Genomic DNA, 70,028 nt, shown 5'->3' with positions numbered 1-70,028 from the left:
CCCCTCCACCTCTCGTCTTCTTCCTCTCCCCTCGATCAACCACTCTCTAAAAAGACTGGTTGTCCTCGTCAATTCCTCCCGCAACAACACCTCAGTACTCCTTTATTTCAGGCACACAGCGCTGACGCTGTTGACCTCGACGAAAGGATCGGCGGCGCACTTCATCACCGATTTCAGATCTTTGACAAGCGAGGCTTCAAGAAGACTATGTCCTTCATTTTGGAGGACGAAATTGAAATTGAAATTGGGATTGAGATTGGGATTGGGATTGGGATTGGGATTTGGATTTGGATTGGGTTCTCTGGAAACTTCGACGGTACTCAAAGCGGGACTTGAGATCGAGGAAGGAGGAGGGCGGAGAGATCATCTATATCATTACTTGCTGGTGTTTTTGTTGTAGTTAATAACTTGATATTAATGGGTTTTGAGTTTGAGTTCGAGTTTTGGTGGAGGTGTGGGTGTGGGTGGTGACGAAAAATGAAATTCAGGGTTTCTGCAACGTCTTCTTGGTTCTTCTTCTTCATTGCCCATTTCACAACAGGTCTGCATTGATGTTGTTGAGGCAATTTCAAAGGAGGAATGAAATTTTGTGTTAATTCGATCTGATACAGCTGTGATTGTTTTGGTTGTTTTGCAATCCAAGTCTTCGTGCTAATTTCTCTGTTGGACTTGGAGGTGTTGAAGAGGCCATCGACCTCGCAGCGGAAGCTGATAAAGCAACGGGTCTTCTCCTAGATCCAATGCTCGACCCGCTTCTTCGGGGCGCGGACCTCGTGGTCCTCGCCGCAGCTGCTGGTGTTGTCACCAATTAAGGCAGACTTGGGAGTTGAATAGGGTTGAATGATTTTGCAGAAACAAGTTGGACTTGGTTTTGTGTTTTAGAAGTGAATCGAACAAGGGAGAAGCTTTGCTAAAAAAAATTATTTCTCATTCTTTTTTGTTCTTGGAGTTCCCGGATCTTTCATTTCTCTTTCAAAATGGGTTTGTCGAGTTTAAGAAGATGAACAAGAATGGGTTCAAGAACATGAACAATTGAGATTTCTTTTTTTTTTTTTTTTTTTTTTTGCCTTTTTGCTGGGTTTGAGAAGATGAACATGAAGAAATGTTAGGTTCATACTTATCGGATTGGGATTTTTTCTTTTCTTTTTGAGAATATATTGGATTGATCTTGGTTAATAGAAAAAGCAAAAATCATCTTTTATTTTCAATATAATAAATTATTATGTTTTTATTTTAAATTTTAAATTTATTCATTTAGGATTTGATGGAGTGGAAAAGTCTTTTTTGCCCTCATTTTCGGCCTCACATGCGTCTGACGTGACTCGAACTGACGGAGCCGTGACGGAAAGTTGATGTAGGTACTATGTTGACAAGAAAATATAAGTCTAGGTATCACATTGATACGTTTGAAAGTTCAGGTATCATTTTGACAGTCCTCAGAGTCTCCAGACACTGTTCGTGCATTTTTCCCTTTAGGATTTGATGGACTGGAAAAGTCTTTTTTGCCCTCATTTTCATCCTCACATGCGTCACACCTGACTCGAACTGACGGAGTCGTAACGGAAAGTTGATATAGGTACTACGTTGACAAGAAAATATAAGTCCAGGTATCACATTGATACGTTTGAAAGTTCAGGTATTATTTTAACAGTCCTCAGAGTCTCCAGACACTGTTCGTGCATTTTTCCCTTTTATTAATAAACAGTGGTCTTAGCTTCCCTTCAAATAGGCTCATCCAATTAAATGCAATGTCTAGGCAATGTTTGAACGAGAGAAGTGTTTTCAAGTGAGTCTCGCTCCACCAAAATCTCTTCCTACCTTACTTGGTCGCGGTTGATTGGAGTTACAGAAATTAAGTGACGACCATTGTTTTGAATTCATTTGCATTAGCTTCTTTTCACGACTTTCGATGTAATCATTGGCTTATATTGAGCTTTAGAGATATTCGAGCCAACGGATATTGATATTATGCGGAAACGCATTGTGAACATGAGAATGAATTACTTTGCATTACCTCTAATGATTGCGGACGTAAGCGCATCTTAGAGTAACTTATGTGTCTCTAGTGGACTCTACGTTACCACTATACGAGCTATTGAATCTAACAATGTCATATGATATGACTTATGAGATTCTTACACATATTGGCTTTGACACGATAGGTTAGGTCATCCTTGTAGTGATATGATTATCCGTATTCTTAAAACTTCATACGTACATTCTTTCTTTCGAGCTACACAAAGGAAGAATCAAAAGTTGATTCCCAAAAATTATCCGAACTCCCATAATTAAAGAAGTAAGTGATTTTAATTTAGTTAGATAAGGTTAAAAAATAAAAACACAATCTACCTCCAGATTCACGAACGATATCAGAAAATGGATTAACTGTTAGTCTGTTACCTACATCATGCCCAGACGCCCAGTGTCTTATTAGGGTTTTAGGATCAGTTAGGATCTAATGGGATAAAGCCAGGTGGTTTTGACTGCATATTTGACTTCTGTCAATTTCACTTCACTAAAGTCTAATCCTAGCTCTAAATATATAAAAATGGCACCTAGCCAATGGAACTTTGACAGGCATGTCCTTGCGACTTTGTCCTATAATTTCAGTAGTATACATTATTTTGTTGGCACTGAAACAGTGAAACCTACTTTGAGATTTCCCATCAATGGTGGAGAAAAGTTGTGAATAATTCGTCCTATTTCTTAATCAAACAAAAGTTATATAATATATTGAACAAGATCGAACCAAATTGGCACCAGCTATTACATTCTCAGTTATCGTTCAATCCAAAAGTCCTTATCCATCAAAGCAGACATGTTTTGTCAGATCATTAGATCTTGCTTAGATATGTCCAGGAGCACTATAAATAATTTTATATATCAAGTCATTTGGAAGATCCGAAGATCATTATCAGTAACTGATCAATTTCGAAGGCTAAACATCACCTTCTAAAAACATTCAATGAACAATGTTGATAGAAGTTCCCTTTTTGACAAGTAACAGTGTTAGATATCATGTACTCATGTAGAACCTAGATTTTTTTTTTTTTTGATATTTTAATTTAGTTTATTTTACACCAAGATTTTCATATAATTTGTATCAATTTTAGAATTTTTTGTCTTTATGTCAGTCAATGATTTCTGTAGCTCACCAAGCTCTAGCTGTAAGTTCCAAACTCTTGAGGAATTCAAAAACTCTAAAGTAAACATATCTTATTGTTCTTCTGTTATTTTGATAAGAGAAATAGATATGCAGATGACCATAAGAGAGTTTTTGACCGAGACCACACTAATGTCTCATTGAGTGTTAAGATTTGTTACTTGTACAAGGATAGTAGCATTAATTACGGATAAAATCCATAGCTTGCACTCTAGACTCTAGATCAAGAGAAGTTTTGACTACTCAACCGACTAATTTTCATGTCGACAACAGGCCTAGTATGTGAGGAGTCTCTTTCAAATTTCAACTTAGCTTGCTCTATCTAAAGATAGGTCCATCAAGTTATGTATATCCATGTTCACAGGGGTGCAAAATCTTTTCCGATAGTTACTTTAAGACTTGTTGTTGGCACTTTCTCTTTACACTTTCTGTTTAGCGTTAGAAGTTTAATAATTTCCAAAACAGAACAAAAGAGGGATTGTTGAGAGATGTATCACAAATGGCAAATTAAGCAAACACTATCTTCGCGTTTAACACGGTGTTTACCTTCATTAGGGGTCAAAGGAATCGGGCGCAGTATTGAATGCAGTGATGTCAATGGCAATGGCAAAAGCGAAAAGAGAACATGTTCAGGAGCTTCCTGTTAAAGAGCAAAATTGTAGCACGTGTGACTTTGTATGTACATCTTTGTTTGATGTGATCTAGCATGTGAAAAAAAATCTAATCTCTTTGTACATAAAATGTGTGGATAGAAGCCACTAATGACAGAGATGGGTTTGTTAGCTAGGGCAAAGTGTTGTGATATGTGAGAACAAGCAGGACCCTAGTTTATATTTTAAAGAAGCGATTACAAGTGATTACGCATTCAGCATATAGTTAAGATCTGTTTTTCACAACATATGAGTGACTTTCAACCGTAAATATCCATAACCTCGTATTTAGAATTAAGATCGGCTCAGATTACAGAGATATCTCAAGAGATACCAATGATTGAGGCACATAACTTTTAAATCCCAATGAAGTAGGAGATCTACATGAGAATGCACACCATTTTATTTGTTAAATAAAAATCTAGGTATTATTCCCAAAGATCTTGGCCTTCACATGAGTCATGAATCACTGAAGATTATATATGAAAACCCCATGCAGCTAGTGACTAATTCTAAATATATTAAAGCCCGTGGCACTGTTTATAAGGGCATGAAAAGACGATTTACCCTTTATTTTTCGTGATTTACAGTTTGCCATTTCATTGTTTATTAATTTGAAGGACGGTTTTGCCCCCTGCTTTTGATTGAAATTACAACCCTGTCATATCCTTTCATTTTTTTTTTTAAGAGAAAATAATTCTGTTTTGTATTTGTAAATTCCTACAAATCATTGAAAAAATTTATTTTTTTGTTGTATCCCATTTGTTGCTAATATATTATTAACAACAAAATAAATTTTATTCTAAGCGGTGTCGATTTTTTTAGATTGTGAGTATTCATCTATTACATATAAAACTTGAAAAAAAATAAACCGGCAGGGTCAGTTTGCTAGCATGTGATCTAATACCTACAAAATTGATCTTTTCAGATGTGCAGTATAACCATGCCTACAACATTCTGGAGCAGCCCGAACTCCTAAGCTAATCCTCTCTTTTGTGTGACTAAACAATAACACCATCCTCCATCATCCACGTGTCCTTCTCTAACAGTAGCCTTGCATACTTTTTTTTTTTTATCAGCTGTCTCATACATTGTTTGTAGTAGAATATTACTATAAACTCATCCATAATATACGTAATTTATAGAGAAAACGAAGAACAGGCCAAAAGAAAAAAGAGAAGGTAGGAGGCAAGTTCATGAATCCAACCCCATGTCCTCTCCTATATAAACCCCTCACTACTCAACTAGCTCAGTCACACTCACACAAAATCTCAATCCCAAACAAATCCCACCCAACCAATCAAAATGCCTTCATCTTCTTCTTCTGTGACTGTGGTTTCAAAATGCACAGTTTATCCCAACCAAAAATCCACAATCAAATCCCTCAAGCTTTCGGTCTCAGACCTTCCCATGCTCTCCTGCCATTACATTCAGAAGGGAGTTCTGTTTAATTCCCCACCTTACTCCATCAACGACCTTGTCAATTCTCTCAAGCAATCTCTCTCCGTTGCCCTGACTCACTTCCCGGCTCTCGCCGGCCGTTTCGAGACGGACTCCGACGGGTACGTCCACATCCTCTGCAACGACGCCGGCGCTGATTTCATCCAGGCCAAGGCCAAACACCTAACCGTCGACGGCGTTCTGCCTCCTAATTGCGACGTCCCTCATTGCTTCAAAGAGTTCTTCACCTTTGACAGGACCATTAGCTACTCCGGCCACCACAAGCCTTTGGCGGCCGTTCAGGTCACCGAGCTCGCCGACGGCGTCTTCATCGGCTGCACTGTCAACCACTCCGTCACCGATGGGACCTCCTTCTGGCATTTCTTCAACACCTTCGCCGAAATAAACAGAGGCGCCATGAAAATCTCCAAGTCGCCGGACTTGTCCCGCGACACCGTCTTCAACTCTTCGGCGGTGCTTCGTGTCCCGGAAGGCGGCCCTAAGATCACCTTCTCCGGCAACGAGCCGTTAAGAGAGAGAATTTTCCACTTCACTAGAGAATCAATTCTGAAACTGAAATTCAGAGCCAATAACAACGCCGCCCGTAACGGCTTCTCCGAATCCGCCGAGATTTTCGGGAAGGCACGCAACGACACCTGGAATCTCGCTCCCCGAGACAACAACGGCTCCGCCAAAGCACCAACGGAAATCTCGTCCTTCCAGTCGCTGAGCGCGCAGCTCTGGCGCTCGGTGACACGTGTCAGGAGCTTAGACAGGTCCAAACCGACGACGTTTCGGATGGCGGTGAACTGCCGCCACAGGCTGGAGCCGAAGATGGACTCGCACTACTTCGGGAACGCGATTCAGAGCATCCCGACCATCGCCACCGTCGGCGATCTCCTATCTCATGACCTGCGCTGGGGGGCTGATCTGCTGCACAAGAACGTGGTGGCGCACGACAGCGACACGGTGCACCGCGGCGTAGAGGATTGGGAGAGCGCGCCGAGGTTGTTCCCGCTGGGGAACTTCGACGGCGCTTCAATGACGATGGGGAGCTCGCCGAGATTTCCGATGTACAACAATGACTTCGGTTGGGGGATGCCCTTGGCCGTAAGGAGCGGTAGGGCTAATAAGTTCGACGGTAAGATATCGGCGTTTCCGGGACGAGAGGGGAACGGAAGCGTTGATCTGGAGGTGGTTTTGGCGCCGGAGACGATGGCGGGGCTGGAGTGCGATGAGGAGTTCATGCAGTACGTAACTGTGGTGTGAGCGGTTTTTGTTCAAATTACCGTTAATGTTTGGGGGGTGTTGAAAGTTTGAAATGGGGTCAAAACTCGTTGATGGATTTGAACGGTTGTGATGAGACGTGAAACAGCGACGTTTTGCCAATTGGTGTTGTGATGTGTACCATATAATTAGATTTATGTATAATTAATCCCCGGTGTTAATTAAGTACCACGTGACGAAATTTGCAAATAATCCAATGACTTATGATGGAGTTCCTAATTTCTGTCTTTGATTATTATGTGTTTGTACCAAAAATGTGGTTCAACTACTAGTGGAGTAGAAAGTAGGAACGAAATGGACTGATCATTAGGCCTAGCTGTCTCTGGGGATTCGCTAGGAATCTTCCTTATTTGTATGAGTACCTAATCATATTAGTGTTTTTTGTTATAATTAAGCGAAGATGATATGTACCATCTTTGGGAATATGTAATGTACTTTAAATTATTCAATAATAGTTAGATTCTAGAACAAGTAAATCGAATGATTGAAAATCAAAACCATCAGATGCTCTGTAGAAGTTCTTGAGTTAACTCACTACACCAATAACAATAATTAGAGACGGATAGAAATCGCCAGTATAACCTTTAGGGCGAGTTTGTTACGTAAGATTGGATGAGATTGAATATCCTCATCTAGTGTAACAGAATCTATTCGGTGTCTGGGGCAATAACAGGAACTCTATTAAATAAGACTCTAAAATTCTAAAAACTCCCCAACACCTTCTATCACAATGACACAAAAAATCATGGGATTGTGGAAGCCTTGTTCTACTCTTCGCTTTAGTTCATCATTCTCTCATCATCCTCACCTCCTTATTCAACTATGTCTGGATCGTTAGGCTTTCAATTTATTCTCACCGATTCCTTAATTTCTCTATAGAAAGGGGTTTCTGATTCTTTAATCGCCCCCTTTCTCTCTCTATCTCTCTCTTCGATTTCATATCAGGTCAGCCACTGGCAGATCGCGACTCCACTAGATACATATCAATTTCTATCAGATCAAATACATATCAATTTCTCTCTCTAAGTTTATGCCGGCCATTCTGATTAGCAAGCCAAACAATCGCTTCTGGAAAGCTTAATTAATGAGAGTAAAAATGGTTGATCCTGATCAGTAACTGGAAAGTCGGGATCTGATGCTTTGATTGGATGTATTTTTCTACTTAAATGTTGCCAATTGATCTGGATTTTAAATTTTCTCCAGGTAATGATTTTCTACTGAAATGCTGTCTATTGATTTGGATTTCCTACTGAAATGTTGCCTAGCTATTAGTATTATAATTCTCCTCCTTAGTCATACCAACACCAAACATGAGTCATGTAATACTATAGCATAAAACAGGTTAGAGGAGTTCACGATCGTTATAGAAATTAAGGTGGACAATGATAGTCATGTGAAACAAACAAACCCTTACAGATTAAAAACTACCCAATGTTGCCTCTAAGAGTACGAGTCGCCCCTAACAGGGACTTCATGTTTACTGATTACTTCATGATGAATATAGCGAGGGCATTAATGTGGTAAACTACTAGGTGATTTATTACTTCATCATGGAATAACTAGGGGAATAATATCTCATACGCTAATACATTCTGTTGGTACGTGATTGATTACTTCCCACCATGCTTAGGAATTGTATATTTGTTTCTTAGTAGGCACTGGGGACTGTAAATGTCGTCCACAGCATTTGTGTTTTAAGGCTTTGAGATCAAGTGAAAAAGCAAAAGGGTTGAAACATTAGAATAATGCACCCGAAGCGTCGAAATTAAGTATATGTTTGAAGATCATTTCGATGTGAGAATATTGAGGGCAATAAGTTTGGTAAAGTTAATATTGGCAAAGTGGGTGATTGAGTACTTCATCATGGAATAATAAGGTCAGTAATCTCTCATCGGCCAATACATTGTGTCGGTGATCGATTAATTACTTTCCATTTAGGTCTCGTTTGGTTCATGGAAATGAAAGTAATTTCTTTGTCTTTCCCATGGGAAGGGAAGTGAAATTTCCCAAGACCTTTCCATTCCGATATTTGATAACATTAGGAAAGTTTTCAGGAAACTTGTTAAAAAGTTTGTAATTAATGCAATAAAATAATGTTTTGTGAGTAATAAATACAAGGAAAGAATGAGACATTCCTTTGGTGTTTGAAAGGAACCATTTTCCCTCTTATTTTCCTTTCCTTCAGGAAAATATTTCCTTTCATTTTGTATCCCAAACTCAAGAAATGAATAACTTTCCTTTCCTGATGTTTAATTTCCGCGAACCAAACGTGACCTAGAGTTTACCTAGCGTTCGATCTCTTTTGTGAAAATGCATGGTACAAAATTAGGAACGTAAATTTATTTCTAGTAAAAAGCGTGAACAACATTGACATGACATGAATAAGGCATGACACGTACAGACTCGTGAATGCATCAATGATACCTTGGTTTCATTGAACAGGCAATTGTGTTTCTCAAGATTGTGAAAGTATTGGCCTTGGTTTCATTTGATCGATCTGCAATACTGGGCAGGACAAGACCCAGTGATGCAGAAACATCATGATCATATCTAACAATGGCCCCCGCATATCCCCAGCGAATCAATATGATCTCAACCTCAACCATTCAATCCCAAATGCCGAACTTTTTCATGTGACTGGCTGAGGGTACCTGCATGTGTAGCGTGTCAGCAATGCATTGCACATCGCACTGTACGTACTCGAAAGCTTTGAGAAGAGGAGATGCACAACTCAGTTGTACATGTTTCAGAAATACTCCTCACCATTCAAGTCCCTGTTAGATCATCTTGTACCTTTGACAAGTTCATTTTTTACCGTCTTCTTTCTTACACGAATGCTGCTTCAAGTTTAGGGATTAACTACGTACGATCCTCATAATAAAAGGGTTGATTTTAAGTAGTTTTTGCAATGTTAATTAGTGATGAAAGTTGTTGCTGATCGAGTGATCTTCATACTCCTCTTCTTGACATTTGAAAATGCTTCGGTGATTTCCGAAAGAGAACTACCATCCCTTGCCTTGACGGAATCCTAATCCTTCTTCTATCACTACTTGAGGTAAACTTAAGGGCAGTGACCGAAGGTAGTTCAGGTAAGTTAGAGCTAATTACGGTTGGCGGAATGCCAGAAACTAGCTGCAAATATCTTGGAACGTGCAAATGTGCAATGCCCTAGTGAGAAGGACCTCAATCGTCCAAATTCAATCCCATATATGAACTATGAAGTACTTATTGGTATGAGGGAATGCAATGGATCTGAGATAGCGTGGTCCATGGCACTTGGTACTACTTATCTACTTTCTCAAATATGTGAACACAGACATCACACGAATTGGTGGTGCAGTTATTCCTACGTACCGGAGCTGCTGAATAGCTATAGATCGAATTTTAAAAAATAATAAAGAGAGTTAGTCTTTAAGAGAGCTACATTATGAACTTCATGCTATAAACCTAAACTGGAAGCTAATAGTAAAATATTCCGGTGCTGGTAGTTGAACGGTTGAACCTGGAAAACTTAGTAGCCTAGACACCAGATTCTAAGGATTATCTACTGCAACTTAGTAGCCTAGACACCAGATTCTAGGGATTATCTACTGCAATATTAGTTCAAAGTCCTGGGCCAGGGAAGAAACTTACGCGGGCGTTATTATTTAGTGGCAATTTTTTGGGCAAATAATAAAAGAAAAAGGCTTGCTTTAAAAAGTATTCCGTACGCTCAGGGATTTGAACCCAGAAACTCAAACCTTTTAGATAATACTAAAGAACTGCACTGGCGGATTGTGATGGGATTATACGAAATACATAGTTGATAACTTGATATATACTTTGTATCCTTTGATTATCAACAAATCCGCTGTAGCACACTATAAAATGGTAGATGTACTCAATCAATCGGGTGAGACTCCCGGCAGCGGAAGAATCCTTTTTTCCTTTTTTTTTTGTATTTCTTTTCTATAATGGCAATGGAGCCCAAAATCCTCTCGTCCATTCTTTCTCCTTTCACTTATCCCTATCAGATGGAGCATGATGTCAGTACTGGAACCCTGATCCTCGGCCACTCTTCGTCGAACAAAGTTTCTGCATCACGATTTGAGGTTCAGTTTAGTCCAAAAACTCAAAAAGTAAAAAGGGATTTTGTCCATTTAATCAAATTCTAGAGATTTTTTTCTCACTTACCATATTAAATTTTTTTAATTCTCTTTTACCCAAAACACTTTAAGAAGTATTCTAAAAAAAAAAAATACTCTAAGAAGGTCTTCCTTAATACCCCATAAAAATTTTTATTTTTTATTTTTGAGACTATTTTACCCTCACCCATTTGTTATATAGAGAGAGAAACCATAAGAGACTTCGCCAGAGCCCGGTCACCTGTCACCGGATTCCAGCCGTCGGTCGGCGGATTCCGGTCAACTTTAGCAGGAATCCGGTCACCGGCCGCCGCCTACCAGACTTTTCTAAAAACCTCGCCGGAGATCTTCAAAGAGGTCGATGGAGATCTCATAGGTCGCCGGAAATATTTATTGCCCTCAAAATAGACGTCTACTGGCCCTCAATAGACCTCTATTGCCCCAATAGATGTCTATTGGAGGGCAATAGAGGTTTATAAAACCTCGCCGGAAGTCTCCAAAGAGGTTGTTGGAGATCTCATATGGGGCTGGAGAGGTTTATTGCCCGCTGAATAAACTTGTATTGCCCCCCAATAGACATTTCGGTCGCCGGAATGGGAACAAATCTCCATAAAATTAGACAAATAAAACTTTAATTAAGGAAAAAAATGAGAAATTTACATCAATTCAAAACATTTATTGCCTCCCAATAAACATTTAACAGACCTCTAATGCTCCCTAATATAACTTTTTTTTTTCTTTCTTTCTGGGCCTTCTGCCCCTATTTTACCAAAAAAACAAAAACACCACAAAGGATCTTTCCAACAAGAAAAACATCACAACCACCTTTATTATTATTTATTTTTGTTGATCTCAAAACATGTTTAGAAGCAATGTTTCAAGTAAATGAGCATAGTTTCCCAACCATTGTTTCAACAGGCAAGAAAAGAGAAAGACAGAGACATTGAACAATCTGAAAACATTTAAAGCCAAGCAAATGCTAGCAGGCTCGTTTTCTATACATTAAATCTCAAACTATAACCGATTCCATGCTTATACATCATTACTTGTCTCTGCTTTCATTCCAATTCCAAACCAAACACAGATTTACCATTTTTGGTCGTGAAAGTCGCCGTGAAAACTCTCTTTTGGCCGTAATGCTTTCATACATCATTACTGAAAGAGGCCGCCATGACACTGTTTGGCTTCCCGGAATTGGTGGCGAAATGCAAGAAATCTCCCTTGGAGATGTTCCGGACTCTCGATTTATACCAGGCCATATCCGATTTGTGGCCGGAAATTGAGTTCATATTCTCATTCGAATCAACCTCGGCAGTCTGATCTTTGGGCATTAACTCTCTCATCAAACTCAGCGAGGCCGTCCGGACGATGCTCAAGGATTTCGAAGACGCCGTTGCCGGAAGCCTACTTCGGCTGCTACGAAGTTGACGAGTCGCCGATTTCAGTACGGATCGCTTGGCTGGTTCTTGTGCTACTCTGCAAACTAGACGGCAAGGCCGAGCTGTACAAGGATGGGGTTGGCGCTTTCTGGAGGAGAGAGAGAGAGAGTAGATCGGGGTCAGCGCCTTTTAAAGAGGAGAGAGAGAAACGGTGCAGGTCGGCGCTGGAGCAGAGAGAGGGAGAGAGAAGATCGAAGGGATAAGAGGGTGGCATGAAAGTAGTTGTTTAATTAGACTGAGGGTAAAAGTGTCATCTTACTCTAAACTGGGTTAGTGAGAATAAAAATCTGTTACTGGAGTACGTGAGATAATTTTGGCTCATTTTAGTACTTTGGGTCAAGAACCCAAGTAAAAAAGCTTTCAGGTTCAGTTCTTAGTTTCTTAGTCTTCACAACGAAGTTTGTGCATCATGGTTGGTTACTGGGTCTATTATGTCATATCCTTAATGGCATAATCTAAACATGTTGAGCATGTTGTTGAGTTGGTGGATGAGACAATTGCTCTTCGGGAATAAATGCGTCAAACTTTGTCCAAGTGTATACACAAGTGGAGGGAGACTCTAAAATTTTGATTGATAGTATCAATAATGTTGATTGAACACCCCCTGGCGTATCACGTTTCTAGTTCATGATATAATTATCACGTTTAGAGTTCATGATATAATTTCAGCAGTAATATATGACATTTCATAAAGAGAAACTTCAAAACAATTTGATAAAGTTAGGATCTTCCTGAAGCTATGTGCTAGTCAAATCAAACTTGCTGCTTCTGTCATCAGGTTAAAGAGTGATTCTAACGTTTAAAGGTCCATTGATACTGTAAACACTTGCGGAGGTGACAATCACAGTGTACAGTTTTTGTATGTTTTTACATATAAAACTGTGCAAGGGTTAGTTGCTCCACAAGAAACAGCACAACTGGCTAAAAATACAGGGTCCAATTTCACTATATATACAAAAACAAATGAATCTATTCCAATTATCACAAGTACAATCCACAACTTCTTTGAAGCAAGTCTACAAGCAACCAGTACTGAACAGTAGGGTTTGAATCATCTGTACTTAATTTCCGGTGGGGTTTGTGGGAAGATACGTTTCATCAGCCATTGCAGAGGTCTCAAGAATTGTGCTCTTCTCCTCCTCCAAAACCAAATGGCAGCATTGTATTGTTCATTTCGTATCACTCGAGTGGCTGCTTTCCAGTCAAACTTCTCTGTCTCTTTGCGCGCGGCTTGGCCAATTGTTTCCCTTAATTCCTTGTTCTCCAACAGAGGCCGCAATTTGCTTAAGCAGTCGTCAAGATCGTTGTAATTATAGAGAAATCCTGTTTTCCCCTCCTGGTCTTCCGGAATTATATCTGGGATTCCACCTGAGCGAGCTCCTACCACAGGAATGCCTGAAGCCATAGCCTCCAATACCACAAGCCCAAGTGTCTCTGATTCCGAAGGCATCACGAAAACATCCCCGCTGGCATACGCCTGAGAGAGCTCCTCACCTCCTAACATTCCTGTAAATACTGCAGGCATGCCAGAGAATAATTCTTCCAGCTCCGCCCTGCCAAAGTACAGGCCATACAATTAACATACGAGTGCAGGTGGTTTCCATGTTTATAACTCCATAAGGTTCCAACTCCAATAGCCAGAATACAGAAGTTCAATATTTGCCAGTATAACCAGAAAAATACCTGTACGGTCCATCTCCAATAAAAGCAATTCGTGCTTCTGGAAGCCTATCCATGACACTGTTAAGAAAAAATGGTTTATCTCAGATAGTTACTCAAAAAAGTAATAAATCATCATATTTATTACAGATGAGAATACTACAATATCTGACAACATTCAAGTTGCAACAATGCAAAGACAAATATGTTAATGATCTAATTGGTTGACTCTAGTCAGTCTAGTATTATATACAACACATAAAAACAGATATGCAAGTCTATTGCTGATTTGGAGGAGAGGAAATATGCAGAAAGGTACAAAAATGAAAAAGTTTCCAAGGGTTTGATATAATCTTGGGTTGGGTTGAAAGCATTTGAAATTCTATATTCTTCAATAAAAGAAATCACTCCCATTGAGTACGTATTTGTAAGAGTGATATACGGTACCTTTTTAGAAAATCCAAGCTCTTCTCGACTCCAAGTCTTCCAACATGGACTATTAAAGGTTTCTCAGGTTCACCATTGCTGTTCAGGACAACAAACAGGTCTTAAGACAACTTCCATCACCATGGAAACAGAGACACGAATTGAAGAGTAGAGGTGATACCTTAGTCTTGAACGCATTTCATCAGAACGGAAGCGAGGATGGAAGCTTTCTGAATCAACACCCTTATTCCAAAGACGAATTGTGTTAGCTGAAAATAAGAAATTACAAAAAAAAAAAAAAAAAAAAAAACAGAATTAGTTTATGAATAATGCCAGATGGAGATGTATTTTTCTTATTCAGTCAATGAATTCAGCAGATGGAATCTAGGATTTAAGACATCAAATGAGATTACTAACTGAGGGGGAAATAGAGAACCAATATTAAAGGTCCAAATGCACTATGGTTAAGTATCAGATTTCATATTCACCTGCTGCAACCCCAGCAACTTGGAGATCCTTAGCGATTGCCGCTGAAGGCACTAGTGTGAGATCAGCAGCTGTGTGCAGGAATTCTGAGAAGAACAAACTACAAGTTAATAATAAGCTCTGGCATCATATAGATGTAAAAGCCTAGAAAGGAAGTGTTACATACTTATAACCATCCACATGGGTTTCACCAACCAACTGAAGGTGTATCTTGGAATATATCTGTGTACCAAGAACAATGTTCAGCCCTCAGCAGTGATATTTTATTTTCTGATAAGCAGTTATATCAGAATCCAACACCATATCTGACACATTATATGCTGAAAACTAGGAAGAGATCACTCACACTGGCACATGAGTATGGTATGACATCACAATGGGGACAGACAATAATTTAGCGATGATGAGAGCACCGAATACCTACAAAACAGTTTATGTAATTGTCGTCTACCTTTTGATTTCTTATGTCTCAGTAATAAAGAAAGCATAAACAACCCACAAGAAGAAGAAGAAAATAGAAACGAAAAAAGGAGCATAATTAATCTACGCTCTACCACAACAAGAACAAGAAAATAAATGCACACCATGATTCCAGGTGAGGATGCATGTATGATGTCAGGCTTGAAATGGGCAACCTCTGAAATTATTCTAGGACTGAGCGCAAGGGAAAGGGGCACCTTCTGATACCAAGGGCAGGGGAAGCTGAGAGAAAAATGGGAAGAAACAAAAATAAATAAATAAATAAATAAATAGAGAGAGATGGAAAAGTGAATAGCAAATAAAATATAAGTCTTGCATACTTTTAGCCAGACTTTTAGTTTATGCATTAAACTATTGGAACAAAGATAGCTACCTTCGCGATCCAATACATTTTGCTCCATAAAATTCCTCGGGCACTCCTTCATGTGTTGTCACAACCATCACCTTATCATGTATCGGTAATGAAGTGTCAATTTTTACATAAAGACCTTTATAATAATAACAATAATGGGACTGGAAATGAGCAAAAAGAAGCACTAATGCAAGACTGAGCTCAAGTTTGTCATGCTTCAAAACTGCAATGGGGACAGGTTATACTTTCATAGTCTATAAGATTCAATGAAGGATATTCATAGTGATACAAGACTATAGTGATATAAACAATTTACCTCATCCCCCATTTCACGCAAGTACCTAATGAAATTCTGGAATCGATTCTTATACCCTGACACATATCTGCAAGATACACAACCGATTAAATACTTTGTATTTCATGTCAACTGCATATTTATCAGAGTAGGAATGATGAATCATCAGCCTAAAGAACAAATATGTTTATATTTGTGTTATGGCTTTTCTGCAATAAATGAAGAACAACCAAGGCTGTGATCTACATAATTACAGTACATTTGCATTCTTCAAAATACTATTCGACTTAAATCAACATTCCAGAAATTCTTGTTCCTCCCCTACAAAATTCCTATGAACCGGCAACTCAGTACTTCGAAAGAAAAGGGATCATTGATGTAATCCATTGATAGTGAACTGCTAGAGAATTGGCAACCAAGATGAGTTATAACACACTTTCATTCAGCACTAGTATAAAGAAACCACAAGGACAATATCTGAACGCCATTTATAGTAAAAGCAGCTACATTTGCCTTAACTTCACTAAATAATAAGCTTTAATAGATCACTAAATGACGATCATTATGTTGCCAGACATGAATTAACAAGGATTAACAAATAAATTCCACTCTTAAATGCTAAGCGCCAAAACTAGATCATTACTCATTAAAATGTAATCCAAACGCCAATGCCAGCCACAATTAGAAAAACCGTCAGACCCAATTAACAGCTAGCACACTAGATTACCCTTAGAAGGCAAGAACCACTAAATCATTAGACACGCCCTAAATCAACGCCAGCTGAACCTACTAACTAAAACAGCATCATGGCATCAAAACTTGATTCAATATCAATGAACCTAAAAAGAACCAAATTGTGGCCACAACCAATAACTCTTGATGTATAACTATCAAAGGAACCGAAAAAATGAATAATATCACACCCTCATAGTCAATTCATCAAGCACATGTAAGTATAGCTAAAGCAGGTTAGATCCCAAGTTCCAAATCCAATGCCAATGGCAGAACCTAAAGTCACAAACTTCAATCACTAAAGCTTAAAATACTAAAACCCCATAGCTAAAAACAACAAAAGAAACCATTTTGCACAGATGGGCATCTCAGAAAATTGAAGACGCAGTCAAAGTACTCATCAAGATCAGTTCTTTACAATAAAAAAAAAGGTCAATGAAGCAAAAACTGAGGGACTCACGCAAAAGGGGAAGGCTCAACAAACAGAGCAATGCGGCGAGGCCTCGAGTTGGTCTCCGATTCAACATAAGGAGGAGGACCCTCTTCCTCTTCTTCAATCTCAACTTCTGTAATCGTCATATTGCTTGCTCTAACCTCAAGTTTTCTACTTTCTGAGTAGCCCGAGCGAGCTTTACGAGCAGAAAGGCTAATGGGTCTTGTCCGAGAATATTGGTTGCTCGGGAATTTGAGGAATATTGGAGGTGAAGAATGAGGAAAAGATGACGATGAAGTGGGAGTGGGAGTGGCTGTGGAGAGAGAGGGATTTATAGAGAGAGAAGGAGAGGAGGGCATGGTGATGATGATTGAGTGTATAAGTTGGGGGTGGCTTTTGATCGCAGATTTTATTAAGTAAAATTGAAAAGTAGGTGCATGTGGATTTTGGAATGAAATGGAATTATTTGGGAGGAATCTAAAAGAGATGGAGGGACATTTAACAACGGATATTCTAGCAGAGGAGGTATCCAATGGGAAGCTCTAGTAGTATATGCCTCCCTATTCTCTCCTTCAATGGCCTCAGTTTCTCTTCTTCCTTTCTTACACGATTGCGAAGCTAACTTGCAGAATTCGACAAGAGAAACAACAACAAAAAAATCTGTCTGCCTATTGCGTAATTGAATTTATTAGGAAAAGAATTAGAATTTTAATAGATGAAGGAATATCCAATGAAGAAAAGAAAGGAATATTCTAAAATGATAGATTTTTGTACAAGACACACCGCTATAATTTCTCGCAAGAAAATTTTGGTCTTTATATTCAGTTAGTTTTATAATGGGGTCAATGTGCCAAGAGTTTATAAATCATGATGGTGTTCATTTGCACGTGTGATTTTTAAACACGTTAACTTATAAGTTTTTGTTTGCTGAAAAATAATGTATTATCAAGTCAAAACGGTATATTTATTAATAATTTGTTTAAAAATGAAATAATTACTTTATATTTCAAAAACAATGTATTAGGACATAGAGCCCGATTATTTTTCCTAGAATCATTAGGAATCAGTGTAAAGAACTCTGTTTTTTTCCTTGTAATGAAGTAAAAAGTTAAAAACAGAGCTTAGGTTTCACCTCCACCGACCAAAGTCAGTCCTATCAGGCAACTGTCAAATCCTTGATTTTACACTTCAGTGATACCAAACAAAAAGATCCCCACCAATAATTTCTCCATGTAAAACATGAAAAATTGCAGATGGAACACTTCATCCTCACATGTCTTTTACTTGGAGTAAATGGTCACATGCATATGATTTTTTATTTATTTATTTTTTGTTTTATGGTCAAGGCATGCATCTAATTGGTTCCCCACATGCATTATCCAATGTGCGTTGTTCTGCTCGTACTGGCATTTTCATGTGTGGTGATTTGAATCTTCAGTTTTTTCTTCTGCTAGATGGAGCTCGTTTGCTTCAATCATTCCTTCTTCAGGATGCACATTTGGTTCAATAATTCTTTTCAAGGATATGAAACCTGCCTTTTAAATAGCTTAGTAATCCCCAGCATACCGCAATCTGAATCAGTTGAGGACTTTTTTTCTTTCTCTGTGCAGCAGCCATACAGAGGAAGTTCTTTAGTTTATTTTAAAATTTCTATAATATTTTGGAGTATGCAAACTCAGGGGTCGGAAATAGTTAAATTAGTCTTTTTTTTTTTCAAGGGAATTAGTCATTATTTGTGGTGTCCTCTACACAAACTATTCGAATGAATTCTGATTATGAAATTTCAATACTTAGAGCGCACGATAGAATACTTTAATTTAGTTTGCTTACACTGGTTTTATTAACCAATCCGGTGAGCAAGTTATAGTTGTCTTTTTTATGACTCTTACTCAGAATAAATCTTGTAAATACAGTCCTCTTTCAATTAAGAAAATGCAGCTTCTATTCATACCTCAAAAATTGACATTTGGACCTCTTTCTTTTTTCAAGTGATAGTTGACTTTGTCAACTCATGCCAAATTACTAATAAAGACACAAAAGAGGAAAAAAAATAATTAAAAAAAGTCTTCTCCCTTTTAGAGGTATGAAATCAACGAATGGTCATCCTCATGCTATTTTTTCCCTTTTGTTTTTGTTATGGTCTTCATCCTTACCAAGCAGCGGAGAAAAAAAAAAAAAACAGCGGAGAAATCAACTGACCAGTTCCTTACTTTGCAGTTCCTCGAGTCAATTTCGGATATGCAATATTCTCTAACCAAAACACCAACAAACCACTTTCTCTTAAAATCATACTCATTCATTGGAGCGTACTGTTCCCATCGAGCTATATATGAAACGAGGGAATCTTAGGAAGTCGAAGCAATGAACTGCTCTTGACCTCTAAAGATGCATATGCCGACAAAATACAACAATAAGAAACCGGGGGGGGGAGAGAGAGGAGATATACAAAAACAATATGGAGAGAGACAACTATCAATTGAAGTCTCTCTTTTTCTTTTTTTTTTCAGCCTAATTGTATCAAGAGTAAGATAATATTGTGAAATGTTCAAAAATTGATGGAGGTCTAACTACCCATTTTGGAGGTATATGAATAGAACACTCTAAAAATAAAGGCTTTTATTGATATGATTGGATTATGGGTATTATGGAAAAATTGAGGAAGTGTAGATAATATATTGGTTATTTGTAAAAGTAAGTTGGATGTCTATTAAGTGAGGAGGTCTAAATACCAATTTTAGAAGTATGAATAGAAACTCTCTTAAGAAAAAGAGCAGTATGCACTAGCCTCTTAGTTGTCATGCCTTAACAGACACAAACTTGAGAAGGAAAGCGATTGCCTTCGATAACCCCCTTGATCCACCTTGATCTAAATTGTCGTTGACGTGGGAATTCATCTATAGTTTGTCTCATGTAGAAATCAATTGATGATTTCATGCAACCCCTGTATTGATATAAAATTACTGGTCAACCCAATTTTCCTTGGAGCACCAATGGTAGTCAATGGTTTTGATCCAAAAAAGCATCAAAATATCCTTGGAACCATAACATATTCTATGAAGGGAAAATTTCACAAACAGTACACCAAGTAAAGGCCACTAATAATTCTTATACATAAAGTTTCAAACCAAACATTTCGGTACACGAAATCTGAAACTCGACCCACTATCAGTACACGACGTCAATTTTTGACACCAAAATGTCCATTATGCCCTCAGTTCTTTTTTTTTTTAATAAAATTTTTTTTCTGTTAAATTAATTATTAACCGGAACGACTCATTTTTTTCTTTCTCTCTCTTCGCGTCTCTGGTTCTATGCTCTGTTCTTCCTCTGGTTTGTAGTCCCTCAATCTGGGTCGTCGAAGCAAGATTGGTCCGGGACTTGTGCAGCAAATCTGATCGTCGGAGGTCTGGTGGGCAGATCGGTGCTGGGATCTGCGCAGGCGGGTCGGGTGGGTTGCTGCAGCAGCGATGGGTGGAGGCGGGTAGGCTACTGACACGGGGATGTTGCTGTCGGCGGACCGAGATGGAAGCCGGTGATGGGAAGGCGCGGCTGGGATCTGCGTCCGGTCTGGCTGGGCAGCGTGCTAGGTGAGGGAGCGGAGGCTGGCAGGGGGCAGCGCCGTTGCAGACGTTGGGCAAGGCTGAGGCTGAGGCTACGGTGGTAAGTTGTTGCAGCTCGTCTGGGAAGCCGATGACGGCTGGGTATGGTGCTGGTGTTCGCTAGAGGAAGATGGGTGCAGAGATCAAATTGGCTGGGTGCTGAGAGCAATTGGCTGGGTGAGGCCGGTCTGGATATGGCCGGCTGTGCGCTCGGAGGGAGGGAGTGGGATTGAGTTTGATGGGTGTGGATTTGGAAGGTGGAGGAGATGCGGTGGTCGCCGGAAGAAGGAAGAAGAAAGAGTCATCGGCGAAGGAGAAGAACAGAGCATAGAACCAGAGACGCGAAGAGAGAGAAAGAAAAAGAGAAAAAAAAATTTAACAGAAAAAAAAATTTATTAAAAAAAAAAAAAGAACTGAAAAAAAAAATTTATTAAAAAAAACAGAAAAAAAAAATTTATTAAAAAAAAAAAGAACTGAGGGCATAATGGACATTTTGGTGTCAAAAATTGGCGTCGTGTACTGATAGTGGGTCGAGTTTCAGATTTCGTGTACCGAAATGTTTGGTTTGGAACTTTATGTATAAGAATTATTAGTGGCCTTTACTTGGTGTACTGTTTGTGAAATTTTCCCTTCTATGAATATCCAATTATCATGTGGTCACACCCAAATAATGTAAAAGCTTTTTATATCTTAATTAAGTGGTCTTAGTCATAATTAGATTAATTAATAATGCAAACTGTTTAATTACGTAATGTGATACATATGCTGGTCTATATCACTTAAGATTTATGAGGTTCACATGCTTACAAATCTGGTCGAAAGCAACACTAACCAGCTTGGGATTCCTTTTGTTTTGCTAGGGTCTCCTCTTGGGTGAAGAAAACAAACATTGGGATAAGCTCAAAGAGGCGTGCTTGCAATTTTAGACAATAAGAGAATCAAACTTTAGAGAACGAGCATCTGTAACAGTCTTAATCAGCCTCAAATGGAAAATGAGAGAGAGAGAGGGGGCGGTAGAGATGTTGGTTGGTCAGATGTTACAATCAAAAGAATTGTCAATAAACTGTATATCTCAAAAGCAATGCCTGTCTCTGTTTAATGTAGATTTTTGTTAGATTATTGTTGTTTAACTGAGAAAACTCCACGATCTAAACCTTCAACCTAGATGCTGAACCTTAAGCGACTAAGCGAGAATGAATGTCGGAAAATAAAATGGAGTTAAGGTCGTATAGAGTTCAGAAGGAATAAGAAGCTGTCGGAGTTAAAATTGGGCAGAAAATACAATAGGTTTTCATATAGGAAGGATGAGTTTGAAAAACACAAGGGGGTCCAAAAACTCAAAATTTTTGCAATCAGTCGATTGAGGCACATTCTAAAAATCATGCTCCACTAATTGTGAGATTATGACATGAAAAAATCTTAAGGAAAAAAAAAATCTTAATATAGTTTAGAACTTTTAGAGGTGCCATGATATCTCCGGTAACATGTCGTGGAATGCTGAGACATGTCGTGGATATTTTAGAAGTTGTTTCAAGTGACGAAACTCAAAAATTGCCACTCCTTATTTTTAATAATATTTTATATTTTTTTACTTAAAAATCTGTAACAATAATTGTATCGAGTTCCGTCAATTCGACAATTACTTAAAATCACGATTTAAGTTTGTCAGACATCCTAATGCTTTAGCAGCTGTTGGATTATTTCTCTTGGCCATAATGAAAATGGAAATGAGATTGGACTATGTGATGTATGATGACACTGAGTTCCATACTACACCCAGCCTATCAAAACATGGATAAAGGCCTGTAAAAGAATAGCCAAACTAAGACTAGTAAGTCAGCCCTAAATTACATTGCAATGTAAGTACCAAAGCTTTAGGCCCATTGCAGCTACTGTTAGAACTTAGAAGCAGTCTGCAGTCATAGTTAGGCATACATGAATAATGAAGTCAACTTGGTCATGTCAACTACAGCATCTTAATAAACTATTATTGACTTCTTCAATTTAAATGCACTGATTGCTGGGAAACATAAGTAGAAGACTTGGACTATAATTCAAACATGAAGGAGCTAAACTAGCCACAAAGTAATGATCAATTGATTAGGGACACTAAAGGAAAGGGCATCACAATATGAATCCAATGAAATATTGCTCCCTTGGGCTTTAAACAATGGAATGTGTTCTTGACTGAATATGCAATCCAGATTTATTGGGAACTGGGAAAAACCTTTTTTTATCACCCCAGTCAAAAGAACCACTCCAGCAAACAGATTCTAAGACAGGAATTTCTTTTTCCCTGCCAAAGAAGTTAAAAAGAAGAGAAAAAAGAAAAGTAAAATCAAAACCCACCTAGTTCAACAGATTCTCTTCCTCTTTCTCTGTTTCACAGTAACACACACAAAGAATAGGCCTTGATTTCTCAAAGCCAGAATCTGATTCAAACAGACTCAATGGAGATGGGGACAACTGAATCGAGTGCTTGTCTCTCTTGCACCCCTCTAAAACCTCACTCCTCCTCCAATGGCTCCACCACTTTAATCTTCACTTTTGACCAAACCCCATTTCCCATTTTCTTTATGTCATCATAATCATCCCAACTCAGTACTAGATTCAATTTTCTTGCTACCAGGCCTTCACATCATAATATACCTAATACTATAATATAGAATCAATTCAAGATTGGTAACAAGTGCCCCCTCCATTTTAAAATAGTTAAATCAATTCCAATGACCTGCAGAGAATGTGAGCTAAGTAGATTCTTACATCACATACGCCATGTGCATGGCTCATGCATATATCCGAATTTAGTCACTGCTTGAGCCAAACGATTGCTTGGCCTTGCAGTCAAAATCAGCATATGCTTTAACACAAACAGACCACTACTTATTATTTTCGTTCCAGCCAGAAAACCAGTCCTATTTCTCTCTTTATCTTTTTCATTCTGTGTCCTCCTTTTCCTTCGCTTCTTTTTCTCAATACCAATCCCATCACGAATATATATAATACTCTCCACAACCAAATCCAACTGCCTCCTCTGCTCAAAAACCTAACCTCTCTGCTCTCCTCTCCTCTCCTCCATCATTTGGTGTTCTTCTCTCTCTAATATCATGTCAAGGCAATCGAGTAAGCGTGTGAGTTTTAGTCCCGATGTGTATGATAATAAGCCAATCATGTACCTGAAACAGAGTGGTGGCACCAGAGTTGGTGGAAACAGAAACATGGCCAGTGGAATTTGGGCTTTCAGGCAGCTCAATGATACAAATTCACTCTCTGCACCGGTCAGATTTCTACGCGGACTCAGGGCTAAGGTGGCAAGAGTTATCTCAGCAAGGAAGAGGAGTTCACGTAAGGTGTCTTCATCTAACCTTACAAGGTCAAGGTCTGTATCAGATCCCATCGAGTCTCATCGAGCCGAAGCGCTAGAGGACTGCATCGAGTTCTTGAATTCTGCTTCGTCTCTGCAGAGGACTAGTTCAGTTACTTCAAATTGTTGACTAGATTTTGTAAAGGATGTTTATGTTTATAAGAGGAGAAAAAGAAAAAGAGAGAGTTTATGGTTGTTGCATCACAAATTCATCTGTAACATGTAGGAAGAGAGATACATAATGATCGCAAATCACACCTGCTGTGAATTTTCCTCATAAAACTTTCTCTACTAATCCCTGAATCCATATATATCTACGTTTATGCATTTAGCTATATATATGCTGTTTTAATCCTGAAGCATGGTATGTTAAGCGGATACCATCTTAACACTATTGAAGCTATGCAGAAACTGCAGAAGGAAAATGAGTCCAGTCAGAATTACGTAAACTCCTCAGAATTGCCTAACAAAGCAAAGAAACTAAGAAAGTAGTGGAAATGATATGCATTACAATCTAATGGGGATGATAATGAAAAAAGTAGATGTTTAATTACTGTGCTAATTCTCCAAGTTGAAACTTACCTTTCGAATCTTCTGCTGGTATCAAACATGATATGAAGTAACCACTTATGGATACGGACAATTTTATGGGCTGTAGACCTTGAGTCCTGTGCCTCCTTTGCCTTATCAGAAATCAGAAGTCGATGTCAGGACCACTGTTGTTCAACCTCGGCGAATATCCCGACTTTTTATATCTACTATATTTGAATCTTTTGACCCAACAAAGCAGAGCAGCTCAAGTGGTAGAAGCACAAAGCCAACAATCAAAAGCCACCTTATGATTGTGTTGGTTCCAAAATACGAGGTATTGTTAAGAACATACTATAGATTAGAGTAAATAATTCAAGACTAATCAGATATCCATGAGTCAAACACACTGTTACAACAACAAAGAGAAAAAAAGATCAATGATTGTCAAAATAATTGGGACATATCCCATTTGAGTCGTATGACATCTAACAATAACTAGTGTTTTGATGCAGTGTATAAAAGATAACAATGACTAATGTAGTCAGGATTCCAGGGAGTGATTCTCAAGCTCGGTGATTCCCTGGCTGGAAGCTTTCTTCAGTTCAAGAGCTCTCTTATAAGGAGGGGCAATTGGGGGCTGTACAGGATCCAAGCTTCGGTAAGCTCCATTGGCATCTTTTGGCAGCGGATATGAACGGTCAGAATCATACCCTCTGAGGTCACCACAAGCTAAAAATGGGATATACACCTTATTCGGTCCTTCCAACCACCCACTACTGCAATCTGCCATGTTGAAGGAGCAAATTACATTAATTGATGCAAAATTAAACAATCGAAAAACAAGATAAAGCTGTTAGTCTTCATTTGAACTTCAACTGTTTGTAAGAGCTCATTAAGCATCATAAAAAGTTGTAAGAATGCTGATCAAGATTGTATTATGTGAAATAAGTCAAAATATCTCAATTTGGAAGAATTGACATACCTAGATCATCTGCTCCTGAGGGACTTCCTACCTTTTCTAGGAGGCGATGCAGATCCTTAGGGTTGAATCCCTCAGGAGGAGAATAATTCTCACAAACTGCAAATGCCTCTGTATGACAAACAACAATGGTTAGTTTCAACACCAAAGAAGGATACCACCGGATCATATTGTTAATATATTCAGTATTTTGTTCCACATGCTGTATGATCGTTATGAGGGAGTGGAATTTTGTAACATATGCAATGCAGATCATTCTACTCCGTTTCATGCATGATGCACCCTTAATATATCTAGAACAGAACTGCATTTGAATTTCACATACTAGAAATAACCAAAGCCAAACAAGCCTGATTCTTCTCACAATTCCTTTTTTATTTTATTTTTTTATGGTAATTTTAAAGCCAGAAGTTTATTTTATTTCCGGAATGCATAGCAGGTTAGACAGGAAAAACAGAAAGCTGCCACCTGAGACTTGCCTCAAATACCATCATTGATATTTCGCATAATTGGGCTTAGACATATATCAGCAGTGGTATTGTGTATTCTAATTTTTCAAGCTTTCAATGAACAGATTTTACACTGTTCCCTTTATTTTAGCCCTGCCACAAGTCCTTGGGTGCCTACCCCAGGGGATTTATAAATCCCCAATAAATGCAAAAGATGGGGCCTGCACATGCCATAAAATTAGTTGTACCACAACTTTTTAGCTGAACAAGAGCTGAAATTCAATTCTTCAGAAGGGTGTCCATACAGCCCTAGAACATGACAAAAATCTTGCCTCACTTAAACAAGTTTATCTTAAGAAGTGGACCGTAAGACTCTTTCTATTCCATGGTAAACTTACTAAAGTAGGAGCACACATACAGATAGAGAAGAAAAGAGAATGTAAGCTGCTAAGGCGAAGAATGAAGACCAATATAATACCTATGCTGGAATTGCGGCTGCTTTTTGGTTTTGCAAAAGTCACAATCGGAAAAAATACTTTCAGCTGCAACGAAAGGGAATTGCATCAAAATGTAGTTCTTAACACCATAATAACATGCAGAAATAGAATTTGTAACAAGTCTATTAGGCACCCAAATTTGGGAGCTCCAAAGCTACCTGACAATAGAGAAGGCTAGTATCTTTTCCACGGAATATCTTTGCAATAAATTTACCACCTTCTTTAAGTACATGAGTAACAATAGTTAAGCCCTGAAAGGAAGATTCACCAGCTGTCAATATAATGCAATGTTCAAGAGCACATACAAAGTAACCGTAGGCTAACAAGCATAAACAGCATGCAACTTTTATCATTCTTCTAGAACAGGTACTTATCATGCAAACTTGTGGTTATAGATTGTGTTTGAAAGAGTTCCAGACACTTACTGCTAGTATCAGCTGGGATTGAACAAATTCATCCATGTCATGAAGGCCGGTAACTGCAAATCACAGCTTAACATAAGGCATTCTTGAACAGATAGTAATCACAAAGAAAGCCGGAATCAGGTGGACAATAAAATCATAAGCATCGCATACCATCTGGAGCACCATCACACACAACCAGATCAGCCTTGCAACCATCAAAATGTCTGATGACCTAAAAGGGTCAACAATAATTCAGCTGAAAAATTGATGACAATACATACAAACCATTTACAGAACAGAAAGTAGAAATGCAGCTGATACTTACTACTTCGGCGGTTCGTGCATTCGTTATATCACCCTGCACTTGAATAACACCTTCAATTGGAGCCATGGGCTGCAAATCAATAGCTACAATAAGGGGCACATCCCCGTCCCTGAAAAGAATGATTCAAAGTTAAAAGAGTCTTGGTACTGGTCTTCTTAGAAGAATAAGATTTGTACCATAGTTGAATAACTTACTTAGAATCCGACGAAAGCTTTGCCGGCAGATACAATTTCCTACTCAAAACCTACACAATTCGCATCAAAGTCAGGAGCTTGGAATTGGATTATAGTGAACAGCGAGAAGACGATATGTGATACCTGACTCCAGCTACCAGGGGCAGCACAGAGATCGACGACGCGCTTCACTCCATCGAAGATATTGAATTCCTCGTCAATCTGAAGAAGCTTGAAGGCACTCCGAGCTCGCCAGCCTTCTTCTTTGGCTTTTCGGTAGTAGATATCCCTCTTATCTCTTGAAGCTTTCCCCATCCAGTATTCCTAATGCTTCACAGAACCACCTCCTTTTCAAAATAATGGGGAGTTGGATTTGTTCCGACGCGCACTGCCGGAAAACCCTCTGATTCCGTTTTGCCTTGCCGCCACCACGAGCTTCGGCTAACGATCATTGTATTATAATAACGCCGTGCCGTTTCATTTCGAAGCTTATCAACCGAACGACATGCAGTTTTGTTCACTGCCAATAATTTTAGGCGTGGTTCGAAGATTGACCATTTGTATCTATGCCAAATTTTTTATTTACCAATAAATAGTATGAAGCTTTCTGTTAATTTCGAGGACGTAGAAGCACTTTGAGAAAGTCGGTGCTCACTCAAGAAGTTCCAATGTAATGTATTCCAATGGGGGCAGTTTCAAGACCTTGCTTCTGACGAAAGCATTTGATGCCTATGCCAAAGCATAACTGATTGTTGTTTTGTGATGGGTGAAACGACCATAACAAAATGAACATCCAGCAAGGTGGAAGACTGGAAGCCAACAAGATAAAAGGATAAAGGTGATACTAACACATAGATGCAAACAATGGTCAATTGATAAATTTAGCAGGAGTCTACACTTCAATGCGGGGGTGTTACTTAGCAATGCTAACACTGTCCATGACAAAAATATCTCAACCTGCAAGCTCTGTCTATATTGGGAATACAAAATTTTCTATAGAAACTATAGTAAAGGATCAAATTGGTTGCAATAGATCACGGCTGATACTCTCCAAATCACCACTAAATCATGACTTTCAGCTTGCAGAGGCAGATGGGGCTGTTGCTGGCTTCGCATCCTCAGCTTTCTCATGTTCTTTGTTGAGCATCTGAAAAACCAGAAACCATAGGTAAATGTCATTCTATCTACCACAGTGCCAGAGATTTAATCCAGTCCTAAAGTATCATGCTACAATCACATTCAATACTTCTGCTCTAATCCGACCTTCTGGGGTTACAGGAGTTTAATGTACAACATAAAGTTGTATAGCCTCTTAAAATCCAAACTAAAGTGGCATATTCTAATCAGTTAAAAAGGCACAAAAATGCATACAGTGACTAACCCCAACTCAGAGTGTCTCAAGTATGGTGGGAGGGAGGGGGTTTACAAGATAAATAGTTTCAAAGTTTTAACTTCCATAAAAAATAAAAAATAAAAGAAGAAGGAAAAAAACACCGAGACCGAGATCCTACATGGGGGTGAATAGGGAGAACTAAAAAAGGTACATAATAAGAAGGGATCCTAAACCTCAAACCGATTTCAAATTATGTGCTGCTCCTATTTCATGCTTCTGGTCAACAGAACAGGGAACAGGAGTTACAAAGGGTATGTTACCTTGTTATTGATCAAGTTGTGGAGGGCGATGACACTACGAATGAGAGAAGAAAGATATATAACCAACATCATATCATTTGTTTTTACTGCAAAAGAGAGAGAAATATACATCAGAACGCCAAATTTAATCAGAAGAGCCACCTAAAAGGCTAAAACAAGATATTTTCAGTTGTGTACCTGCAAATCCCTTAACTAACTCAGCCACATTAAGATTTGGAAGCAGATTGAACACGTCCTGCAATACAGGTAAACCATGGAAACATAAAGTCACTATCTTATGATTGTTTATAATGAACAAACCAAACGATGGTGAAAGTTTCTAGTGAGAACAATGAACCACATGCAGTAGTCATAAAAGGGAGAGGCAACCTACAAATAAGTCCTGAAAAGAAAGTGTACCTGCAAATGGTAAAGTATCTCATGATTTAGTGGAAGCTTTTCATCAATCACAAGATCTAGATAACTGCGGATTTCTCGTAACCGTGCATCCAAACCCTTTAGAGCAGTAATTTTTCCAGTAACCTGCAGATAAAATAATGGTAAATGTTTTCTTCATATTCATTAAATCCAGATATGTGTTTAGCATTGATATAGATTCGGTTCTAAAGTTTTTCTCTTTCCCTGAAAGTTCATTTGATCTCAACCTCTGAAAAAGTAAAAGATCATATGGCAAAATATAAAGCAGAAAGAACTACCTCATTTGCAAGTGTGCTGATGGTTGTATCCTTCACATCCCTTAATAAGTGTTCCACTCCTGTTGATAATTTTAAAAGTTACGACACTTGGTAGACTAATGCTTAAACAAACACTTTAAGGAAAAAAATATTATCATCTCGCAAGTTCATCCTATCACATACCGATTTCCTCAACCTCATGAGCAGCAATTTCAGAGGGTACATGAACAAAAATCTTCTGGCTCTTTTGAGTTGCATTCTGTAATCATTATCAAGTTCAACTTAGCTGAATTGAAGGCTCTATAGAATAGACATCTAATAATGACTTTTTTCCTCAACATATAATCAGAATAGTAGCCAAAAAAGAACATGTAAGCCAATGGTCTTAGTTTACCTCTTTAACTTCTTCGACATCATAGTATGCTTTGGTGGGTATTCCCAGCTCCTTTGGCTGGACGTCAATAATGACCAATACAGGATTTGGGGCATAGCTACATATCATAAAGAATGTGATTTAAGAAAAAGTAAATACAACAATCATGTATTACAAGCTTTCGCATAGTATATACAATATATCATTCATCCATTGATCTAAACGACAAACCATGATGGCCAAAGATTGTTAAGATGTGCAAAACTCATCAGCCAAGTATTGAATAGAATCACATAAGGAAGGACAGGTAGTAAAGAGAGGGGAAAAAATGCACACGCTGGATAATGCACAATGCAGTTATCATGCACAGAGATACCGATTTGGGCATAACTTCATAAAGAATGTGATTTCAGAAAAAGTATGTACAATAATCATGTATGACAAGCTTTCCAATAGTATATATATTATTCATTCATGGTCTAAATGACATACCACGATGGTGTTTCATACTTTCCATATAAAAATTGTTATGCTGTGCAAACCTTATCAGCTGTGCATTGAATAGAGTCGCATAGAAACAAAAGGAAATTTAGGTCAATGCATATTGCAGCTACATGCACAATATACCAATTTACGTAACCTTACTTGTGGAATAAGCTGTGAACATCAAGATCATTCTCTCGTAGTTTCGGCCCCGTACTATACCAACCTACGACGTGCTCCTTTGCTGAAATTCAACGCACATTCATATGCAGAGATTACTAACAAAGTAACAACTCACAGAAGGGAGAACCGGCAAGAATTAGGAAAAAAAGCATCCGTATTTACACAAGAAGTTGAAGAGTAATTACCATTGATTCTCTTGAACATAGAGTACATTGCTTCATGGTAGTTGTGGTCAAGAAACCAAATGCTAGGGTCTTTATCATCTTCTTCAAACGGCACTGAACATTACAATAATGTCAAGATATATCAAGGGCATCCGAAAGACCAAGAATTTTAGCACCTTCAAACTCAATTTCCAACTACTACATTGGCCACCTACTTGTGCAAACCCTAGCCATCAGATCACTCATCCGGAAAACCACAATTCTAATTCGAATCATGAAATTACTGTAATTTTAGACTCTAACAAACCCTAGAATTCCAAAATCTCAAATGCTATAACCGAATCAAAAAATTGGGGGATCCAAGACTAACAAGAAATTGAGGAACTGGGAGATTGGCGGACCTGCGTAGCTGTTGGAGACGTCGACGACGCCTTTGTAAGTGCTTCCGAGAAGGACTCCGACGACTCGTTTGCGAGTGTCCTTGGCGACTCGGTTGTAGTTGTCGACGATGCTGAGTAGCACCAGCGGGTGAACTATCACCTTCTCGATCGACCTCGCCGATATTTGCTGAGTCTTGATGACGTCCATGGCGATCTGAGCTCCGGTGACACTCTCGGATCTTTGTTTTTCTTTTCCAGTCTAAAACCCCCAAGAGAGAGAGGGAGAGAAATAGTAAAACCCCCAGGAGCTGCAAAATTACCGTCGGATTTTGATCAACAGGAGTCGGCGTACCGCGCAGTGTTGTATCGTGCGCGACACCGCAGCTGAACATTTTTATATTTTGCTTTTTTTTTTTTTTTTTTTGCTAATTAGGCTGGAATAGAGTTTTGGGTGGGTCGAACTAGTACCTCAAACAGCCATGTTTATCCTCAACTATCACATAATTAGTGAGTCAGATGAACATTTACTTCATAGAATGTTTTCTGTTCGAGTGAGTTATTCTGTAACCTGAATTTGAAGTTGATTATGTTTTGATTAGTTTGATTCCGGTGAAATTAGTGTTGGTTGTCGGTTTGTCGAGATGCTTTATCAATAAATCATATAATGACATAAGTTTTTTGAGGCATAGCTTTGCCGTAATTAATGTGACAAAAGTGTCAAAAATATTTAAGAGAAAATTCGTGTTATATTATGTTTTACATGTACCTTTAGTCACAAAATCTAAAACTTTCACCAGTATATATTACATAGAGCAGCTTAAAATTAACATGCCCTATATGATATATGCCATCATTTTCAAATTTGGATTTTCTTGTTGACACAACCATTCGACATGATTTTAAATTTCTAATCAATAACAAGTCAAATAACAGCCAATACTTCATCCATATATATGTAAGATATAAGCCATAATTTATTAGGTTTCCTTTGCCATACTTTCTCTATTGGCTGGAGGATTGCATCGAAGATTTAAAGATGATCCAGTCGTAACCAATAATTAACCAGTTCCTCATGATTAGAAATGAAATACTATTAATTTGATAAAAAAGAAATACAAGGCAAAAGGAAGTACAAGGAAAAGGAAATGATACGTACGCATGTTATTAGATAAAGAACTTAACAATTATGCCATCAGTGGCTCGGTGCTGGAAGAACGTTGCTCATCATCCACGGACCTCGATTTACTGCAAATGTGATGCGAAGAGATCACGACAAGAAACAATACCAGATTAGTAGCACTCAATGTTGCCAAGGTTCAGTAATAATTGTCCAAACGACTCGTGTTTAGAGTGTTTCCGAATTCCGAACCAACTAGTCCCTCCATTTGCAGGGAATTGCAGCTGTTACGTCCTCCACTATATAAACCAACAACAAACCGAATATAATTAATTCCGACTCCACTAAGAGCCTGAGCTAAGAAGTAAGAACGTACTCCAACGTACTTGCGTTTTGATTCTTTTGTTGCCTCGTCGTCATTGGGTTCGAGGGCCCAACTCATTAGTGAAGAAATCAGTAATGTTCTTCTCTGAAATCGCTTCAGACAACCCGAGGAGAAGAAACTGTGGAAGCAACCAAAACATGGTCATGGGAATGATTTCCTTGGGTTCATCAGTCACACCCTGGCTTGTAACCACGCCTAGTCTCCGGGTCTCAACTTTTGCGGCTGTGATACAACTTAGAATTGCAAATATCATCGAGAATGCAATCCCCAATTTTGGATGAAGACCGCAATTTATTGGTCTTTTCTTCTTGTAAGAATGTTGGAATATTGGAAGGATAATTATTAGAACCCGCAAGCTTCCGACATAATGAATCATGTCCACTATTAAGGAAAGAGATTGTGTGTGATTAGAATTTCCATGTTATTAGGAAACTGATGTAATTAGCTGATTGATTTGGTTGATTTGTTTTACTAAAGATAGCCCTATAATTGTGGATCGTGCTATCATCCATCCTGTATATAAGTTGTACCAAAGCATATCAATATGATTAAGAAAAGATCTTCATAATTCTATTTTCTCTTGATGGTATCAAAGCATCGACTCTGAGACGCAAGACGAAGCAAGAAATCACAAACACACAATCTCTTTCCTTAATACGGCTTGTTCGATGAAGAAAGTATTTCCAAGAATAGGATGCTTCTGGAATCTTTTTTCTTAAAAGACAGTCGCACCAAGGCTCTAGCTAGGTTGAGGTCGGTATGAACCTGAATTAATCAGGAAGAGAATAAGTGATACCACGATGAATGTGGCTGGGATCCCAAACTTGACTGACCAAGGGTTTATATAACCAATTGCCTCCAGTGAAACTAAAGGGACAAAGAGCATTAGCACAAACCCTAAAACAGCCTCACAGTAGAAGCCTGCCCCTTTGTTCCCCTCAGCACCATCTGATTCTGGCGTCGTCGTCAACGGCTCAGATTCTGATGGTGAATTCTCATTGAGAAATGACGTCAATGCATATGTCAAATTGTCAATCCACCACCCCTCAGTCATGGCCTCATGGGTGATGGGGTTAAATACTTTTCAACAGGGTTCTTTTTAATCAGTGGGGAATAAGAGCCGGCCAGTCGTACCGTCGTAAAAAGGTTTTTTTTTATTATAATTTTTTGTTCGTTTGTTTGGGGAACTTCTATTTAATTAGAGATGTCATCCATGATTGTGAGATTATCTTACAAATTATTGCTACTTGCTAGTTGCTTGCTATCGATCTATTCCAGTAAGGAAACGGTCTTATAAGCTCCAAGTTTGGGGCATTTTCGTCCACCAACAAAATTTGTTGCAACGGGAAAACATGCAGCAACAGAACTGCAGCCATGGAGTTTCAACCCCAAGCCCGAGGTTGCAAGTGCCGGGTCAGTTGTGCACTTGTGCTGCACTGGTCCAGCACTCATTTTGCAAACCTCATATTGGTTTCTGCAACTTTTGATGCCAACTCCGGTGTTCATCTATGATGTTTAAAATAGTAAGTTGAAGCCGGAAATCGGATTTTTTTTATTTTTCAGAATCTTTCTAAACTAAAAAGTGAATTTAATAAATAAATTTTCGCAATGACTTGGTCATCGAGAGTCCGAGAGAGGCTGATGGGCAAGGTTTTGGAGGCTTGGCATCTACTTCGAAAAAGTTTAGTCATTCCACTACATTTTGGGTTCATAATATGTAGTTTTGAAGGATATTGCCCGATCTACTAAATTGAAAAATTGTGGGGCCTCGTCTATGATACATTAATATAATATACTGATACCATATTGATTCAGAGGTAGTATCTTCTTCATGTATTGGTATACTAGTTTGAGACTATTCTACTTCTATATTGATCAAATTATTACCTTTGTATTAAACTATGTTTACTTGATATATCGGATCGGTACATTGATGTACAAGAGAATTTTCCAGTTAGCTGTGCATTACAATCGACAAAAACATTTATGGAACAACTGGGATACAAGGCTTGACATTGACTAATGAGGATATGATTTGTAAGATCGACCTAATGCATTGACAGTGTCAACACTATAATTGTTTGCTTTGACATTTTCTGTGAGTTTTTCATGGTTGCTTATAATAATAATGTACTCTTCCTAAAAGAAAATGGACGAACCAGTCTATTAGCTTGCCATTAAGCTCTCTCTTGATCTCTCTGAATTAGTCATCATTTTCTCTTGAAGTGTCGACTATAAATATATAGAGGGGGGCAGGTGTCTATATCCCTTGTGTAGCTCTAATATTTCGTTAGAGACATAATTCATATTCTGCTAGATCGATCGAAAGAGAGAGATCGGATCAAGATGTGCGACGAGTGTGCCATGGATGACTGTATCGTAAATTTGATGTGCGGCTGTATCATAGAATACGTTGCTCGTGCCATATGGGGACTTATTGTGAACTGGTGAGTTTGTATTAAGAATATTACTTATTTGAACAAGTTAACTGATAATGCAAAATATATGCAGAAATGCCAAAAGTGAATGTTTTAGAATTCTGGATATTGGTGAATAGAACAAAAACATGTTATTTTGAAGTCCTAGCTAACTGTGTGCTCTGTATTTGTGCATTGTGTATCTTCAGCGTTTGGCTCGCTGCTGCAGCGGTAACTGCGGCGGCCTCATCAGTGATAGACCGTATAGCGAACAATTTTCCTGATATAGATTGTAATTTTGTGTATCGGGTATATTAACAGTGTGCTATGTATTTGTGCATTGTGTATCTTCAGCGTTTGGCTGGCTGCTGCTGCGGTAGCTGCGGCAGCTGCGGCGGCCTCATCAATGATAGACCATATAGCGGACAATTTTCCTGATAAAGATTGTAATTTGGTATATCGGATATATTATGCCGGCTTTACCAATATCATATTATCATTTTAATGAACAAATAAATTTACGAATTAAGTGTGTGTATTGCATGCTGCCCAGCCATTCTGCCAATTGATATCAGTACGCAATAAAACTAGCACCGGAATCACAAAGCTATCTACAGAAGATAAGTAAGTCAAGTATTGCAAAAGTTATAGATCATCGTAAGTAATATCGTTGCAACTGTTGCCTCTAAAAATCACCTCGGCCAAGAAAGCCGAGAGATCAAGGAACAAATGTCCTTCTCGATGAATAGTTTGCGGGGCGTGCCAGCACACGGCCAGAAGGCCAAGTGTGCAATTGTAGATGTAGTAGATGAAGTGCGCGTGTTCTGACTTATCAAGCAATTGTTGGCCGAGGAAGGAACTGATACTCGGCCGATAGTTCGCTGCCTTTGGATCAAAGACTTGATGGCTGAAAGTCGGGTGAATTGGGTGTGGTTGTGAGAGTATGAGTGAATACGAATTGTCTGGTCACAAGGCTCAGGTCAATTGGATCCAAGTAATAACAAGTAACGGTAAAAGTGAACTCGTAACAAATGAAATCTTCAAGATTGATAGCTATTATGCCAATACGAACAGTAAATAACATGATCAAATAAACAAATTAAGCATAAAGACAATAAGGAGCAAATAAAAGATAATAACAATAAAACTGAAATCTGGAATGGCTGAAAATCATTAACTATTGTTTGAAAGAAAACAAAGAAAACAACTCAAAATCGATACTAGGCTACAAGGAAAGTAGAGTAACTGAAATTGTAACTAGCAAAGCAAACTAACTAAGAAACAGACGGAAATTCTACCTAAGCAAAAGGTAAGACGAAAACAAGAAAAGCTTGATGGCTTGAGTTTCTGGAGTTGTGTGTGATGTCTTATGTCGATGCTTCTATTTATATTGGCTGCTCTGTGACTAGAACTGATCTCTTGACTATTGTTGAGTGGAATTCGGCCTCCTATTGGCTCAGTGACTCTATCTTGATCGGCTCTGATACTTATCGTCGGCTGACTTGACGCTGGATTCTATCTTGATCGGCTCTGATGGTCGTCATCAACGGCTGTAATTAATCTTGAAGTAGACTATCTTGGATTGAACTCTCCTTATCGGCTTATGAACTTCAATTCGATTGAAATACTAACTTGATCAAATTTCATCTTTATCACTTATCGGCCTTCTCTGTCAATAGGCTATTATCTTCCTAAGTTGAGTTCGAGTTGGAAACTGACTAGAGTGATTTGAACAATTGGCCGATGGGCTTTTAGACAATAAATTTATTTTTGAATTGATGACTACGGGCCGATCGATAACCAAGAACATAGCTTTATCTGACTTGTCTTGGACCAAATGAACTGTCCAATTATTCATTGGCCAACATTTCTAGCTATCGGCCCAATTACTTGTTGAGCGGCTCATTGTAATTCGAAATCATTCAATAACTATGCACATTAGCTATGTCTGAGTGGACATGCAAATGTGGATACAAACAGCAACACAAATGAATTAGTGCGCGTGCGGAAATTAAAAGACCTCTTTAACCTTCAAATCAACATCATAGAAATGGAAAGATGGTGAGAGAAGTTAATTAGAAGTTATAACCATTGACAAGATCCATGGCGTATGAGATATGACGTATAACCTTCAACGTCAGCCATATAGCGCGTATAGTTGTGTATGAGATAATGGACATGGAACTATGGCTTTTATTTCATAGAACTTTATAAAACATGACTTAATTTACTCTCAAGTGGGTATATAACTATATACTACTACTAACTTGAGTAGTTGAGTCCTTGACTATGGCTATGTTTGGTATGGCTGTGCTTTTCAGAAAAGCTGGCTTCTGCTTATTTCTGAGAATAAGTGGCTGAAAAGCAAAGCAGCTGAGTGTTTGGTAAACTAGCTTTTTATAAGTGCTGTCAGTGGCAAAAGCAGTGGCAAAGTGTTTGGTAAATCAAAACTGGCTTGTGCTTTTTGTTTGTGGAATGACCAATTTGGACATGAAAGATTATTTTACCTTAATTGTTTGGTAATACAATGTTATTCAAATGCTCTTGTTATCATTTTTTATCTTTATTATATCCTTATAAATTTTTGTTAACTTTCAATTTTTATAAATCATGGTGACCATATAATTAATATTGAATAATTTTTAAAATAACATGTACAAATATATTAGTAACAGCTTAGATTTTTCAATGTGGGCGTCTATCTCATTTCTCCAACATCATGAACCTAAAATTGATGACTCAAAAGATACCAAAGAGCAAGTTTTTCTTTTCGAAAATTGACGATACTTTTTTTAATGAGAATAACCAAAGAAGAGTACATCTCTGACTGATATAAAAGCTAAATACTGGAAACAAGAACTTCAAAAACATAGAGAAGGTAATAGAACACCCCATGATGATCATCATGTACTACATGTCAACTTCTAGTGACCTAGAAATCACAGTCTATCAAGAGTAGTTGACCTTCCTGCAATTCTTTCTGATCTCTCCCCTTGAACCTGTAATTGGTGAAAGATTCCCCATCTTAATCATGGACTTGGAAAATTGCTCGAGGAAAAGCTCGTTGTTCACTGCATATTGCTGAACCAATTACTTGGCTACTTCACTCTTTGTAACAAGAACTTGGTCAGAGTTAAGCAGGCCCTTGTTAGTCAATAAGTTCTTGAAGTAGCTGTTGTCAAACTTTGTTGGGCTCACAAAGTCCAGGAAGAACAGGTTTTGGTCTCCACCAGATCTTGGGCAATTGTTCCTCAAACTGGCAGCATTTGGAAGATGGTTCATGATCTCAGCTAATGTTTTTGAAATATGCCAACCAATGGCAATAAACTAGTCCTGCTTTGCACTCTTTTCCCATCTATGTTTTGTTACTAACATGATATCTATTGAAATCGACAATAATGGCAAATCTGCTAAAAGAAGCAAACATGCTATGATGGATTCTATGAGTATCATCATATAGACTAACATGGAACCACTTAATCTGTACCACAAAATCTGTCAAAATTTTAGTCTTCATATGTTAGTTTAATTGATCCCTCATATAGGGATCAAGACAACACAACTATGCAGATCGTTTTAATTGTACCACAAAATCTGTCAAAATTTTAGTCTTTATATGGTAGTTTAATTGATCTACAACATACTACTTGATCCCTCATATAGGGATTTGTACAACACAACTATTAGACAAGCATTGAATCTTGACCAATACAATCTGCATATGAGTATGCAGTATATATGCAATGAAAAATCATAGTTTGCAACACGGCTAGCTATATGCATAGCCCACAATAGGCAGTAAAAGATGAAAAACGGGGTAATCATCTAGATACCCACCAAACCAATAGTTCCCTTATTTATTTGATTTGCTATTTCAACATGCTTACCCTTAAGCATCAGTTTGAGATATCTCCCAACATTATTATAATCAAAACACCCACCAAAATTTCATCGTCAAAACATGCCAACATATGATAGCATGACACACAAACAAGCTTGGTTTGAACTAAATCAAAAATACGTACCTTGCCAAGCTGATCATAGGCAATATATTCGGAATTCCAGTTCAATACTGCATATACAACATTTGAAGTAGTTAATAAATGTCAGCACCAAAATTGAACCACACACAGGGTTCATGAGTCTAAATTCCAATAGATGTCCACCCATTCATAATATCCTCCACTTCTCTCAGCAGCTTCAATTGAGATCACATCTCCAATTCCCATATATCCTCCACTTCTGGGAGAGTCGGGCATGTTTGAATTGAGTGAACAAAGAGAGGAAGAGGAAGAAGAAATTGAAGCTACTGGAAGAAAACAGCTCGATTTGTTTCCCATTTTCCCAAATCAACCTAATCCCACGTTGATTCATTACCCAAGCATAATTGATCTAAACGAACTACACTCAAGCATAATTGATCTCATATCTGTCAAACCCACAACAATATTATCTCAAACATTCATCAAATTCAAAGAAATTAAAACTGAAATAGATACAAGACTAACCCTGAATCAAATTGCCAAGAAGCCAGCCATCAAGGATTGAGGCATCGATTTCGAACACGGATGAGAGATTAGATGAAGGCAGTCAGAGAGAGAGATCAAACCACAGTCATGCAGAAGACGGTATTTCCGAAATGAAGAGAGGTGAACACGGAAGAGAAAATTTTTATGGCATTGTGTAATTGTCGAAACGAAGAGAGGATAGAAATCGGTATTTCTGAAAGTTCATTAAACTACAGTAACACCGCTACAGTGACAAAAGCCATCTCCTGCTTCTAAAAGCAAGGCACTGGCGGCTTTGGCTTTTCCATCGAAAAAGCTCTGGCTTCTGGAAAAAGTTGAAGAGAAGCTAGTTTACCAAACGCGAGAGGTCGAGGCGCTTATAAGCAGGGGAGCAAAAAAGCCCCCCCAAACGCAGCCTATATCGTTCTCCCACAATCGTATTAATTGAATGACTTAAATAATCATCAATTTGATGCAAAGATAATCTTTAAAGAATGATTCAAAAATTTAATTAAACAGATCCATTTAAAATATTACATTATAAGATGAGAAGAGGGAGAGTGTTGAAAAATGAATGAAACGCAACTACCTAGGCGCAGGAACTTAACATGGATGTTAAAAATGAATTTAAGGACAATGTCGCTCTTCTAAATTTAATCAAGATCGATGTGAATGCACGTGATGATCTAGGTAGGATGTCGACTACATGTGCCCAGTGCAGGTTGGCAGTTGGCGTTGGCTTGGCTTGTTTATTTTTCTGAAATGAAGACAGTAAGTACAATTGACTTGATTTAATTTCTCGAGTCAATGGACGTCCTATATCATATTGAAACTTGTAAGCTATAGCCTATAAGTCTATAACATAAGCTTTCCTCCAAGTCTTGAAAGACATAAAGAAAGCCTTTGTTAAGTTCCTCATTAAGCTCTATAACTACCTCCTCCTGTTTCTCCAAGTGATCAGCTAGAAATGGGTGAAGCCCAAAGTTCCTGCGCCTGTGGCAGCGGTAGTTCGCTGTTCTTCTCACTCATAAGCATCTTTTTCATCTGGGTCATCGTCCTTCCCCGAAACCCTAAAATCACAATCACTGATGCCCTTCTCACCCAGTTCAGTTTCACCAACACCACCACCAACAGCACCCTCTACTACAACCTTGCCTTCAACCTCACCATCAGAAATCCCAACAAAAGGCTCGGCATCAGCTACCGTCGCATCCGAGTCATTGGTAACTACCAAAAGAAGAGGTTTGCCCTCGTGACTTTGCCTAATACTACAGTACCGTTTTACCAAGGCCACAAGAACACCACCTTTTTGAGTGACATAATTGTTCAAGGGCAGCAGGTGGTGAAGTTTGGGAAAAAGGAGATTTCCGAGTTTAACAAGGAGACTGCCGCTGGTATTTACAGTATTGATGCAGTGCTCGCTCTTCGGGTGAAGCTCAGGTTGGGCACGATAAAGTTTCACAACTATGGCCCGGAAAATATCCACTGCAAGCTGAAACTTCCTTTAAGTACTAGAAATAGTACTTTAAATCAAACATCCGTGAGTAGCAGTTTCAATGTTACAAATTGTGGGCATGTTTCTGTGGTTACTGGTTTTTTCTTGTCTTGGTTTTCATGAATGTTATGAACCTCTATCTTGTACCTCTATCTTCTTGTTAATTGTCTTTTTTTTTTAAGGTGTCATATGGAAGACTGATTCTTCGATCTGTAACCAAAGAAACAAAAGGAAGTAAAAAAAAACAAAAAAAGCTATTTCTAAATGGATGTGTTTGTGCTTGATCAACTTGTAATTAAGGAATTTTTTTTTTTTTGGGCCCAAGTAATTAAGGCTTAATACTGAACAAGACTTTGGAATTCAATTATTTATCCATGCACAGAACTTGACGGGGTTTTGTCGGGCTCCTCCAGCGCTTGCAATTTTTTGCCTGACCTCGACTAGAACTTATAAGCATACCAAAATACAACTAAAATATAGGAAATAAGATTGGCTGTAGATACTGCAGCCAAGGTCCAGTAATACTCAACCACAGCAGCATTGCATATCATCACAACATGACTCCACATCTCCTTTTTTTACCTCCTTCAAGCCACATTTGTGCTCAACAGCAAAAGCACTGCACATTATTATCAGAGAGCTTCAGTAGTTTCATCATATAGTATAATCCTCATCCCAAATGAAAGACTGATAATCCACATCGATATCTGAATACAATAATCATAGGTTTTATTATTAGCTGCTGCTTCAAGGTCCTTCTGGTATGACTCCAGAATCAAGAAAAACGTTCCAACAAGGTGTACAAAATATCAGAGTATAGACAGCAACCACGCTGGCCGTGTTCAATAACTCCTCTTATAGTGTCATGGAAGTTGGAAGCCACTTGGCTTGCCTCCTCTTTCACTATCTCAGCTCCAAAAATTCCTGTTCCTGATAAACCAATTTTGGACTAATCATGTAGCTTGAGGTTCAAAGGCGATTATGAAAATGGTAGAAAAGGCTGATATCACCCAATTTTATCTATAGCTTCGACGAGTGTAAGCAAACAATAGCCACAACATACACACTGGGATAATCTCATGGATCTGTCTCAAACCATGTTATTGACCACATCTAGCCACCGAGTACCCACAACGAAGCAATAACATGTTGTACCTGGTGCAGCTATCTTCCTTGATCCTGTTTTTCTGAATAGCATGACATACAGTTTGGCAAAACCCAATTTTCCCTCGTTATGAGATGGAGGGGATGTTGCAGTTCATGTGCTTGCGTTTTAAGAGAATGGATTTCCAGCAGAATAGGAGAAGCACCAGATAATGGGATGATGTGCAAAGAATCACGTATAGGAAAGCCTTGTTTTTTCCACTTCAGTAACTGCAAAGGTTCCACCGATCTCTTAATTTGTTTATAGATTAGCAATATAATCGTAGCCCTGTCTGGCACCTGCATTTCAAGAAGGAAAAGATTGGTTCTCACAAGAAACTTGAAATGATAAGTCCTGGAAAATTCAAGGGGAACTTGAGAATGACTGAATTGAAACCTGAGGCAATAGGTCCGAGGCTCCAAAAAACATCGGCATGGAACTAACCACTCTCTGGGAGCCTCTGAAAAATATTGGGAGGCACAAGCTACTAATACCCTTAGCGCATTTGTTTTGGGTACAAACTTCCCTCAGCAGATAACAATAGACCCACTAAAGAAGAAAAGATCTGCCACCATCATACATTAGGCTTCTATTTTAAACCTAATAGACCATGGCTCTATGCCAGTCTGTGGCTTCAACTAGATAGAGCCAAGCCTGCTCAAGTTACCCAAACAAGGCCCATCAACAGTTCAATTACACCTTGAGCTCCCAAAATCTCATTGATGCATTAGATCATCACATGAAAATCGCACAACAGAGGACCTGATGTCACGTACAATAAGATTTTCTGTTTCTCACCCTTGCACTCTTAACTAATATAAACTACAGGTGCTTGTAGCCTTACAAAGTACTGGCAGTATTTCCATTGACAAAAAGCCCTTACCTGCAAGCCAAAGTTTTTGGTCCTCTGTTGTGAGAAGCCACCAAGGCAAATTCTTTCAATTTGTGAACTACAGATAACTAAACGTATACAAAAACTTGTGCACTGACCAGTTAAATCCAAACTAAAAAAACAGAAACATTGGATAAATTCCTCAGATGTTTCTGTTTGTTTGCAAAAACATTGACGGCATGGTAGCTAGGAAAGTATGTGCACCATGAAACAAAGGGAACTAGGAAAGTATGTTCTCTTTCAATTTGTGATAACTATTGGTAACTAAATGTTTCACTATGCTTGAAAACAAAAGAAAATTGATGACTGTGGCACTAGGAAAGTTTGTTTTCATCATCCAGACAGCATATCATGCAAGTAAGAAAGCCCATGAATAACTGCGACAACCACAGAATGCCTATGGAAACAAATCCACTACTAGTACTCATTGACAATGAGTTCTCATCAAAAGTCGCTAGGCATTAAAGTCTCAACATCAACCAAATGCACTACAAAGGAAATGGCATGGGAAAGTTAACAATCAATCCCTAAAAGCGTGATTGCATTATCGCAAAATGATTGTGCTTACCAAGAGTCTGGAGAATCAATTGTTCCAAAATGTTTTTACTGGCCCCTCACTTCTGCAGAATTAAGTTGTAAGCAGTGAGATAAGTGTAATGGTGATACTAACAAGCACAAGAAACAGACTAGCTTTGTTGATTAAGTGAAACAACGGAAATCAAAGTGCTTACACAACAAAATTCAAGCCATCCGAGTATGAGCTAATTGAAAGCCTCCAATTTTATTTGAAGAGCTACAGCTTCATAAAAAAGCAGACTGCTCATAGTAAACAGTCCCTCAAACTAACTTGCTTTCAAGGTATTTCTTCATTTGGCATGAAATTAAAGGAAAAGGTTCGACTTGGATCAGTTAGAGTTGAGCCATAACTGAAGGTAAATGAGATATCTTCTCATAAGAGGAAGAACGAAAAGGAAATATCACACAATGTGTCACAAACTCAACATATGGTACAGTAACACATTGACATTATAGAGCCTACTTCTGCTTCACAAAACTGAAACTGCACCAGAAGAATGAGAGCTCTCCCACACCTCAATACCTTCAACATCTTCTCTAACAACAAACAGCCTATTCCCACCGCCTTCGATTTTCTTTATAATCCCTCTCTGAGCATCCTCCTCTTTATCCACAAAATTCCTCCTATACAATCCCTCGCAAACCTCACTTTCTCCATCCACCCTATTTTCGGCTTTCTTCGGCAGTCTCGACCAAACCTCCAAGGCACCATCTCTGCCCACAAAGGCTTGGTTTTTGTAACAGTGAATTACACTACTGCTATTGCCACCCCCCTTTATGTTCCTCATGCTTGGGTCCTTATCTTGTAAATAAACCCACGGATCATCCCCTAAATTACGCAGGTCTGCCATTGCCAAATCTCCAGACTTTGAACACACCTTGAACAGAGTCGACTCTTCAATGTCCACGTCGATGTCGGCGAAGGAGTCCCCGAACCTACTGCTCCGCCCCGACCCTGGCTCGTTCGTCTCCCAAACCACCTCCTTAGACCTCGGGTCCCACATTCGGATATAACCCGAGTACCCGAACGCACCGCAAGTGACGGAGCTCCCAACAATCAAGCCCGTTTCAGGCAGCCACGTCAGCTTTCCGACGGCCAAGTTCTTCGCCGAGCTTCCCGATTGCCTGCTCAGCTCACCGACGATCTTGAGCGTTGATTTGTCGATCACTAAGATGCAGTTCTCTCTGTGCGGGCAATCGAAAGCGGCGAAGACTGAGCTCGGCGAGTTCGAGACGGACGTAACTCGGGCCTTGAAGATTCTCGGGTCGGCCGGGTCGGTCCAGTGGATCGCCCCCATGTTTCGCACGCCGGAGAAATCGTAGAAGTGGAGCCCCGGGTCGGATTCGGATCCTACGGCGGCGATTTCAGGATACACTCGGCAAATCGAGTTTATGTCCTCCAAATGAGTACGGATCGTTCCGGCGTGGCACAGATTCCAATCGTAGCTGGATATTTGACCGCCGTGTGCGATCCAAACGGAGCCGTCGGTACCAGCTGTGATCGCCGAGGGGAGGCCGTCGGAGGCGGGATGTACAGTTGTGACGATCGAGGCGTCGATTCCGGATAACGGAGGCGGCAACATCGCCGACTTGAGCTGCGACTCGATGCCGTAGTAGAGAGCTTCATCGGCGAGTTCTTGCTTGGCGAATCGGCGAGCCGTGGAAGGGAGACCGTCGGAGCGGAGGAGAGAGAGTATGACTGAGAAGATCTCCGGGTCCCGGTCTATGAAAACCGGGTCCGGGTCGTCGGAGGTCCGGCTCGAGAGGGCGGCTAAGAGAGAGTCGGGACCGCCTGCCTGGATTGTCGATAAGGTAGTTTCGAAGAGCTTGCCTCCGACGTTGAGCTTGATACGGTCGTCGGAGCGAGGGCCGCTGGCTGTGTGGTGGTGACCGTTTTCCATTAGGGGCCGTGAAGTTGAAGATTAGTTGAAAACGGTCAACAACTTTACGGGAACTACTAGTAGGAGCAACCAAAGAAACGTGGTAACTGAGAATTGAGAAATGCATTATGGTTATTTTACGCTAGTACCCTTGAAATTGCATGAAAATATCTCAATGGTGGTTTGTGTAGTTGTGTGCAAAACAAAATCCACTGAAAGCGCATTTTGGTCTTTTAAGTCCTAAAGATGACGATCACAAAGAGCGCCTTTTTTGGGCCAACCCATAGGAAAGATTGGTTCAAGCCCAAACCAACTAGGACAGTCCCCAAGCCCGTGAACAAAAGTATGAGGCCCAACCCCACAAACATGAGGCACAGATGGACCGCCCAAGCAAAGTGGGATCGTCACTTAAAAGAAGACCTTCGGAGTTAATCATACCTCACATGGCAGCACGCCAGTCAAGTCTAGCTAGACCCGAGCTCGAATGACTTCAAAAGAGTGGAAGAATGATATATATAGTACAAACTCCAAGTTGTATCGAACCAACCAACATCCCAATCTCAAGCTCAGAGTTGGAGTGTTTAATATGTTTGCTGATAGGGAAAAATTCACCAACGGTGTCTGGACACTTAGGGGACTTTCAGAATGATACCTGAACTTACAAAGTTATCAATGTGATACCTGGACTCATTTTTTCATATCAACATCGTACCTATGACCAATTTCCGTCACGGAGCCGTTACAGAAATTGGTCATAGGTACGACTTTGATACGAAAAAATGAGTCCAGGTATCACATTGATAACTTTGTAAGTTCAGGTATCATTCTGAAAGTCCCCTAAGTGTCCAGACACCGTTGGTGAATTTTTCCCTTGCTGATATGGTGGTCAATTCTTTTGTGTGTTGTAGGCTATTCTGGTGGTCAAGCAGCAGTTATAGGAGATTATTGACAATCTGGTAAGTTTGGATGCATAATTCTTTTGAACATCCTGTGATATCACCCTTTGTAGAAGCAGTGGTTAGCTCTCTTTCTCTCAATTCAATGCAGGCATAGATATAATTGAGTGGACCAGTCATATGCTTGATGCCTGTTATGGTCGGTATCTGCATCTTCTCTCTAGATCAATTTCTTTGTTCTTTTTTTATTTTTTATTTTTTTATTTTGAAACTCTCTAGATCAATTTCATGTCCAAATAAGTCATCAACCAAACCATGTTTCATACTACCTTTACTACATTTTTCCAGCATGCATCTCTTTGTTTTTAATCACAACTACTGATAGCAAGTGTTTTACACTGCCTTTCTAATGCAGGTTATGCGGAACCATCAAGAAGCAGTTGGCGAATATGAAAAAAATAAATATCAAAGAGACCAAGTTGGCCTATCTTAACCTGATTCTAAGTTACTAGGTGTAATAATAAATAGGCAACTAGCAGTTAAGCCTCACTTGACCTGGATTCTAGGCCGTAACCATTGTTGTTTTCTCTGTTTTTTTATGGGGCTCCAATGGCCTTCCTAGTTTTCAGAATAATTTGCGGAATTAGAAAGAATGGAGTTGATGTTTGGCTAAATAAACAAGCTGTCATTAAATAATTGATATTTTTATAAAAGAAATAATAATTAATAAACAATTAAAAAAACCAACTTAAACTGAACTGAACTGGTCGGTTCGGTTTTCGGTTTTGAAAATTGAAAAATAAAAAACCGAACCGAACCGAAGTCAAGTGCGGTTCGGTTTTCGGTTTGGGCTTAAAACTGAACCGAATCAAACCGAACCCACCCCTAGGAGTCATTCTCCTTCACATGCTTTGTTTTTTGATGTTGTACTAAAGGAACTTGTTTGTAATTTTATTCCTTTTCAAAAAAATATCTCACAACAGTAGAGTATCATAAATCCTTGTGAGATGAAATATAAAATACTTCTGGGAAACATTTCTCCTAAATTGCAGACCTCAATTCTGAGCACAATAATATCCGTCAGTCAGACTACTTTTAGACCGAATATAAACATGGGGAGGATTCAGTGCACCGACAAAAAAATTTGATAATTTGAGAGTTGGTTGTATTAGAGGAACTAGTTTGTAATTTTGTTCCTTTTCAAAAAAATATCCCACAACAGTAGAGTATCATAAATCCTTGTGAGATGAAATATAAAATACTTCTGGGAAACATTTCTCCTAAATTGCAGACCTCAATTCTGAGCACAATAATATCCGTCAGTCAGACTACTGTTAGACCGAATATAAACATGTGGAGGATTCAGTGCACCGACGTAAATGGATGGTTAGATTATATTAAATACACTCTTAGGTTATTAATAAAAATATTAATTATAAATATCAAGGGTTGAGATCATTTTATAGGTGTTGGGTCATCTGCACCGTCGGTGCATAGAATAATTTCCAATATAAACATGACATGTATCTCACTAAGGATACTTTTAGTAGTTTTGAGTTTAAAATTAACATGGGATATTAGGGTAGAATCTTCTTCTAATCTGATGGTTGGAGCCTGGAGGTCAGCCATAGATCTCCATTATATAGTCATATTGATTTCCCTTTGTTGACCAAAAAAAAAGATTTCCCTTTGGAAAGGCCAATTAAGCAATATTTAAGAGTACTTGTGGACACGAGAGGCCATTATGGCACAATAAAGAGGTGAGAGAACCACTCTCATGCTGACACACGTACGGGATGTCCATTGGGCCTGATAATAAATCAAGACCTACATATTTACTTCTTTGCAGGTTTTTGGCGAATGCCATCAATCGACCTGCTCAGAAAACTAATGAACACCAGTCGGCAGTCGCCACCTAAAAGTCCGTCCAGTAGAAACCCTAAGCAACACGGTATATACACATAAAGGGATCCAATAAGGACAAAGTTTGGACTGGCGGCGAAACTCAATTATTGCTTAGCACGTATAAACAAAACCAGCAACTGATCTCGATGCGGATCGAACTCGCGCACTGCTGGTTCTTCTTCTTCGGCTGCAGCTGCTCCTCCTCATAAATATCTACACCTCTCTAGGTAAACAGAACGTACAGTGTGTAGTTTGGAACCTGGAATAGTGGAATGACTGCCCCTAGCTAGCTCATAAATTTTAACACGTACATGCTTCTTAAATATATACGACTGGTGAGCTATCCAGGTCCCCATTAGTCCGTTATGTTATAGTTCTGAAACTCCGGTACAGCTTGATCAGTCATGAGCTGGTGTTTAGTGGTATCCTACAGCGAAAATGCAATGCACGTAAAACCTTTCATAAGAGTTTTATGAGGTATTATTTAATACATTCCATTAAAAGACAAGGTCGATCCAGTGAAAGGAATCGTCCTCATTCAATATTTTAATCAGTCACCTCAAAGAAATTAATGGAGTTCGACACAAATGGGGCAAGTATGGGTGTAATAAAAGACTTCTTGATCGACCAATTGAATCCAATTCATTTGAGTTCACTATTACAGCACATCAAACACTACAACTTGGGATAAAATGAGTAGCAAAGACGATCAACTAATAAGGAGGCCGCGTCTCTGACTCTCTCTGGCCCCCGCGTTATCTGATCTATCTGGAGGATGAGTATTCAAGCTGTGAGCCTGTGACCAAGGTTTTAAGTTTCTCCGAAACTGCCGAAATTTCCGTCGAAATTTGAAGTACCGAAACGAAATTCACCTGCTATATCATTTCAGTCAGGAGTTTCCCGAAATTTACCCAAATTTTCCGTACATTTCCGCGAAATTCTAAATTTCCGAAATATCTACACACAGAAAATATATTTAAAAATTCAAACCGAAATTTTGTCCGAAATTTCTCTGAAATTTCTGTTAAATTTGTATTTCACAGTTTTCGACTTTTCGCTGACAAAATATGAAATTTTGATTTTTTTTTTTTTTTTTTCAATCCTCCTTCATAACACAGAAGCTCACAAGGTGGAAGCACATATGGCCTTTTTGATCATTCTTCGTCCCAAATGCCGCATGCTTCATACAATGAAACACCATATTGGGTAATTCCACAATTTCCAATATATGGATTGCATGTGGGAAGAGATCAACACACATATATTACCCATGTGATGAAGTACCAAAATCATTTCCAAAATTCATGTACTTGGGAGCAGTATTGTATGATACTAAATGGGAGCAGTTCAACCACATGGATCGAACCACATCGTAGTAGCTCTTATTACTAATACTTTATATTGCTTTTGTTGTACTCTTGTTTATTTTGATTTACGGGGTTTTGGTATTACGTCCCCCCCCCCCGTTGTATTTTTCTAATTATTAGTGAAAAATGCGTGATGGCCAAGCCTCCCACTGGGTTCTAGCCATAAAAAAAAAAGTAAATCACATTCACATTATCAATATACAGAACATTTATAATTACATATAGAATTATAGATAGTGTTTAGCAACTTACTACAGTTTTAGTTAATTACTCGTCGTCTCGTCCATATTAAATATCACAATTCTATTATTTATGTATAATTTTAGAGAGTTTACATTGTAAATAGGTTTATTATAGGTTAGTTTAGTCTATGTAAAAGTTTCATTCAAAAATATCATTTTATACATGCAATTCATGTGATTTCTTTATTTTTAACCGAAATTTCCACCGAAATCGAAACTTTCTCCGAAATTTGAAACCTTGCCTGTGACCGAACACAGAGGCTAGCCGAGCCTTGAACATGACTATGCATGTGAAATTTAAGACCGGCATTGTGATTTGTGGCGGAAAGGTCCCAGCAGGCAGATTTTGATAATTAGCACTACTATTATGGAGTTAATACAGCCTGTGCTGTCATACACCAATTCAATGCCGTTGCCTGTATATAAATAATGTATAAACATATAATTAAGTTAGAGGGACAAATCGATCGAGCAGGTAAAATATATATTTATATCACACAACAATATTTCAACCTTATAGTTATATGGTCCCCCTATATATGACTCAATGACTCATGAGAACTTGAGAAGGACCGCATCCAAAACCCCCATAATTTCACAGCCTATCTAGCTAGCTTGGGTGACCCCCCCCCCCCCCCCCCCCCAATAAACAGTATGTAGACTTTGGTTGGGTATGTTCCTGTTTCATTAATATAACCAACTGTTTGTTGAGTTGATCGATCTATATATCCCTTTACATTGATGCATGCTCATGTTGGATCACTTTAATTGAAAATTAAATCATGATTGTATTTTATTGGTGAGGAGAGGACTCGAATAGACCTGGCAAAGGGGTTGCTAACCCGGCAACTGTCCAAACCCGCCCGTTAACTTTATCGAGTTGTTACCGGGTAATCCGTTAGTTAATGGGTGGGTTCGTATCAACTCGTGAACCCGTTAGTGTCCGTTAACATGGGGAAAAAAAATTAACTTTTATGTTCGATCAAAGAAGGAGAAGCTTTCCTATTCGCAAAAATAATATGATCTCTGACTCCAAATTAAAACTTCCAATCATGATCTCCGACAACAACAACAGCAGTGGTGGCGGTGACGGTGATCGATCAGTGTTCAATCCGGTCATCGTGTACGGAACTAATGCAGCGAATGAGGAGGGAAGAGGATTCGAGCTCTCGTAAGAGGGTAGATCCGGGTCGAGTCTTTTCGACAGACCATACAACAGAGGATTTGTGCCGTTAGTTTAGTGCAATAGATCAATAATTAATTTCATTCCCCATACATGGAAATTCCTAATAAGTTATAATCTCAAATTTTTTCATCGACTCCGACTTTAATACAAATTTTAACAAACAAGATCCTTAACATAAGCGCAATTAACTTTCAAGAGAATAAAATTCAAACAAAAGCAAACCAAAATCAACTTTGAAATCCCAGAGATTACTAGAAACATTGTATGGTAGAGAGCGGTTGAAGCTGTAATCACCAAATTATCAACTAACAAAGTCAAAATAGCACCAACTAATTAAGGACCAAATAAAGCAGTCTAAACGGAAGCTACTAAAACATGCCGAGGCCAACGCAAGGAGATGGCGAGCCTACCGATTCGCAGCCACTACCTTAAGTCTTTCACCCATTCTCTAGCCATAGCTAGATTCAGATTCGCCAAATCCCAACGTTGCTACAAAAAAATCAATTGGAAACAACCAAGATCCCAGACAAAACTAGCATGACAATACACCGTTACTCCCCCGTCAAAACCTCGACTTGAGGAGGTCTGACATTATTTATGAGCAACTCCAACAGTCATGTTGCGAATATATATACATCCCACATAAGAAAAATGGGGCATTGTCTATGAGTTTATAAGGGTTTGGGTCACTCTATCCATTGTCAATTAGTTTTGGATGTGAACCCCAGATTACTTTATTATGCTATTAGAGCCAAGTTACCCACGCGTACTTTACCATATATAAAGTCAGTATAATTATCTATATAGCTAAATCGTGAAATTTTCTTAATGCAAAGTTGTAGATGGTTCTGACCAAAATAAAAAATTGTATATGGTAGTTGGCAATCGGAAGCGAATTAAGATAATGTGACATTCAAACCCACATACACAACTTATGACCCATCATACAAGGAACGATGTTTGTTTTATCGATCTTCCACGAGAAAAAAATTGGTACTGAAACATGTCCAGGAATAATTTCTCTCTTTATTAGTCGGGTAGTTATAATTATCTTGTCTCTTTGTTTTGAGCTTGGACCTTGATGAGACAACAATTCCTTTAAATGCCACATTATACCAGTCACCTAATATTGTCACTGGCCCGGCCACCCAATCGACCCACCACAAGAAGAAGAGAAAACCAATGGGATTTGGAACATCTCACAATCTCGTTAAACCTACTCACTAATTTTCTACGCTTAAAAAGGGTGATTGCATATGGCTCCTTAATTATATTAAACCAATACAGTTATAACATTAGCTATATCTCAAGCAACAATGTGATATATACACATACACAGTATATATAGACACACAAACACAACTTGAAAGTGATGGATGAATAAATTGTTGAGAATATATACATCCCACATGGGAAAAATGGAACCTTGCATATGAGTTTATAAAAGTTTGGGCCACTCCATCCATTGCCAATTGGTTTTGGATGTGAACCTCAGATTAGTTTATCATAACTTTTACAAAATACAAATGTTTCATCTATATCATTCATGTTGAAATAAAATTTAAAAAATGAAGCCGCAAGCCCGGAAGATATGGATGCAACAAACTAAATGGCAATAAAAAAGCTAATATACATTAGTACTAATTTCTTTTATAATAATTGTAACAATATTCGATCAGTTTCATTATTATGAGAAAAGTTCAGAAGATATTGGAGAACAATAGAGAGATTAAATTTGATGATCAATATCATCATCGGGTAAAATCAAGCTCTCCTTAGCTAGGCCTTTTCCTTTTCCTTTTCCTTGTTGGATGATGTAACCCTACCATCTGTTCCAGCAATCGCAGAATACTTATCCTTCCGGGTCAAATTTGTGCACTCAAACCCTAAGGTCCCGGCCAATACCCTCTGAATGTAATTCGCCACTTCAAACGGCGATTTTCCACCTTGGCAAGTGAGTTCCATCGGTAGCTGATTTAAAAACGTGATCTCATAACATGGCATTGGATTCATGAACACAAAATAAGGATCCAACCATTTGTGTCCGCGGACTGTTGTCCCGTAATACACACTTTGCTTGGTGTTAATTGCAACCGGAACAATCCTATCAGTAAGCTCAGCAAACAGCGCACTGAACCTCAACAGAAATGGCTCTCTGCAAGTAGTTCCTTCAGGGCAGATCACGAGGTCACCTTCCTCAAGCAAAGCCTTAATGTTCGCCGCGTCTTTCTCTCTTTCCCTTGTCAATGCCACAGCCTTGATCGGAGAGATTAGTTCGGAAAATTTGCTAATGCTGTATGTGACACAACTAATTTTTCTTCCTAATGCCACTGCTGTTACAACAGGGTCTAAAACTGTGCGATGGTTGCAAATAAATAGAACCCCAGGGTGACCCTTTTTAGGTGGTGGTGGAGGGTTGCCCTTAACAATTAGATTAATCCCCAGAAGCTTATAGTTGTATCTAGCAATTCTCTCAGGCAGTATGATGTTGGTATAGACTCTTAAAATGGATAGGATTATACCTATTGGCATCCATAAAAAGGTCAACAGGGCAACCAAAGGAGTAGGTCTTTGTACCAAACGGCCTTCATGAAATATAACCGGGCTCAAAAGCTTGTTTCTTGGCAAGGGCTCACATTTTGTCCTTGGGACCATGTACCCTTCCTGCAAATTAAACAAGTCAAATGAGTCAAAATAGTGGAACTTTGTCAATAACTCTTAACAATATGTTAAACAAGGGAAAGAATATTGTAACAATTCTTTGATATATATTCTTCTTAAACCTTGTTTTATATTGAAATGCACCACAACTGTGTTTCAACCTAATACTATTTTTATAAAGAAAGAAGCTCCCAAGCTCGAGTTGTCTAACAGAATCTTGTTAGAAACAGAAAGTTTTCTCTTTTTTTTTTTTTACTTGGCAGAAGTTCGGTGGTATATATGAAGAAGATTCGTATTGAAAGAAAGAAAAAAGCTAGTGCACCAAACCACAAAGACAAGCATAATACGAAAACAATCTAGACTGTGGTAAGCTCGTACAAGTCACAAGGAAAGTGCTTGAAAGGTAAATGAGGAAATGGTATATCAAGTGTAAATTATTATCTCATGTCTTTCCTAAGGTACAAAAATATGAGTAAATTGGATTAAATAGAGATAGCGGGTTGAACATGAAGATCGTATGGGTGTCAGTTGTCACACAATATGAAATAAATGTTCTTTTAGTACTCTACGAGTCACAACTTTTAGGTCTCAAAAAATTTGAGATGATATATAAAAAATTTGAATAGAATGGCATTGTAAAATTTCAAAAAGCATAAAAAAAGAGGGTAAAATCTTATCAATAATATTACATCTAGCATAGCCGATCATATTGTTGTCATTAAGGCGCTCACCGGCCAAACTCGTATAAACCTAGATAAATGGCATTGTACTTTTCTTTCAAATTGGACAAGTTATATAAGAAACAGCTGACAATGTTCGAACTTGAATGCTTAATGTCCAGAAATAGATCAGAAAAGAGCAAAGAATTCCCGAAAGGCGAACTAATCAAAAAGAAAAATATTAAAATTGAGTACCGTCGCAATCACTGAATTTATTTACCAACTGTTTACTAAATGATATGATCTGATAGCTTTTTCTTTTCTTTTTCCAAATCCAGATACGGATATATGATTATATTAAATGCCGGCTCATTATTTTGATAAACAAACCCGCTAAGAATTACCAGTGGGGGAATCATGAATGAAAACTAGCATTACCTTGCAAATGGACATAAAATCATGGTCAGTTTCTCTATCTCCGAGACCCAAATCCGGTAAGTCAGCGCCGAATTCCTTGACGATGGCTTCTCTTTTGTGCTCTCCGACTAGAACACCTGGTTTTTGAACAAACCCAGTAGCCCTCCCGGACTTGGTCACTTCCAACTCTGTCCCAAGAACCTTATCAGCACCAAGAAAGCTCTTGACAAAAGGCTCCACAAGAACTCTGGGATTGGCAGTGATGATGTAGCGCTTGCCGAACGAGTTGAACACTTTCCAAGTCTGCGGGTGAACGTCTTCTGCGTAAAATTTGGGCAAGACGGACCTCGCAACCATCTCAATGTCCTTGAGCTTCAGACCGGCGAAAGAAATGAAGATGAAGGTATTGATTGCTACGGATTCTGATATGAACAAGTAGATGAAATATACGAATGGTACGGATGCTAGTAGTAAAAGTGCCCTTAATAGACTGCCGGCTTCAAGAGCAACGAGCATGAAATAAGGGAAAGCACTTCGGGACACGAGGAGCGTGCCGTCGAGGTCTGCAGTCACTGTCTGGTTCGATCGTCCCTCGGTGCTGCATCTCGAAATTGGCTCAAATCGACACCGTGCCCCCATGGCCACCAGAGAGAGAGAGAGAACTGTGTGTGGTTGAATGTTTTGTCACAAAACTTGTGTGTGGGGGTGAGAGCTATGGTAAGCAAAGCTCTTTATGTCATGAAGAGGGGGCAGGAGATGGGGGCTTTTAAAAGGAGGGGGAAAGACGGCCATGTTGTTCAAGTTATAAGTTTCTAAATGCAATGAAAATATAAAAATATTATTGTTTAGTTGGGAAAAACTAGCATATTGACTTTATGTTTTTTTTTTTTAATAATTTTTTCGGTTGTTTTTCTTATTAATTAGATGGTTAATCTAGGCGCAGTACTCCTAATTTACCTAATTGATACAACATGCTCTTATCCTACCTCTTATGTATTTCTAACCAGTAGTAATATACAACCCAAAAGCACGAATTTTCCATGTGTTAGCTCAGTGGTTAGAGCACTCACTACCTAAGATCGAGGTCATGGGTTAGAGTCACTATGAGGGTAGGAGTGAAATCCTTTGATCCACTTTAAAAAAAAAAAAAAAAGTAACTCATATTAATGTTAGTCATTTCGTCAAAAAAAAAAAAACAAGAAAAAGTCTTGAAATCAATCTTAGTTGAATATTTATTTTCATTCAACTTTGTTCCAAATAGACGCATATTGGAGCTAGTACTCTGCCTATGTGTACATCAACTGAAGTTTGCCAGCTTTTATCGACAATTGTTTGGCAAATATTAGTCCAAAAATAAAATTTTTAAATGTTATTAATTTTATCACACAGATGAAATTATCAATTATATTTCCATTATAAAGATAATTTATGATTTTCTCACATCAAAAAGATGATAAGTGATTTTTCACCAACAATACATAGAGGTATGCCACTCGTTTATTTTAATTCAATGGATACTCCTGTACGAATGTAACATTATTTTTAGACTACAGGGATTAATTGTGAGCTATACTTTTTTGGCGTACACCGAAGGGCAGTTGTTGCGAGTAGTTGGAAGTCGATACCAACACCAGCAATAACATTCAATTAGCCCACTTTTTTAGTTTTTAGGCACCGGCCTCCTCCCTCATTAATAAAGCTTTGGCCGATGAATCACTTATAAGTTGGGGTTTTTGTATTTGATCGAGTTAAAGCTAGCTAAAGCTATATGTTCAATGCCTTTAAACACGAATCTTACCAAATTTAGCAGCAACAGTTACTAAGTCTATTATTACTAAATAAGAGCTCTTAATTGTACCTAAGTGACAAAGAAGAGAGTTTATTAGCAAGAATACCAAATTTATAGCAATTTCCTATATCACAGGATAATTCAACTTTAGCACATTCCACTCTCCTCCTCGTGAATAAATGCTGGCGCCCTAATCCTAAAGGTCCACCAATTCATGCACGAAAATGATTGAGTTTTGGAAATTTTTAACAAACTTTATTTATAGCAATGGCCAAAAGAAGAAATATTCTTTAAGATTTTTCTTACTCAATAAAAAAAGCATGTATGTATATGTAGTTTTCTTTTTAGGCTAAATATTGTTTAGTACTCTGTGGTATGGGTCTAACATCAATTCAGTCCATCGACTTTCAATTTCATCAAAAACACCCCCACACTAGTATTTTTCGTCCAATAGGTCCCTCCGTCGGGATTCCGTCAAATGGAGCCGTTAAGTAGCTGACGTGGCATGCCAACTGAGCACAAGTGGGGCCCACATGAAAGAAAAAATTCTTAAATTCCAAAACAAAATTTCAAAAAAATAACAAATCTCTCTCTCTCTCCCCCCCCCCCTCCCCTCGATTTCTCTCTCATCTTCCTCTTCAATACCTTCTTACTTCTTTATCGTCTGTGTCTTCTTCATAGCAGAACAATTATCTCAAAGCAATTCTAAGTTGTCTAATATACACAACAAAAGAACATGGCAATTGGAACTGTGAAACTATATGAACAAAACCCAGAAAAATAAAACAAACAATTGAAGGTTGATGTCTCTAGGCATGAATTCGAGTATTGATTATCTGGGCATTAATCTTAGCAATTGACTTTTATTAACTAATTTTTATTTTGGATCGCTAATCTGGAAAAAGCGGAGCTCAGAGTGGAAGAGAGGGACAACATCAATGATCTCGATGCCATCATTTTGGGGAGACACGGCCGAGGAGGATGCCATTGATGGCGAAGGCCTTATGCTTGAGAGCCATCAAAGCAAATAATTTCAGATAACTAATGAATCAGAAACTCAATTTTTCACAAATCCATCTCAAAATTTGAACATCGAAGCTAAAAGAGAGTCAAAAGACTTAAACAAGAATTTTAGAACAGATCCATCTGGGAGCCCCAAAGTTCAAAATCCTCCACTCACCCAACAACGAATGCTTGAAATTCTTCAGACCCAATATCAGAATTCCGCCCATCTTCGAAACCTATAACCCAATTTCATCAATTTCTCCGGTGCAGGACATCTATACCCAAGCAGTGGAGTTGTAGTCTTTTCGGGTCAACTTTGAGAAGGATCAGTGTAATGGAATTTGGTTGGGATTAACAGTGAAGGGAGCGGAGCAGAGGAGGAAGAGGGAAGAGACACTCTTCTGCTATGAAGAAGACACAGAAGACATAGGAGTAAGAAGATAATGAAGAGGAAGATGAGAGAGAAACCGAGGGGCGGAGAGAGAAATTTGTTATTTTTTTGAAATTTTGTTTTGGAATTTCAGAATTTTTCCTTTCATGTGGGCCCCACTTGTGCTCAGTTGGCATGCCACGTCAGTTACTTAACGACATTTGACGGAATTCCGACGGAGGGACCTATTGGACGAGAAATACTAGTGTGGGGGTGTTTTTGATGAAATTGAAAGTCGAGGGACTGAATTGATGTTAGACCCATACCACAGGGTACTAAACAATATTTAGCCCTTTCTTTTTTAATGTCACATGTCAAGTTTTTGCGTGGTTTTGTGTCCACTAGATTTGGTTGTAGCGATAAGCCGATCACAATGACGAAAAAATTAATAAGAGATTTGCACATATATTATTTTGTTTGTAATGCATTTGTGAACCTCATGTTTCTATGCGTGCCGACATTTGGAACTTCTCTAACTAAACTATGCATTTGTGAACCTCATGTATGTGTGGTTTTCTTTTTTAATGTCACATGTCAAGTTTTTGCGTGGTTTTGTGTCCGCTGATTTGATTGTAGCGATAGGTTGCAAAAAAAAAACGATCACGATGGCAACAAGATTAATAAGAGATTTGCACATATATTATTTAGTTCGTAATGCATTTGTGAACCTCATATTTATATACTGACATTTGGAACTTCCCTAAGAGTGTGTTTGGATGAGGGAAAAAAATGATGGAATTTAATTAAAAATGAAAATTTCATAATTCCTAAAAGCCAATTCTCTCGTTTGGCATTATCATATTTGAAATTTAAAATTTCTCTGTGAAAAAAAAACGAAAGAATTCATTATTTAAATTCCCCACTTCAATTTTCACCAAAATAGATGTCATTTACGAATTCATTTGCAGTATTCAATTTTCATTTCCAAAACAATATTTTTTATTATTTCATTTTATTTATTTATTTTAAACTTTCTTAATTTATTACACATTTAAAATCCTAAATAGATACAACCAAACAATAGATATTGTAATTAATGAAATTTTAGATGATGGAGTTAAAGATTCCATCATTTATAAATTCCTACGGATTTCATAATTTTCTCATCCAAATGCATCCTAACTAATCTATTTGCTAATAGTCTATTCTCTTGTTGGCAGGTTTTCAAAGCGTGATTCTCTTATTCGTCCGGGAATTTTGGCGAGAGTTGGTTTTTTATTGTTTCGAAGTTGTCTGCATCTCCATCACTGAGTTCCTATTGTTTTTTAAATTGATTTTTTTTGTCTTTTTATTGTGTTATGGTTGTATCAATTGCTAGCGATTTTCTCTTTTTATTTTGAGCTATCCGGATGCATTAATTTTCTCCGATAACAATTTTTTTATAAGTGGTTGCAGCAGTATGTATGTAGGCACGCCCTATTTTCTCTCTAATACCTCATTCATTCAAACCTTATGGTGTGTTTATTGTATTTATCTAAGGATTGCATACATGTGTCGGTGAACCGTGGTCAGTTAGTTAGCTAGCCTAACTAACATCATGATGTTAGTGAGATTTATGATGATCATGAGTTTAAATCTCACTAACATCAGGAATGAGGTGGGGAGTTATACAGTGGTTCAGAATTAGAAAAAAAAAATTGCATCCATTTGTATGTCTACGTATGGAGACTATGGACAAAAACAGTTATCTAAAACTTTATTTAATGTATTTTCGTATTTTATAGATGAATGAAAGTATGAAACTGAACATTGAAATTCTCCAACTGCAGAAGTTTCCATGTGGTGGATACCAAACATTAACCAACCTCTTTCCCTCCGCTCTCTCTCTCTCTCTCAAGAAACAGATAGCTTGAAAGCAATCATAGTTATCATACCCACATAATTGATACATTGATTCCCTAAAAAACAGTTGCGGAATTTGTTGTTGGTATCAAAGCCTTTTCTTTGGCTCTCAACACTTCAATATTAATGACAAGCTGCTGGCTGCTATTGCCAACGACTTGTGTATGCGAACGTGTGACTAATTCTATTTAAAGACTACGTATTGTTGCATGCATTAAATCATCTTGATTTTACGTATTTTCAAATTTTTGTATTGCTAGAGGTTTCAATTTTCGAATTTGCAAAACTTTAAAGTATGGATTGAAAAATCTGTAAATATAAATTTGAACTTTTGAATATCACTCAAAATCGATGAGATTGAACTACAGAAATTTCAACATATATATTTATAGCTCTGAAAATGTAACACCTCTTTTAACTCTTTAAATTTTGGTCCTCAACAACACGTTTCTAACCTAGTCTTCTGACTCTTCTCCCCCCTAGCAAAATGAAGTAAATTAATACTCTCACTAAAAACCATAACCAAGTTGCATGAACACGTTTCTAAGGTGGTTCTGCCGGTAGCTAGCTACTAATTAACTTCCTAGTAGTAGTTTTGACGTTACGCAGTTGTCATCAATAAATTGAAATTGCCGAATTTGCTAAAGAGGAAAGTGATATAGAAGAGCAAAGACTTCTTAATACTTCATTTCATTCACCACAAGGCAAAGGGAAGAAAATCATGCGCTGTCGGGCCTCATTTTCTTATGGGAAATACTTAAATTAAGGAGAGACCAATAAGTTATGTTGTTTACCAATTTTTTCTGGAAATATCAACTTCATCATCCAACTTAGTCTAACTGAACAGATTAAGTAAAGTTGTTCGCTAAAAATTGTGGACGTAGTTGGTCAACATGAAAGAGAATCAAACTTGTTTCAACCCTTGTGAGTCAAGTAAATGTTGTTTAGCAGGAGTCATGCTTTTGGTTACCTTGGATCACAAGATAGCCCTGATTACAAGAGTATGGATAATCAAAGAATGCTTAGACAGAAAGAAATTATCTCTAACTACTCGACAAAAGGGGCAGACAGAAGTCAATAAGTGTAGGGGTAGTTAGTTCATTTTTTTTTTGAAAGGAGGGGTAGTTAGTTCATTGTTGTGGACAATATGCATTTAGTGTTATTATTATTATTTTTTAAGTGAAATTCACACTCCCTATTTTGCATTACACAATTTTTTTTTCCTCTTTTAGAATGAAATTCACAGACTAAAATTTTATCTTCACAAAAAGATAAAATTTAAGATAGTAGAAAATGATACATGGAGTGAGGATTGTAAAATGAAAAGTGTGAATTCACTCCCATATATATAAATGCATACAAAATATCCATATTGTAACGGGATATATATATATATATATATAGGGAGGATCGAGAGAGGACTTCCTCAGACTTGAAATGTAGATGTTTTTATTTTTAACATGTAGTTTAATAATCTAAACCATTCATTCTCTTGTTACATACACACATATGAATCTTACAAAAAATTAGCCAAATCAAAAAATGTTTAACCATTTGATTAGGACATTGTTCGTTTTAATTTTATCTAACGGACTACATTTGTTTACATAATTTTGAGTGACCAAATGATTATAGATTTGGTTGATTTTTTGTAAACACAATTCTTGCATAGGAATCTAAGGGATCAATAATTGAAATCATTGAATTATGTCATATATTAGTGTAAAATAGTAAAAATTCTCAAATTCTTAAAGTAAGGATATCCTCTCTTGATCCTTCCTATATATATATATGTGTGTGTGTGTGTGTGTGTGTGGCCCTTCTCGTGAGGGATCCATTTTTTTGCCATTTTAACGGATTGATTATTTGACAAACTTTTCGATCACTTATCAACATCTCAACTGTTCAGTTGTTAGGTCTATATGAGTAGATCAATTTTGCGTATTTTCAGCCAAATTGATAATCGTTAATGCATTCAAAACTGTGATTTACAATTATAAACATGAACGGTTCAGGTTTAACATATTTGGTTCATTATGTTTTTATTCTTCTAGTTAATTTTTCTAGCATACGGTACTGTAACTAAGATATGTTCATATGTTAAGAGGATTACAATCGAAGACAGTCACAAAATATATAAACACATTTTAAGATAAAAGTTGTCCTCCACGTGTACCTAAAGTCATACATGTGGACAACTTATATTGGATGATGTGAAGCTCGATCATATGGCTGCAGCTGCGAGGCATATACACGTGAGATAACCTTCTCTGGTACCATGATAAAGTAATAATATGGGGTTCACATCCAAAACTAATTGGTAATGGATAGAGTGGCCAAAACTCTTATAAACTCATAGGCAATGTTCCAATTTTCCCATGTGGGATCTATACTCTCAACACTAATTAATGGTTGTAAGACCTGCTTTTCAATAACATTTCAGCAAATCAACCATTAGATGTTTAGGTATGCATGAGTAGATCACTTGTAAAAATTTTCTTTCAAATTGCTAATAGTTAAGGTACCAAACTAGATCAAATCAATGGACGAACCAAATCCGTCAAACCCAAACCTTTCATATTTATAAATGATAAATCATGCTTATGAATGCCTCAACGATTTTCAATTTGGTTGAAAATTTTTCAAAAAATGATATACTTGTGAATACTTAAACATCTAACGGTTGATTTGTTAAAATGTGATTGATTGAAAAATAGGTCTCACAACCGTTGATTAGGAAGTCCTCATAAAGTTCTCATTTTAATGGTCTTCTCTAGACGCTTACCCTTAATTTATATAAATGATTATGTGTCCACAAAATAGATTTGACAAAAAATTCTATCCCTAATTTGTATTACGTACATATACAAAAACGTACACTCGTAGACAAATCCATTTTACACGTCTCTCACTCTGACCATTACAAATTTACAATGGTCCATATTAATTGCATATATACATAAGCTTATATAATTAGATATAGAGTTAATTGGAGAAAAGAAAGCACCAAAAGTAGCTAGCTAATTAAGGGACCTAACCTAACTAAAAGGGTGGTGCCCTTAAGTGTATTGCGGTGCAAATGATTTCATTTAGTTTTTTGGGGGGGGGGGGGGGGGGGGGGGGGGGATAAAGACGTGAAATTTGGATTGGTTTTCAGATGGAGGTCACATCTGACGACATTGTGATGAATTAATATGTAGCTTCAAAGTAAGTTAATATCATCATTTTAGGGACGCTAAGAGCACATGCCCTTGCCCTAGCCTCACCTAATTAGTCAGTCAATTTAATTGCCGATTTCACATGAATTAGACATTTCGACGTTAACAGGTTTCACTAAATCGCTTTGTGACTTTGAGAGTTTGAGAACACCTACTCTAGCTTTCTTGTATTCATTTTTAGCAAACGATAACTACTTCTCTCAGCGACGGAACTAGAAAATAATATTTGGGAGGGCTGAAAAATTATGAAGTATAACAAGAGAAATTTTTTTTTATAAAAGTTAATTTAACGTAAGATATATTCAACGGTTGTAATGTTTTCTTTTTATTTTTTGCAAAAACATTTATTAATTGGTTAAAGTTAATATTATACCAGACAACTGACACAAAAGTAAAAATTATTATTATTTATTATTGTTTTCTCATCAAATCCATGTGCCAATTATAGGTGCACATATCAGCATTTCAGAAGCTTAGGGGGGCCAGGGTCACCTCCAGCCCCTATGAAGTTCCGCCAATGACTTCTCTTTAATTTTATTAAGACTATCTCACTTGCAATGCCTCCATATATTATTCTATTAAATATAGTATAGACACAAAAACAACATGGGGATTAAAAAGATATTTAGACTCACTCACCTTATGAAACATTAATTAGGCAAGGTAAAAATGAATCTCAACAACTTGTTCTACAAATTTTTTATGGAACAATATATTGTGTAGGATTGTAACAACTTAACAATTTTTTTTTACTCGACTGAAAATTCTAAACAACACATGTATTCTTTGCTTATATAAAATCCTACTTTTTGTTGTCTTCAAAGTTTCGGAAAGAAAAATAAACGAAGACGATATAGAGAGCAAGGAGCGTGCAAGTGATAACATAGCAGCCATGGATCTACAAGCTTGAACAGCAAGCAAGAGAATGAAGAAGAAGGAGAACTTACAGAGAGAGAAAGCCAATGGAAACTATCTCATTCAATTATGAAAGTGAGCGTCAAAAACCAATTATTACAACTCTTGGTCTATTTACAATCATGGTATCAGAGCTTCGGCTCTTGATCCTGTGGACGATTTCGTACTGTAGATGTGTTCGTCTACCTTTAGCTTCCGCAATTAAGCTTCGTTGTTCTTCGTCAGGTGATAAACCCTAGATCTGTGATTTATGCTTTGCTTTTTTGAATCAAGCTCTTTATCTTCTTCCAGAGCTTCATTATGGTTATGAATTCTACTAGTGAGCTCAATTCTCACTTTGGATCTTCTATTTTCATGTTGATATTCTGTATCAGAGCTTCGGCTCTTGATCCTGTGGACGATTTCGTACTGTAGATGTGTTCGTCTACCTTTAGCTTCCGCAATTAAGCTTCGTTGTTCTTCGTCAGGTGATAAACCCTAGATCTGTGATTTATGCTTTGCTTTTTTGAATCAAGCTCTTTATCTTCTTCTAGAGCTTCATTATGGTTATGAATTCTACTAGTGAGCTCAATTCTCACTTTGGATCTTCTATTTTCATGTTGATATTCTGGATCTGAGTACTATACCTGTTTCTTGCTCTTCGTGCATAATCTGGATCTATAATTTGTGAAGTGTGATGATATAATTGCTTATAAAGCTGTTGAGTTTGTGATAACATAATAGATTGATAATATAATTGAGTTTGATAAGAGAAAGCTCTATAATCTGTGCTGGATTTGGTATAATTGAAGCTATGGTTGTGACACAATCTGAGATCAACTCTATGTTGAGCATGATCACTGTTCGTCTGAATGACAACAACTTTGTGAAGTGGAGCTTTCAATTTCAGTCTAATATTCTTGAAGGAAACGATCTGTTTGGATATTTTGATGGCACATATCCTACTCCACCACGTTTTGTTCTTACTGATCAAGGTGTTGCCACAAATGAAGTTACTACTGCTTGTAAGAAGTGGAAAAAAACTGACAGGGCTCTTCTTGGCTTGTTAATGGCCACTCTTGATGATGATATACTGGATATCATTATTGGAAGTACCACTTCTCATGAGGCATGAGTTTCACTACTTGAAAGGTTCTCAACTGTTTCCAGGGCCAACATTATTCAACTCAAGACTGATTTGCAAACTATTAAGAAAGGAACTGACACTATTGACAAGTATTTGTTGCGCATTAAGCATGCTAGAGATCAACTTAGTTCTGTGGGAGTGTCTCTTGTGGATGAAAACATTGTTGTTGTCACTCTTAATGGCCTACCTGATGAGTATGCAATGATTAAGACAGTTATCAGGGCTTGTGATTCTCCCATCTCTCTGAAAGATTTCAGAGCTCAACTCCTGGCAGCTGAAAGAGACATTGAGACTCAAATGTTGCCTCATGGTTCTATGTCTGCAATGGCTGCCAAAAGCTCCAACTTCAAGGGCAGCTCCTCAAGCAATTACAGTGGTGATAAGGGCAAGAATACATGGAATAACAATGGTCCCATGCCATCTTCCTGGAACAAGAATGGGAAATTTTCTCAAGGTGAGTCATCAAGTGGTGAAGGTTACAAAAGTTTTAACAACATTGAATGCCAAATCTGTGGCAAGAGAGGTCATAATGCTACCAATTGCTATCAAAATTCAGAATGTCAAGTTTGTCACAAGAAGGGCCATATTGCAAGCAAATGCTTCCAGAATCCATCAAACAATCAGAATGCTGAATACAGGAACAATACTGGTGCATCACCTGAGTGCCAAATTTGTAGTAAGAAGGGCCATACTGCAATCAACTGCTTTTATAGAAGTGATATCCTTGCTAATCATCCCTCACTCTTTGTTGTGGTGTGCCAAATTTGTGGCCTTAAAGGGCATGTTGCTCTAAACTGTCATCACAGAAGCAACTATGCATATCAAGGAGCTAAACCACCTGCTTCTCTTACTGCTATGACTACACAATCTGTTCATAATGGAGCCAGCTCCTCAAACTCTCAGAACAACAACAACACTGAAGTTTGGATTGGTGATTCTGGTGCTACACATCACATGAATTCTGATCTAAGGAACCTGTCCATTGCTCATCCATTTGAGTCTAACAACACTATTACCATTAGTAATGGGGAAGGTTTGCATGTCAAACATATTAGTGCTGCCAAAATTACACCCGTTTCACACACTTTCAACTCAATAATGTGCTGCATGTTCCTAGTCTAGCTGTTAATCTTCTCTCTTTGAACAAGCTTTGCAAAGACAATCATTGTTATATAGTCATGGATGATGTTAATATATGTGTGCAGGACAAGGCATCAAAAGCACTGCTATACAGAGGAAAAAGTAATGGGGAAGGTCTCTTCTTGTTCAAAACTCCAAAGTTTCTACCTCCATGTCATACCATTCCTACTGCCTATGTTGGTGGTGCTGTGAAATCTTCACTCTGGCATCATAGACTTGGCCATCCAACTTCTCATGTTGCTGCAAAAATGTTGTCTTTGTCTCAGGTTAAGTTTAGCAATGATAAGTCCTTTCATGTCTGTCCTTGTCTTAGTGGTAAAATGCATAAATGACCATTCTCTGAGTCTGTATCCAAGTCACTAGTTCCATTCCAGAAAGTACATTAAGATTTGTGGGGACCTGCTCCATGTTTGTCACTTGAGGGTTTCAAATACTTTGTAACCTTCATTGATGATTGTACTAAATTTGTGTGGCTTTATCCACTCATTAATAAATCTGACACTCTTGCTACCTTCATTAGATTCTATAACTTTGTGTCTACTCAATTTAAGCATCATATCTTGTCTCTCCAAACGATGGTGGAGGTGAGTTTAATAGTAAGGCTTTTCAAAATTTTCTTGCTCAACAAGGTATCCTGCATTTCATCACCTATCCCCATACACCTCAGCAGAATGGTGTTGCTGAGAGAAAGAATCAACATCTTGTTGAAACCTGCATCACTCTAATGACCACTGCTTCCCTTCCTAAACCTTTTTGGTTTCATGCTATTGCACATTCTGCATATCTTATTAATAGCATTCTCATGATAAACTTGATCCTAGGACTACTCAATATGTTTTCTTAGGTTATCCCTTGGGTTTTAAGGGTGTCTTCTGTTACAGTATAGCCAAGAACAAATTTTGGATGTGTAGGCATGTTGTGCATGATGAGTCTGTCTTTCCCTTTCAAGCATCATCTGTCTCTCCTTCATTGCATTATGATCCTCATTCTTCTCAATCATTCTCTATATCCCCCACTCTATATGTGTCTTCCACTAGTTCTCATCCTTTCCCTACTCCAGCTCCCATGATGCCTGTCCTGACACCTGCTCATCTGTAAATTGTGCTTCCTTTTAATGGTTCTTTTTAGCCTCATTCTGGAGCCTTAGTTGTGTCTGAAGGGGGGCTACCTAGTGATTCATCATCACAGGGTGATCTCATTGCTACAGCAAATGATACTGTTAACTCTAGCTCTGGTACCATGATAACATAGCAGCCATGGATCTACAAGCTTGAACAGTAAACAAGAGAAGGAAGATGAAGGAGAACTTACAGAGAGAGAAAGCCAATGGAAACTATCACATTCAATTATGAAAGTGAGCGTTAAAAAACTATTATTATAACCCTTGGTCTATTTATAGTAACTAAAGAAAATAACAGAAAAGCGACAAAAACCCTAGCGTTTATTACAGCCTGTAATTCCAGTATGGCACACACTAAGCTTGCACACATCAGCAGCTCGAAGTCAGCAAAGCCAACACATCATGTTGATTGAGAGTATCACAGTCACTACAACAATTTCCAGCATTAGTGACCAATGGAGTAGTCACAAAAACTAGCATTTTTGGTCACTAATTGTGTTTAGTGACCAAAAAAAGGTGGTCACTATAAGTCCGTCACTAATTCTATATAGTGACCACTTACAATACTTGGTCACTAAAATCAAAACTTTTAGTGATCACTAGATTCTGGACACTGATAGTAATAGCATTAGTGACCACAGAATTGGTCACTAAAGGGGTCAAATGTAGTCACTAAAAGCATTATTTGGTCACTAAACATCAGTCACATACCTATATTAGTGACCATTTCAACCGGCCACTAAAACATTGGTCATAAAAAAATATATATATAAATCTGCAAATAAAAGCCTTTCTAGGCCTTTTAATATTTGGTCTCCTATACACTTGAACATATGTAAATTAACATCACAGGATCGTAAAATACAGCCTCATGGGACAACACAATAATTTTCATTTTTATCTTGATGGGACGGGTGATTTAAAAATGAGAGTTTCTATTGGGACCTCCAAATCTGCTCACTTGACCTCACTCTATTATGAATTATTAAATGACATATATAGACTATTATAAAATGACTATTAAGGATAATAATTATACAAAAAAATATTATATTTATTTTATGTAGACTTTCCAATTCAATAATATTAGATTGTATTTCTTATTATTTTCCTTATCTATTTTCATTTTCCAATTTCACTACATGCTTTAATGAGTATGCATATATATTTTCTTCTCAAAAAAAAAAAAGCATTCATATATATTTAATAAGAATTAAAAATATGATTAAGATCATGTGACATAAAAATGTATGATATATGTTGAACGCATATTGGTAAGGGAAAACAAAATAAATCCTCTTATGATTTAGGACCTAAATCATAGTCAATCTATTATATTTGCAAAAAAAAAAAATTAAATAATTAATCATGTGGTACAAAAAATATAGAAAAAAAAACATTAAAAAACAAATGATTTTTTTTTTGAGAATAAAAACAAATGATTTCTTAATTTTTTTTTTTTGCACAGATAAAATAGAAAAAAAATATATATATAAAAAAACAGAATAGTTCATGGCATTTTCTTATTGATTAGACATTAATTTTTGAAACTCAAGTTTGATTAAGAAATGTATATTTAGTTAAGATTTATAGAGTGATTAAATCATTGAAATGACTAAATTTTTTATTTTAAAGATAATAATTTGTTTGCAAATTATATGAGTGATGTTATTTGAGGAAGTTTAGTGAGGTTTAGTGAGTAAATTTAGTCTTTGAAAATTTGATAAGAGGTATAGAAAGCATAGAGGTCAAGTGAGTAAATTTGGAGGTTCCAATAGAAAAACTCTTTAAAAATTTTGGAGAAGAAATGCCACTAGATCACAATTAAGTTAATTTGCAACTCTATGGAAACCAATAAACAAAGTGGTATTTAAGAGATAGCAGGAAAGCATTCACTTGTGCATTGAGATGTGTGAATTCTGATGCCAGTAGTAGAATATTCATTTATTTTTTTCCTGAGAGCTGTAGGGAAAATTCATATACGTTTGAGGAAGATGGATTTCAATTAAAAGGAGAACTATATAGAAAAGCAAACATGTCTTAGAATCATGACACTCAATTTATCTAACAGATATCCTTCACTTCCTTCACAACCAAGTATTTCTCAAATTTGCAAGGCCACTACGGAAAGGTCTACATCTGCTCAGAAAGTCACAAGAAAAAATTTGGAATAATACAACCATGTATTACCTAGGAGCAACTGATCCACGCCTCCATTCAGATTCTAGTGAAAGAAGAACTGCTGGTTTCTGCACTGCTGTACGGATCACATTAATAGCACAATTCCGTTCCTGGGTTTCTGGATATGCACAAGATAGGTCTCCAAAGGCTATTTTACCCTTGAATCTGCCTACAGCGGGATCAAGGAATGGCTCTAGCATCTCTAAAAGAAACAGTATCATGTGCTTAACTTCCTGAAAACAGAGAAAAGCACACAATAGAGAAGCTAAATAGCAAGATTTCATTGACTTCACAAATAAACCAAGCTTTTGTGCACTT

General features: G+C 37.9%; 9 protein-coding genes and 1 pseudogene across 11 annotated transcripts; 4 read left to right on the top strand and 6 right to left on the bottom strand.

The window, feature by feature from the left end:
* Positions 1–5,047: 5,047 nt before the first annotated feature.
* Positions 5,048–6,759, top strand: LOC133720753 (BAHD acyltransferase DCR). Its single transcript, XM_062147220.1, has one exon. It carries the CDS (start codon positions 5,119–5,121, stop codon positions 6,520–6,522), a length of 1,404 nt encoding a protein of 467 aa, XP_062003204.1. The 5' UTR covers positions 5,048–5,118; the 3' UTR covers positions 6,523–6,759.
* A 6,262-nt stretch (positions 6,760–13,021) lies between these two features.
* LOC133721306 (sulfoquinovosyl transferase SQD2) lies at positions 13,022–17,617 on the bottom strand. Its single transcript, XM_062147880.1, has 11 exons — positions 16,994–17,617; positions 15,823–15,889; positions 15,528–15,598; positions 15,259–15,376; positions 15,021–15,094; positions 14,841–14,896; positions 14,677–14,760; positions 14,370–14,457; positions 14,210–14,287; positions 13,787–13,843; positions 13,022–13,656 (listed from the first exon to the last, which is right to left on the bottom strand). The coding sequence occupies exons 1-11, from the start codon at positions 17,323–17,325 to the stop codon at positions 13,155–13,157; spliced, it is 1,527 nt and encodes a 508-aa protein (XP_062003864.1). The 5' UTR covers positions 17,326–17,617; the 3' UTR covers positions 13,022–13,154.
* A 6,055-nt stretch (positions 17,618–23,672) lies between these two features.
* Positions 23,673–24,059, top strand: LOC133722786 (josephin-like protein). The gene has a single exon (XM_062149654.1). It carries the CDS (start codon positions 23,673–23,675, stop codon positions 24,057–24,059), a length of 387 nt encoding a protein of 128 aa, XP_062005638.1.
* A 738-nt stretch (positions 24,060–24,797) lies between these two features.
* Positions 24,798–27,754, bottom strand: LOC133720941 (uncharacterized). The gene is made up of 9 exons (XM_062147432.1): positions 27,432–27,754; positions 27,309–27,358; positions 27,115–27,223; positions 26,961–27,021; positions 26,811–26,863; positions 26,544–26,636; positions 26,367–26,430; positions 25,443–25,550; positions 24,798–25,243 (listed from the first exon to the last, which is right to left on the bottom strand). Exons 1-9 carry the CDS (start codon positions 27,600–27,602, stop codon positions 25,002–25,004), a joined length of 951 nt encoding a protein of 316 aa, XP_062003416.1. The 5' UTR covers positions 27,603–27,754; the 3' UTR covers positions 24,798–25,001.
* A 385-nt stretch (positions 27,755–28,139) lies between these two features.
* On the bottom strand, positions 28,140–31,519 carry LOC133720942 (26S proteasome non-ATPase regulatory subunit 7 homolog A-like). Its single transcript, XM_062147434.1, has 10 exons — positions 31,219–31,519; positions 30,839–30,931; positions 30,633–30,714; positions 30,009–30,105; positions 29,798–29,873; positions 29,636–29,694; positions 29,340–29,462; positions 29,118–29,175; positions 28,941–29,026; positions 28,140–28,434 (listed from the first exon to the last, which is right to left on the bottom strand). Exons 1-10 carry the CDS (start codon positions 31,403–31,405, stop codon positions 28,363–28,365), a joined length of 933 nt encoding a protein of 310 aa, XP_062003418.1. The 5' UTR covers positions 31,406–31,519; the 3' UTR covers positions 28,140–28,362.
* Positions 31,520–32,381: 862 nt separating this feature from the next.
* Positions 32,382–33,753, bottom strand: LOC133722784 (protein NRT1/ PTR FAMILY 5.1-like; annotated as a pseudogene).
* A 5,872-nt stretch (positions 33,754–39,625) lies between these two features.
* On the top strand, positions 39,626–41,384 carry LOC133723372 (NDR1/HIN1-like protein 10). Its single transcript, XM_062150192.1, has one exon. It carries the CDS (start codon positions 40,592–40,594, stop codon positions 41,240–41,242), a length of 651 nt encoding a protein of 216 aa, XP_062006176.1. The 5' UTR covers positions 39,626–40,591; the 3' UTR covers positions 41,243–41,384.
* A 441-nt stretch (positions 41,385–41,825) lies between these two features.
* LOC133723371 (protein ENDOPLASMIC RETICULUM-ARRESTED PEN3) lies at positions 41,826–45,769 on the bottom strand. 3 transcript variants are annotated; one of them, XM_062150190.1, is made up of 4 exons: positions 43,887–45,769; positions 43,724–43,775; positions 42,660–43,170; positions 41,826–42,562 (listed from the first exon to the last, which is right to left on the bottom strand). In XM_062150190.1, the coding sequence occupies exon 1, from the start codon at positions 45,630–45,632 to the stop codon at positions 44,202–44,204; it is 1,431 nt and encodes a 476-aa protein (XP_062006174.1). In that variant the 5' UTR covers positions 45,633–45,769; the 3' UTR covers positions 41,826–42,562; positions 42,660–43,170; positions 43,724–43,775; positions 43,887–44,201. The 3 variants fall into 3 exon arrangements, with proteins under 3 accessions (XP_062006174.1, XP_062006173.1, XP_062006175.1); XM_062150189.1 differs by having other exon boundaries at positions 42,660–43,146; XM_062150191.1 differs by lacking the exon at positions 42,660–43,170.
* A 7,048-nt stretch (positions 45,770–52,817) lies between these two features.
* LOC133720793 (glycerol-3-phosphate 2-O-acyltransferase 6) lies at positions 52,818–55,699 on the bottom strand. The gene is made up of 2 exons (XM_062147265.1): positions 54,966–55,699; positions 52,818–53,871 (listed from the first exon to the last, which is right to left on the bottom strand). Exons 1-2 carry the CDS (start codon positions 55,581–55,583, stop codon positions 52,987–52,989), a joined length of 1,503 nt encoding a protein of 500 aa, XP_062003249.1. The 5' UTR covers positions 55,584–55,699; the 3' UTR covers positions 52,818–52,986.
* Positions 55,700–64,012: 8,313 nt separating this feature from the next.
* LOC133722228 (uncharacterized) lies at positions 64,013–66,915 on the top strand. The gene is made up of 3 exons (XM_062149053.1): positions 64,013–64,368; positions 64,518–64,610; positions 66,475–66,915. Exons 1-3 carry the CDS (start codon positions 64,191–64,193, stop codon positions 66,513–66,515), a joined length of 312 nt encoding a protein of 103 aa, XP_062005037.1. The 5' UTR covers positions 64,013–64,190; the 3' UTR covers positions 66,516–66,915.
* Positions 66,916–70,028: the final 3,113 nt, after the last annotated feature.

Source organism: Rosa rugosa, chromosome 7, assembly GCF_958449725.1.
Source record: "Rosa rugosa chromosome 7, drRosRugo1.1, whole genome shotgun sequence".
In the NCBI taxonomy this organism is placed as follows: Eukaryota; Viridiplantae; Streptophyta; class Magnoliopsida; order Rosales; family Rosaceae; genus Rosa; species Rosa rugosa.
This window is presented reverse-complemented; position numbering and strand designations above follow the sequence as displayed.

Bases quoted from the DNA above. Each gene is read 5' to 3' on its own strand.
- LOC133720753 (XM_062147220.1), top strand. From the start codon at position 5,119: ATGCCTTCATCTTCTTCTTCTGTGACTGTGGTTTCAAAATGCACAGTT.
- LOC133721306 (XM_062147880.1), bottom strand. From the start codon at position 17,325: ATGCCCTCCTCTCCTTCTCTCTCTATAAATCCCTCTCTCTCCACAGCC. The intron at 15,599-15,822 runs GTAAATTGTTTA...ATACATGATAAG, and splicing joins TGCGTGAAATGGGGGATGAG to GTGATGGTTGTGACAACACA. The intron at 13,657-13,786 runs GTATTTTTCTGG...GTACTTTGGCAG, and splicing joins ATTGGAGATGGACCGTACAG to GGCGGAGCTGGAAGAATTAT.
- LOC133722786 (XM_062149654.1), top strand. From the start codon at position 23,673: ATGTCAAGGCAATCGAGTAAGCGTGTGAGTTTTAGTCCCGATGTGTAT.
- LOC133720941 (XM_062147432.1), bottom strand. From the start codon at position 27,602: ATGGGGAAAGCTTCAAGAGATAAGAGGGATATCTACTACCGAAAAGCC. The intron at 26,637-26,810 runs GTAAGTGTCTGG...TCTTCCTTTCAG, and splicing joins AATCCCAGCTGATACTAGCA to GGCTTAACTATTGTTACTCA. The intron at 25,551-26,366 runs GTATTATATTGG...TTTGTCATACAG, and splicing joins CAGCCGCAATTCCAGCATAG to AGGCATTTGCAGTTTGTGAG.
- LOC133720942 (XM_062147434.1), bottom strand. From the start codon at position 31,405: ATGGACGTCATCAAGACTCAGCAAATATCGGCGAGGTCGATCGAGAAG. The intron at 29,874-30,008 runs GTAAACTAAGAC...TAATGATTACAG, and splicing joins ATGTCGAAGAAGTTAAAGAG to AATGCAACTCAAAAGAGCCA. The intron at 29,463-29,635 runs GTAGTTCTTTCT...TTTTATCTGCAG, and splicing joins TCAGCACACTTGCAAATGAG to GTTACTGGAAAAATTACTGC.
- LOC133723372 (XM_062150192.1), top strand. From the start codon at position 40,592: ATGGGTGAAGCCCAAAGTTCCTGCGCCTGTGGCAGCGGTAGTTCGCTG.
- LOC133723371 (XM_062150190.1), bottom strand. From the start codon at position 45,632: ATGGAAAACGGTCACCACCACACAGCCAGCGGCCCTCGCTCCGACGAC.
- LOC133720793 (XM_062147265.1), bottom strand. From the start codon at position 55,583: ATGGGGGCACGGTGTCGATTTGAGCCAATTTCGAGATGCAGCACCGAG. The intron at 53,872-54,965 runs GTAATGCTAGTT...TTTAATTTGCAG, and splicing joins ATTTTATGTCCATTTGCAAG to GAAGGGTACATGGTCCCAAG.
- LOC133722228 (XM_062149053.1), top strand. From the start codon at position 64,191: ATGGAAACTATCTCATTCAATTATGAAAGTGAGCGTCAAAAACCAATT. The intron at 64,369-64,517 runs GTGATAAACCCT...ATTCTGTATCAG, and splicing joins GCTTCGTTGTTCTTCGTCAG to AGCTTCGGCTCTTGATCCTG. The intron at 64,611-66,474 runs GTGATAAACCCT...ATATGTGTGCAG, and splicing joins GCTTCGTTGTTCTTCGTCAG to GACAAGGCATCAAAAGCACT.